The sequence below is a fragment of the Eriocheir sinensis genome, chromosome 32, assembly GCF_024679095.1.
Source record: "Eriocheir sinensis breed Jianghai 21 chromosome 32, ASM2467909v1, whole genome shotgun sequence".
NCBI lineage: Eukaryota > Metazoa > Arthropoda > Malacostraca > Decapoda > Varunidae > Eriocheir > Eriocheir sinensis.
The window spans coordinates 12,041,155-12,113,243 of NC_066540.1; the positions used below are offsets into that span (position 1 = coordinate 12,041,155).

The 72,089-nt window shown below is 42.2% G+C and overlaps 2 protein-coding genes and 1 long non-coding RNA gene across 6 annotated transcripts; 2 read left to right on the forward strand and 1 right to left on the reverse strand.

The window, feature by feature from the left end:
* The first annotated feature begins 2,162 nt into the window (after positions 1-2,162).
* On the forward strand, positions 2,163-40,308 carry LOC127006147 (angiotensin-converting enzyme-like). Its single transcript, XM_050875680.1, has 28 exons — positions 2,163-2,364; positions 11,968-12,052; positions 13,627-13,785; positions 15,138-15,234; positions 15,653-15,796; positions 17,464-17,594; positions 18,184-18,292; positions 19,844-19,941; positions 21,823-22,004; positions 22,700-22,824; positions 23,376-23,545; positions 24,057-24,262; positions 24,862-24,984; positions 26,199-26,362; positions 26,790-27,004; positions 30,933-31,094; positions 31,716-31,809; positions 34,149-34,295; positions 34,743-34,949; positions 35,498-35,595; positions 36,027-36,214; positions 36,739-36,875; positions 37,295-37,494; positions 37,712-37,815; positions 37,967-38,068; positions 38,763-38,897; positions 39,053-39,209; positions 39,518-40,308. Exons 1-28 carry the CDS (start codon positions 2,237-2,239, stop codon positions 39,773-39,775), a joined length of 4,125 nt encoding a protein of 1,374 aa, XP_050731637.1. The 5' UTR covers positions 2,163-2,236; the 3' UTR covers positions 39,776-40,308.
* On the reverse strand, positions 40,174-43,001 carry LOC127006148 (uncharacterized). Its single transcript, XR_007759101.1, has 2 exons — positions 40,598-43,001; positions 40,174-40,548 (listed from the first exon to the last, which is right to left on the reverse strand). It is a non-coding gene; the product is annotated as an uncharacterized LOC127006148 (long non-coding RNA).
* Positions 43,002-43,755: 754 nt separating this feature from the next.
* LOC127006149 (triokinase/FMN cyclase-like) lies at positions 43,756-58,834 on the forward strand. 4 transcript variants are annotated; one of them, XM_050875685.1, is made up of 13 exons: positions 43,756-43,772; positions 46,131-46,285; positions 46,893-46,995; positions 49,015-49,125; positions 49,943-50,031; positions 50,841-50,936; positions 52,689-52,895; positions 53,144-53,318; positions 53,531-53,760; positions 54,500-54,662; positions 54,914-55,161; positions 55,290-55,420; positions 58,463-58,630. In XM_050875685.1, the coding sequence occupies exons 2-13, from the start codon at positions 46,184-46,186 to the stop codon at positions 58,560-58,562; spliced, it is 1,755 nt and encodes a 584-aa protein (XP_050731642.1). In that variant the 5' UTR covers positions 43,756-43,772; positions 46,131-46,183; the 3' UTR covers positions 58,563-58,630. The 4 variants fall into 4 exon arrangements, with proteins under 4 accessions (XP_050731642.1, XP_050731640.1, XP_050731638.1 ...); XM_050875683.1 differs by having other exon boundaries at positions 43,772-43,914; XM_050875681.1 differs by lacking the exon at positions 43,756-43,772 and adding an exon at positions 43,785-43,914 and having other exon boundaries at positions 46,095-46,285.
* Positions 58,835-72,089: the final 13,255 nt, after the last annotated feature.

The following is a 72,089-nucleotide window of genomic DNA, read 5'->3' on the forward strand; positions in this document are numbered from 1 at the left end:
CTAACTTTTTAGTTTGTGGATAACCAATAAAGCTGACCCTACACGATCGATATTATTGCGCAATATTCCGTATTGTACAATATTATTGACAGTGAAGGGGCGGTATTGAAGAATGACACAATATATTGAAGACATCAAAAAGAGTTTGATATCTTATTGCACAATACGAATATATTGAGTAGTGTGAGGGTAATATTGCGCAATTCCGATTAAAGCAACATCAATGTCCGTCAGCTGTCTCTCTGAAATCCTTCACACGACTGCCGATATTGCGCAATAATATAGAGCTGTGTTGGGGGAAACAAATATTGCACAATAAAAATGAGTCAATATATTGTGCCAATAATATTGATCGTGTAGGGTCCACTTTACCGAAGCTAACTTTTCGGGTAGCGGTGCCCACCACACACATATATATATATATATATATATATATATATATATATATATATATATATATATATATATATATATATATATATATATATATATATATATATATATATATATATATATGACGCCCTGTATCTTGATGGGGGACACACGAGTCATTACTTTCAAGGCCTACGATCTTTTGTTTCCGGCGTGGCGGCGATCAGCCCACTGGATGGATGCGTGACGCTCATGATCATTTTTATCACAGTGTTGGTTCTTTTTCAAAGGTATTTTTTTTTCCATGCGTATGCTACCTTATTAGTATATTTTCTAAGGTCAAGTGATAAGTTTAGAATTGAAATTTAAAGTCAGCATATGTTTTAATCGCAAATGTTAAACATCTGTTGATACTACTAATATTTGAAATATGGCTTGATGCTGGTAATATGGGCTACCCTATCAGGTGCAAATATGGGCTACTTTACCAGGTGGTAATATGGGCTTCAGCCATCAGTAAGAAGACAAGTAACAGTGGTCGGAAGAGAGCTGGGGCGTGTCTCCTAACAGTAAAACCTGACAATAAGTCACTAAACGAATCTCTAAAGAAATCAAAGGGGAGAAACCGAAGAAGAGTTTAGATTTTTTATTCAAGAAAGAGCAGACCAAAAAAAAAGCTCCAATAAAAAATAAACAAGTTGGTAATAAAGTGTATACAGAAGATTCAGACAGTGAACCTGGTGCAGGTATTTTACAGGACGGTGACAGTGAAACAGTGAGATAGAAATTAATGTTGAGACACAAAAGCCAGGAGATGAAGATGCTGCCTGCCTTTTCTGACAGGATATTCTCTTCCCAAATGAACACCACTGATGTTTTTCACTGTGTTAATACAGTTTCTCGAAAGGATATTCTCTGATGACAGAAGAGGTGAATTGTTGGTTTACTGTATGATGTGTTCACTGTGGGCACACAATGAATGTGCAGGAGCTGAGATGGATGCATAAGTGTGTGACTATTGTAAATAATATGTTAAAAAGCTTTTTTTTTTTCTTTTCTTTTAATATTACAAAATAATACCGAAACATTTTATTACAATACTAAAAGAGGAATAAGTTTTCCTTCATCTGTGATTACTTATGGCTGTGTATGAAAAAAAAAATCAGTGAAGGGTACCTGTGGCATTCAGTTTCTTCACCCTTAACCCTTTTATATGTACCATTAAATATATCTTATATAGGCAGCCCGTATTTGCACCACCATTTAACAAACAGTGATTTTGAGTAATTGAATAAAAAAGGATTTGGACAGAAAAATATAATGATTATTAAGGACGTTGCATGCTTAGCGTATAATAAACATAACATATTTTGTAATGCAGATCATATTTTCTTTAACCGCCGTTAAAACTCAAAGATATCTGAAGAAAAAAATGGTAGCCCATATCTGCACTATTTTCTCTATATATATATATATATATATATATATATATATATATATATATATATATATATATATATATATATATATATATATATATATATATATATATATATATATATATATATATATATATATATATATATATATATATATATATATATATATATATATATATATATATATATATATATATATATATATATATATATATATATATATATATATATATATATATATATATATTCAATTATGTAAGAAGGTTTGTAAGAGCGTGTTTGTCACCGCGTAGGTGGGGGAGATTCAGTCAACATTGAGCCGTATCAGCATCAGCATTACTTGGCCGTTATCTGTGGGCTGGTTGAGCCACAGTTGACAGGAGCCAGGTTTGAGGCAGTCTGGCGGGACACATTGAACCGTCAGCATGGCGGATTACGTGTGTGGTGGACGCCTCCTGGCCCTTCTGGGGCTCGTCCTTCTTGTTTTTCCACTGGACGCCATTATTACCGATGAAGTAGAGGGAGAAGAGTTTATGAAGGAGCTGGACACCAGGTAAAGTAATAGCAGTGTTGGGAAGGTGATGCGTACCATGTACGGTGCTTGGGAACAACTGATTTCTTGCCCTCGCGGCTCTTACAGTATTGTCTTATCTGGGTGCCATGTTTTGTCTCTCTCTTTGACTTTGCTCTCGCCTTTCTCAGTATGTATCCCTCTGTTTGCCTACATGTGTCTGTCTGTGAGGCTGTCGTGTCTTCCTGTTTGTCTGACTGTATGTCCGTCGGTTTGCTTGTCCGTTTTTATGTTTGCGTCTTGCTATTTCAGCCTGTCTGTCTGTAAATCCCTTTTTTTATAGTTGTGGTTCTTAAACCCATGGTCGGCACCCAAATGAGGGTCACGAGAGTGTTTCTTAGGGTCGCTGGAGGGTCCTGAAAAAGCCATAATTATACTTTTATCATACTATAAAAGTCGATTTTTAAATCACAGTCAGGTCAAATTTATTTTTTCAGTAATGTATTTGAGTTACTTCAGTAAGACAGCATGAAGATTTTCCTAAACACTTACTACGAAAGTAGCGTTGTAATAAAGCACCCGATACACGCCGAGCAGACAGCGAGGAGGCGGAGGAGAAAATCTTAAATATCTGAAAGTATAGCATGAAAATAATTGTACATAAATGCTACATGTTCACGCGGTTAGAGTTGCCAGGCAAGGTCAAGACTGTATTTAGGGTCGCAATCAAAAAAAGTTTGAAAAGAACAGTTTTACGTATAGCAATCGAGTCAGCTCTAGGTAAAGAAAACAAAAGTAAGATACAGAAAATCCCATTATGTCACTTCTCAAAACCGAAAAGTGGAACATTCTAAGTCAAAATGCAAAACTGATTGGAGAGGTGTTTGATACCCTTTTTTTTTTTTTGAGGCGTTCAAGTCGCAGGATGAAATACAGATGGAGGAAGACTGTTCCAAAGTTTACCAGTGAAAAGGATGAATGGATAGTGGTTAACTCTTGCATAAGAGATTTGGACAGTCGAGGGGTGAGCTGGAATAGTTTATTTTTTATTTTTTTTACAGCACGGAGAGCAACTCAAGGGCAACACGAAGAAAATGTAGAAAAAAGCTCGCTAACTATTGCTCCCATATAGCGAAAAGTATAGTGTCCAAAAGAGAGGTCAATTTCGGGTGGAGAGGTGTCTTGATACACTATTCTTGAAAGCGGTCAAGTCACAGGCAGGAGGAAATACAGACGAAGGAAGGCGATTCCATAGTTTACCAGTGAAGGGAATGAAAGAATGGAGATGCTGGTTAACTCTTGCATAAAGGGTTTGGACAGTATAGGGATGAGTTTGAGTAGAAAGTCGTGTGCAGCGTGGCCCGGGTGGGGTGGGGTGGGGGGAGGCATGCACGTTTGTCCAAGAGAGCTGTATGAGTTGAGCCCCCACACACGTGAGATGCGTACTCCATACGAGGACGAGGGCGGACAAGGCCCTTATATTATATATATATATATATATATATATATATATATATATATATATATATATATATATATATATATATATATATATATATATATATATATATATATATATATATATATATATATATAATATATTATATTATATGGAAGCATCTGTGCGGGGGAGAAGAACTGGCGGAGACGATACTGAACGCCAACCTCGAGGAAGCTGATTTAGTGAGAGAGGAGATGTAAAGTTTCCAGTTGTGATTTTGAGCTAAGGATAGACCGAGGATGTTTAGTGTTGAAGAAGGTGACAGCTGAGTGTTGTCGAAGAATAAGGGATAGGTGTTGGGAAGATTGTGTCGAGTTGATAGATGGAGAAATTGGGTATTTGAGGCATTGAAGGACACAAGGTTTCTTTTATCCCAATCGGAAATGATAGCAAGGTCTGAGGTTAAGCGTTCTGCAGCCTCCAGTCTAGAGTCTTGTAATCCCTGTTGAGAGGGTCTTCTGTTGAAAGAAGTTGGATACTGCAGAGTGGAGTCGTCAGCGTATGAGTGGATAGGACAGTTTGTTATGGAAAAAAGACCATTGATGAATAACAGGAAGAGAGTGGGTGATAGGACAGAGCCCTGTGGAACACCACTGTTGATAGGTTTAGGGGAAGAACAGTGACCGCCTACCACAGCGGAGATAGAACGGCCGGAAAGGAAATTGGAGATAAAGGAACAGAGAGAAGGATAGACTCCGAAAGAGGGCAGTTTAGAAAGCAAAGAGTTGTACCAGACTCTGTCGAAGGCTTTCGATATGTCTAGCGCAACTGAGAAAGTTTCACCGAAACGGCTAAGAGAGGATGACCAAGAGTCAGTTAAAAGAGCAAGAAGATCGCCAGTAGAACGCCCCTTGCTTAACCCATACTGGCGATCAGATAGAAGATCAGAAGTGGAAAGGTGCTTTTGAATCTTCCGGTTAAGGATTGATTCAAAAGCTTTAGATAGACAGGAAAGTAAAGCTATAGGGCGGTAGTTTGAGGAATTGGAACGGTCACCCTTCTTAGGCACAGACTGTATGAAGGCATACTTCCAGCAGGAAGGAAAGGCAGATGTTGACAGGCAGAGGCGAAAGAGTTTGACCAGGCAGGGTGTCAGCACGGAAGCACAGTTTTTAAGGACAATAGGAGGCACTCCATTAGGTCCAAAAGTCTTCTGAGAGTTGAAGCCAGAGAGGGCATAGAAAACATCAGTCTTAAGAATTTTAATAACAGGGATAAAGGAATCAGAGGGGGGATGAGTAAGAGGAATATACCCAGAATCGTCCAGAGTGGAGTTTTTACAGAAAGTATGGAAGAGTTCAGCCTAAGAGATAGATGAGACGGCAGTGCTGCCGTCAGGGTTAAGGAGAGGTGGGAAAGATGAAGAAGTGAAATTGTGCAGCAAGACAACAGAAGGGATGGAGGCATGCATTTATCAAGTTCAAAACAGTTAAAATGAAAATAGCAGTAAGAAACAGAAAGCTGCAACATTGCGGCAGAATATAAGAGGTAGCAGAGTCAGTGAACGGAGGATAGCTGACGAGGCGAAACGCCTTTGTTAAAATGGGTTGTGAGTGTGGGGCTCCCCCACATATAAGATACATACTCCATGCATCCAAGCGCGGACAATGCCCTTGTATATGAATAGCATTTGGGCGGGGGAAAAAAGTGGTTGAGACGATACAGAACGCTAAACCTCGAGGAAGCTGATTTAGCAAGAGATGATACGAGGCGGTGGCTGAGTCGACAGAGTGACGGCGCCGCGTTCAGGAGGACGCAAGTTCAATCCCCGCCCGGTGCCACCAAGCTGGGATTTTTCAGCCGCCGCCGAGTGGCTTAAAACTACCCACATGCTGTCCAGAAGACCACCTATCAACCCGGACTCTAGATTCTAGGATTAAAGATGAGCTCCGGGATGGCAGCATGAGCCAATGCAAGATGGCGCCACTATAAACACTCGCCTGCGCCAGAACGGGCTGGGCCGACCATTAGGCTCCACCGGGAAGAAGCCTTGGGCCGACCATCATGCCCCACCGGGAAGAAGCCTACCGGCGCAATAGGCCATGGCGTATAAAAATAAAAAAAATTATAAAGTTTTGAGTTAGGGATAGATCAATTATGTTTGGTGTAGAGAATAAGGTGACAGCTGTGTGCTTTCAAAGAACAGGGGATAGATGTTTAGAAGATTGTGCCGAACTGTCAGGTGGAGAAATTTAGTTTTTGAGGCATTGAAGGACACTAAGTTCTTTCTCCCACATCCAAAAGTGATAGTAAGGTCAGAAGTTTAGCGTTTTATAACATCTAGTGCAGTGGTTCCCAACCTTTTTCTCAGGCGCCCCCAATCATGCACCTCTAGACATGCCCGCGACCCCACTAGTTTAGTTGTATATGTGTTATTATAATAACACCATGTTTGATATTTTGAGGTCTTGGCGACCCCAGGAAAAACGGTTGGTGATCCCAGGGTTGGGAAACGGGGATCTAGTGTTTTTTTGCGTGTAAGTCACTGGCAACGGCTAAGACATCAACCCCCCCCCCGGGCAACACAATCCCCCGACTGACACCCGGCACCCAGCGGGCGTTTACCGCGTGGATAGTCACAAGACTGCAATGAGCTTGAAAGACAAAATGAATAAATAAATAAATAAATAGATAAAGAAATAACAAAAAAAAAAAATGGATAAATAAATAAAGAAAAAATAAATAAGTAAAATGAAAAAAAAAAAAATCCTATTTACCTCTGCTACGAAAGTGTTACTAATCCAGTTCGGGAGGAAGTAATGAATGTCAGAAAAATAACAGACGGAAAACAATGAGGAGCGTGATGGTGTTGGCGCTTTTTTCTGGACATTTCCACAAAGGAGTTTTTTTTCATGACTGCCCTGACGCACTTTGTCCTGCACATTGATGGTGCAAACTTCGCGACCTTAAATGCTCGGACTGGGTTATTATGACCCGGAAAAAAAAAAAAAAATAGGTATACCGACTTCATTGTCCATGACTTCGTCTCAAACCAGCTACCGAGGGAATGTAAAAAAAATGAAAGAAAAAGAAAAAGGAAAAAAGAGCGAGCTTTCTCCACATACTATATACATTTGGGAACGGGCCGCCGCGATAACCATTGCACGTCAGAGTGAAGTGAAGTAGCTAACCCTGAAAGTCAGCACCCACTTCTTGAAAAAGTACCTTACAGTCTGTAATTTAAGGAGCGTGCTTTTACAAACCACTATTTTGACGCCACCGTTGTGTAGTGGTTAGTATGCCTTGTTACGAATCCGCGGGCCCAGGTTCGATCCCGGCCTGGGACAGTCGTCGCTCAGCTCACCCAGATCTTCGTTCTTCCTTTCGGTCTGGTCGATAAATGGATACCTGGGGGAAACGCGGGGAAGATAAACTGTGATCACCCGGACGCATATTCCCGAACCCTATTACTGTTCAGCACCGGGCGAAATCAGAACCAATCAACGCTCGCAGAGTGCGGGGGTGCTGGGCTGCTGCTCTTGGATGTGCCTCTTGGTAGGCGGAGGGTCAAGTCCGACAAGGTGGGTACAATGCCTCCTGAAACAGTAACTTCTCTCTAAGTACGGAGTCCAAAGCCAATCTGCCTCCTCTGTGCAGTACGAGGTTGACACAAACACAGGATGTTGTGAGTGCACCACAGGAGAAAATGGCTCTGTGTTAAGGCACCGAGTTGCCTGTGCTGAACTGAGCATGATACAATCCATAACACAAGAAGTTAAATAACACATAAAATATTTACAACGGTTGATGCAAGGGAACTGACAGCACCTGTTAGTAACAGAGATCATAATTGGAGTGGCCGCGTGCGCCTCATTATCCTCTTCACGTGCGAGTGGAGGCGTCGGGGCATGTACGTTAACCCGCTCGGCACCGTGTGGGGGCGTGTGGCACTTCCCAGAGATTGGCTCTCCGCATCCCTAAGAGACAACCATTAAAATATTTAGACTGCCGTAACACTCGCTTAGTTTTATGATTCTGATTAAAGCAGGATTCTCATTTATAATTGCCATGAGTTGCTGGGTGAATAAAGTGTGTCATTTTCGTCCGTGAGACGGTGAGACCTTATTTCCTTGACTGATTCCAGGGTTTGGGTTGGCTTGAGCATGAGTAATATGTAATCTATTGGGAAATTACTCATGGTTGGGTTTGCTTATATCTGAGCATGAATAAATATATAATCTACAGTGCAACCACTCATTCACGAGCGCCGCCCCCTGTCACTCCATATGGTCACTTATTTTGCATAACAATAAACAAGAATTATAAGGAGTCCGCATAAGGCCACGCATCTTACACCAAGCAGCTCCTAAGAACCAGTTTAACATTTATTTAACCTTCATTTGAAACTTTCAATCATATTCACACTAACCTTACTGCTGGTAAGTTTATTCCATCATCTATTACCCTATACAGTGTATATGGATATCTCATTATGCCTGTCCCCTTTAAAATGACTTTATCTAACTTGTACCCATTACTTCGGGCCCCAAACTCTTCATTCAGTTTAAGTACTTTATCAGTATCACTCATGATAATATCTTTACCTATATAGTTATCTCCATCAGGTCACCCCGAACTCCACGTCTTTCCAACGAATACAGTTGAAACTGTGTCTTAGTACTTAATATTCGGGCCTGACATGCCAGAAAAGATACTCTGGTGAGTGTTCCTTCTCAACACTCACCATCAAAAGCAGATAGCTCCATCAGAATAGGTAAAATAAAATAGGTAAAGTGGGGTATACGCTCTAGCTGCGCGTGGCCGCGGTGCTCATCTCTGTGGCATTGGCCCTCGAGCTTGTGGTGGGTAAGAACTCTTTACCCCGGGACACAGGGCCAGGGTGACATTCAAGTTAGCACAGTTTACCTTCCCCAGGTTTACGCAGGTACTCATTTATCAACCAGTCCGAAAAGGAGGATGAACAGGTGGGTGAGCTGCACGCCGACTGCCCGGGCCGGGATTCGTAGCTAGGCATGGTAACCACTTCACCATGGGGAAAGAAGCACATAGAACAATCTGAGAACGATAAGCTGTAAAAATAAAATACTATCCCAATCTGTTTCTAGCAAGGCTTTGCGACCCCCCAGCCACATCTTGACCCCCCAAGGCGTCGCGACTCACCGGTTGGCAACCCCTGCCACAACCTCCGCGGGGCGAGGCGGCGCCTGGTGTGTGTTGGTGACAAAGTTTGAGGACTTTACTGTGAGGGACACATACGTGGCTCCTTGAGAATTATGCTCGGAAAATTATCTTGAACAAACACATTATTCTATTAACTTCATGGCTGAAGATATTTCTATAACTGAATTCTCAAACAAAACTTTTTGTTGTTGTTGTGAATGGTAACTACTGCTTACTAATATTTTATATCATATGACGCATTTTTACGAAATCTGTCGATGCTTGTACAAACAATGCCTTCCACTGTTAAAATCTTTGCTGGAAATCAGGCAAAGAATTTATCATGCCTGAAAATATTTGTTTATAATCTAAAAAATCTAAGAAGTGAGAACTTTCTACCAGGGGCAGATCCAGGTGTCCATTATAGAGTCTCACGGAGTTAGAACGATGATAGTTATTCTTTGTATTTTGTTTATATTGTACTGAGTAACCTCGTAGTGCTTATTTGCCGGAACGTAAGGCAGCCTGGCAGATAATAAAGAAACTCAATAATCCCTATGGAAAAAAAATCCTTCACTGTGAAAGAGTGAAAAGATACTTGTCCCTCCCCCACATCTGTTGACCCTTTTTTCGGTGAGGCATTAGCTCTATGGCCCTCCCTCTCATGGATCTACCCGTGACTTTTCCATAGTTTAATCCATCTTAAGTGGGGCAACTCGTAATGTAAGCTGTCAAGAGGAATCCAATAAATCGTCATTTGGAATCCAGGGAACCTCGTACTTCAGCAGTTAAGGTTTAGCCAAGCCCTTAAGTTTACTCTTGAACTGACTAACCTTCAACCAAGATCTCTGGACAGTTGTTGTTTACGAGTATTTAGCTTTGAGTGGGTGTTTGGGGGTCAAGGTCAGTGAAATTCAGTGTAGGATAAATATCTATACTTATATGAATTGCAACCACTTCGTCTCGATGTTATCTCTTCCTTTTTTTTTTTTTTTTTTTTTTTGCTTCATACACAATCACATGATGAAATCTTAATGGTGATTTCATAATATCGAACTGAAGAAAATGAAAGGTCGATGTTGGGGGTGTGTGCTGCGACAATCTTTTACGAGCACTCGACTGGGTGATGATAAAGAGTGATTGGGTGAGTCAGCCTCGGTAAACAACCAGTCCAAGATGACTGACGGTTTACTCCTCTCGTCAACTGGTGATATCAACTACTTACTTCTATCAGACTGCATGATCATCGCTCACGCTTAATTAACAACCATAAGAAAACAATACGTGGTGATCAAAAGTTTTCCCTTCTCGTCAATATTCGATATCAACTACGTGCTTGCTTCTAGAAAACAAGTGCATGGTGGTTAACGGTTTAATCTTCTCCTCAACCCTCAATATCAACTACTTGCCTCTAAAAAAATGCATCTTCTCGGTCGTATCACTTACAGGAGGCGAACAAATAATATAGAAAACTGTTAAGTAGGCTGAGAGTCTTCCCAGAGGTGCATGTCATGTGCATTCTTATCTTGCATTTTTATTCCAAGTTATCACTCGCATGACAAATTACAGTTCAAAATTTTCAACAGTTTGCTAATTCAGGTAATTCTGCTTCACATCTATATTTTTATGAGCTTTTAAAGGACATATCCATTGGACAATATTAAATATGCATCCATTATCTGCTTAACTTTATACCTACGAAGGTCCATGTTGGACTTTGGATTTCCGCGAGTACATACCACCACCAACAGAGACTATTAAAATAGCAAGGACACATTTTCCTGGAGGTTGTCCCTGTCCGCTGACCGCTATCTCCTCCATCTAAATGTTCACTAGGTCAGTTTCAGCGTAATGGTGGCCGCATAACAACTGTCACTTAGGTTTAGGACAGACCACCTAGTTTGGCCCTTAGGGCCTGTGTGGTCTGGTTATCTATGTAATTCTATGTAATTCATGATATTTCTATTATTTTTTTCTGTGTGACGGCAGGCACGGTAAACAGTTCCAACGATTCTAGGAACTGTTGATCATGACGATGATTTATTGTTCATATTGATGACAAACTCATGGGAAAAATTTCGAATTGATTTATGTTATTAAACTTGGCTCTAGAAGAAAGTTGCACATTGTTTGTATTGCTGATCATTGTGGTATCATGTCTGTTCGCCGTGGGAAGTAGTGCTTCTATATGAGGCGACATAGTACCAGGGAGGTGGTCTTTGTTACGTATTATATTCGTTACTTATCATGTCTGTTCACGACGAAAGGTTCTAATACGGTGCACCATAGTGAGACGGCCTTTAAATTGTTCCGTCTGGGCCGGTAAAAGGTCTGGGCTGTGTAGAGCGAGGACGTCGTTTTGAATCAGTGTTTCCAGCGACCAGCTTATTAAACACTACTGTGTTACATGATTTCAAATAGGATATCAATACTACACTCATCAAAACTTCAATTATCTTCTGCCTCCAACAGTGGGACGTGTTAGCCAGTGACCCATTGCTCAGCGTCGGAGCAGACAGTGATAGGAGACTCCTGGAGGGAGCCTCACAACGAGCCCTCCCAGGATGTCGTGTGCAAAATAAATTTCGATATTCTGAAGACTTGCAAACGACGATATTAGCAGTATAAAACACTACAGCGATGGCATGTATTTATATGTGCTACAGTTATGGTATTCATTGATGCTTTAGATTTTATTAAATTATGTTAAGTGGCTATTATGAAAATTTAATGGATAGGCGTAAACTGCGTTTCTTTATCTATTTTTTTATTGCACGGGAGGGAGACCAAGAGCAACATACTGCTCCAGTACCAAAGAAAGTATACAGAAAAAAGATACTGAAAGATAAGTATTAATTTGGTTATAGCGATGTTTTGACGCTCTTCTCTTCAGAGTTTTATTTGTCGGGATTGGAAATGAAGACAGAGGAAGGCAATTCTAGACTTTACCAGTGAAAGTGAGAACAGAAAGAAGCTAAAGGTTAATTCTTGCAGTGAACGCATCTATGTCTTTGTCTCCGCAGGTACAGCCAAGAGTGCAACTTGGAGATGGTCGCTCGGTGGGACTACATCACGGACGTCACCGATCCGGACAAGGAGACGGCGGCGGTGAGTTATCATGTTTTTGATTTATCTGAGAGTTATCTTTGCCCTGGCTAAGAAGGAGAAAGAAGAGGAGGAGGAGTAACGAAAGACAGCTCTCAACTTGATACAAGTGGTTCCCACCTCACAGCTTATCGATTGTCTTTCCCTCCAGGTGTCTCAGCGATAGCGAGAGTTTTTGTCTATTTTTATCAGGCATGTTGACGTAATGTTCTCTCTCTCTCTCTCTCTCTCTCTCTCTCTCTCTCTCTCTCTCTCTCTCTCTCTCTCTCTCTCTCTCTCTCTCTCTCTCTCTCTCTCTCTCTCTCTCTCTCTCTCTCTCTCTCTCTCCATCCCTCTCCTTCCCTCCCCTCCCCTCCCCCCCTTCTAAACACCATCATAAGGGCAGGAGAGAGCCATGGATTGGTCACTATGAGCTCCACATGGATAGATTGATATATAGACATGTAGTTTATCGATTACAAAATACAACATACTATTGTCTGTTCACTTAAGTCCGACCCAAGCTGACAACATAAACCTAAGCGTGTTTGCAAGCTGAGTGCTGATTGGCTACTGCTATGGCTTCCAAGTTTTCTTTAACCTCTGTTTGTGTTTGTCTCACGCAGCACTTTCTGTTAATCTGCACTGTGCTTACGAACACGCTTAGGTTTATGTTGTCAGCTTGGGTCAGACTTAAGTGAACAGACTTTAGTTCTTTATAATCAGATTTTTTTGCTATCATAGTCCGTAAAACTCACTTATATATAAACAAATAAACAAGTAGATAAGCAAATAAGCAGAAAACAGAGAGCACACATTTCGCTAAGTTTTGTTAACTACATACTACTAATATGCCCTGCGGCTCTACAGTTACCACAACTTAAGTTTCATGGGATGCGCAAACCAGGGAGCAAGGATAAGGGGGCTCATAGTTTTCACTCGCCTGAAACGAAACCTGACTCTGTGGCAATGAGTCCGTTCACAACTTAATGTCCCTCGAGCAAGTTTGAGTCTTAAATAGCATCCATGACAGCAACAATATTAAACACACAACACCAATAGTTGAGTTGTTAAAAGCTCTGTGCCGCCAGGCTTCGCGGCGTGACAGGTGGAGGGTCGAGCCACGCTCAGTTTGGGATTTTCCCTTTGACAAGGAGTGGTTACTCTCCCCCTTGAGCAAGGGGGATGGGGTGTGTGGTGTGTGAAGGTTCCAACAGTACCTAGAGATCGACTATAATGAGCCTTGCTCTAATTGGGAGGTTATTTGCTGGCGTTGATGAGTCCAGCTCGTGATCAGGCTGTGGCGGTGAATTACACACACACACACACACACACACACACACACACACACACACACACACATACAAGCACTAAATTTCAAGTAATTGGGAAAATTGGACGAGTGAAATGGACTTTAATATCATTACTTTATCTTGTAAATGTCATTACCTTATCTTTCAAATGGTGTCTAAATAGCCCCCTTCATGACCACTTAAATTTACTTTTGACGCACATACTGATATATTTGTTCTGCCCCTGTACTGTCTCCCTTGCCGTTAGTAAAAGTCATGAAGCACAAAACAGCCTAACCCCCGCAGAACGCCGCGGCGGTGCGCTACTTGAACTTCAAGGGCGAGGCGGCCGTCAACTGCACGGAGTACGCCTACGATGGATTCACCGACGTGGAGTTGTACCGCCGCTTCAGGTTCCTCAGCAAGCAGGGCCCGGGCGCGCTGGACCAGGCGGAGTTGACGGAGGTAAGTGTATTTCCTCCTTCCTACGACTTGAACTCTTTCAGCTTGTTTTCGCCATCTTCTATGTCCCTCTAAAGTCTAAACCAATGGTTCTTAACCTGGGGGGCGTCATTCATTTCTAGAGGGGGGCGCTATCCCTAGGGAAAACTAGGTATTTCTCTAATTATATTTATTATTCTCCTAACAAGATCGTGGGCTAATATTGAGAAGTTTATGAGAAAATGCAAAAGTATTACCTTAACTTAAGTTTCCTATAGTCTGCTTAGGGCTTACCATTTTCTTTAAAATCTGTGAGGAAATTATATTCATCGATGCAAGGGGTGTGTGGAGGGAAGGATCGATTCCTAGAGGGGGCGTGGTTATAAAAGGTTAAGAATTAACCACTGCTCTAAACATAACTGTTCGTTATGGGTATATTTTTTTCTTATTGTTTTTGCCACCGGCCTGTACCCTGTACCGTAAAAGAAAAGGAGGTAAGAGCACCATGCACCTGCCCGCTGGTCTCATCTTTGGTTCATCGAGTAATTATTCTTGCATTTACAAGTAACGGAGGCAAGGAATACCTCTAGCACTTGCCTGCCCACTGGCTTATCTCTGCTCGGAAAAGTTACCACTCCTTCGTGTACATTCAACGAGGCACCTGCATGTCCTCGCCTCTGCTTTCTAAGCGTATCTTTCTGTCATGCACCGTCATGAAAAAAAAAAAAATTGCTAATAATGCTTGCTCCTTCCTGCCCGTTCTCCTTGTCAATCCTCGCCTAGTCGCCGGAAGTTCTGGTCATAGCTCTCGAGGCGCTGCACGCGAAAGCGAATTCATTGAGACTTCATGACTCCTTGGCCAATACCAAGGCTCCAGATACTTTTAAAAGGATCTGGATGAAACAGGATACTGGATGAAACAGTATAGTCTAATGTGGTTTAGTTGTCGTGCAGAACAAAGGTGGATAACATCCACAAGTCTTCCATCAAATTAACTTGACCCGTGGTGTTATGGATTCGGTCAGCACGAGTGTATGACCCTGTCGGTACCTATGATAGAGGGAAATATTTGGCTCTTCAAGTCGTTTGTGTTCACTGTCGTGCTTACTATGACTGAGACAACGACAACAAATTGTGACTTGTAGAGGCGGATTGACTTCTGAATACAACTTATTTATCAGTTCTCTTGATTCTCATTTTTGTATTTATTTTACATAAAGAAATGTTGCATATAGGCCATTAAATGTATATGTAGTGTCATAATTCTTAAAAGATCTCTTTTTTTCATCTTATTCATAATAAATGAAGATTGTTTTATATAGAACATATAATTGTGAACATATTAAAAAGGCGTCTCCTCTTTCATATTCCTGCAGTACAAAGACCTTCAGGCGAAAATGGAGACTATCTACAGCACCGCCACCGTCTGTGACTTCACCAACCCGAATAATTGTGACCTCACCCTGGAGCCCGGTAAGGCCTTGGAAACCTTTAATTAAAGCAACTCAGAGCAGACATAAGTAACGTGCTGAGGCGCCTAGAAACTTTAGGTAAAGCAACTTTGAACACACAAAAATAACACCAGTAACATCACGGCAGCGACTATAAATAAAGTCACCTGCTCCGCTAACGGGCTGGGGTCGTCCAAGATGCCCCTCAAGTGAACCTATTGGCGCTACAGGCAACACTTAAAAAAAAGATTATGGAAAGGCGCCTAGAAACCTTATGTAACGCTGCCCAAAACACATAAATTAGATGTCTAGAAACACTTTGTAACGCAGCCCAAATCAGTCTCTCTCTCTCTCTCTCTCTCTCTCTCTCTCATCAGTAACACGTGGACGACAAATGCCAGTTCTTATGCATAGCCTTCACTCCATCTCTTGCGTTCCAGACATCGAGGCCATCATGGCGTCCTCGCAGAACTGGGACGAGCTGAAGTACTACTGGGAGGAGTGGCGGGATAACACGGGCAAGCTGATGCGGGAGGACTACGTGCGCTTTGTTGAACTCTCCAACAAAGCTGCCAAGCTGGACGGTCGGTGACACCCCATCGCCTCCTTCCTTTCGTTGTTTCCTTATCGGAGCTGCCAGATCTGAACATATGCTTTCTTCACCAACTGCACTTTTCTTCACCAGTTTTTCTCTTAAGAATGTATACTTAGTAATTTTTTTTTTTTTTTTACAACAAAGAAGACAGCTCAAGGGCACAAAAAAGGAAACAATAATAAAAAAAGCCCGCTACTCGCTGCTCCTACAAAAAAGAATCAAAAGAGGTGGCCGAAAGAGAGATCAATGTTATGTATACGTACAAAAGAAAAGAAAATCTCCTAGTAGATAATAAGCAGCATCTTGTGCGTTTTCAGGCTCCTCAGGTTAGCTAGCTTTTACATGTGAATTAGCAGCGAAGTGCTTATTTTTAGGCGGTGCAAGTTGCCTTTTTTTTTTTCAAGAGGGAAGTAGGTATCAATGCACCTCTGGAACGAAATGTGACAATTCCTTGGTATCTCCTTCACTTCTCATTATACGTAGAAGCGGCACGTCTTGCCCATTTAACCCGGTAGCAGCGGGGATCATGTTTCTTAATGGTCCCTCCAATCGAGAAAAATGAGAAAAAATCACCCCTCACACAAACCATTTCATAATATGTATATCAAAGCATTTGTGATCAGATTATGTATCATCTATTTTGGGGGGTTTATATCATGGTACAAATTTGGCCCGTCGCTGCTACACGGTAAAGCCACAAATTTGGCCCGTCGCTGCTACACGGTAAAGCCACAAATTTAAGCCACAAATTTGGCCCGTCCCTGCTACACGGTAAAGCCACAAATTTGGCCCGTCCCTGCTACACGGTAAAGCCACAAATTTGGCCCGTCCCTGCTACACGGTAAAGCCACAAATTTGGCCCGTCCCTGCTACACGGTAAAGCCACAAATTTGGCCCGTCGCTGCTACACGGTAAAGCCACAAATTTGGCCCGTCGCTGCTACACGGTAAAGCCACAAATTTGGCCCGTCGCTGCTACCAGGTTAAGCATGAGGCATAAATGTACACAAAGCTTGCACTTGGAGTTCTTTGTTATCCACACATCTTTCATACTCAGGGGGGTATTCTCAGACTCCTTCGCCTCTCACATCAGCTATTTTCAAAGGCCAAAAAGGAGATCAGTCGGGTTCTCATGAGTGCTTTATTAGGTTCAAGGTACAACAGAAAGGTCAAACTACCAGAAAGGTTATAGAACTATCATTGGAAATGCCCCAAACTCCTACGAAAGCCTTGTCAAATATGTGAGGTTGGGCGCCGAAATGTTTAAGAATATGGCCACTAGACCAAATCATACTTAAAACTCTTGAAAACTACAACACCATGACAATAACATCAGAAACAACATTAGCAATAATACGAATCTCCTCTGAACCACACCATGATACTTGAACACACTGATGCGCGGGCCAGGTATACAACAGAATAATATCATATTGTTCAAATCTGGCTCGCTTGACTTCATGTTGCACTGCAGATTACGACATTTAGACCTTATACTGAAAAATTTTCTTCACTAGATATAGTTAACCATTATAGTATAAATTGAGGTCAGCAATGAACGCCTCGCTGTAAGGAGAGGGCTGACTCAACATTTAATTGTAGCCTGCGAATATATAAATGTTTAAGATATTGCATGAAATAAATTAATCCTGTGCAGGGTTTCCGGACACGGGCTACTACTGGCTCAACGGCTACACCGTGGACCAGCGAGAGGCTGATGCCTACACCGGCGGCCAGACACTTGACCAAGACCAATTCAAGGATATGCTGGACACCGTGTGGGGCCAGGTGAGACTTGGTTCTCTTATTAGTTTGTATTTCTAGGTTGAAGATTTGTGAAAGATTTGTCATTAGTTGTGTTTTTTTTCGTATCAGCTTACTGAGATCTGAATGAAGGAAGCCATATTATTTAAGAATGAACAATTAGATACAGATCGTAGTAAGGATGATATATATATATATATATATATATATATATATATATATATATATATATATATATATATATATATATATATATATATATATATATATATATATATATATATATATATATATATATATATATATATATATATATATATATATATATATATTTTTTTCCTTACTGCTGCATCTCGACTTGATTAATGTATAAGTAGTTTCTGATTATTTGGGAACATGTTTGAAAATTCATTTGTGTACTGAAATGCAACACTTAAACATTACTTTTATCTTTCTGGTAAAACAAAGATTAAGATTTTGATAGTTTTCATTAATCACCAGCGTGTGATTATAACGAGATCATTTTTTTATGTATGTACAATTGTACATGTGTAGTTACGTTTAAATTTGTACGTTCGTTGTCACTCACACAAGTATGTTATCGATGTTGCAGGTGTCTGACAGTCTCTATAAGAAGCTTCACGCCTACGTCAGGATGCGTCTGCAGGAGGTTTACCCTGGCAAGATTGATCCAACGGGACCCATTCCCTCCCACATCCTTGGTAAGGCCTCCCCTCCCCTCCATGTCTTAGGGAAAAATAGCCATGATTATTGCATCTAGTAATAAGGAATAGGAAAAAGGAATAGGAACTAGAAATAAGGAATAGTAAAGCCTCCCTTTTTACTTGTTTATTTATCTATTTATTTATTTAGTTTTAACGCGTCATATTTTCTTCGTTCCCTTTACTTACCTTGATCATAATGTTCGGCATCATAATCGTATAGGCCTGGAGGCTGCTCCACCAGGACTAATTCATCACTTCAACAGTCTGTCCTTGGGGTTAGAGCACTTGAGAATAAGGGACAACCTTTGGCGGGATCAAACGATCAACCCTTAGTGAAACAACTTAGGATAAGACCACAAGTACAGTTCTCATTGTCTCGTTACTCTTTTTGTTGTCAGACATTAGGCCAATGTGAGAAAAATCACAATATTTAAGACTTGAACCGCTCCGCAATATCCTTGTAGTATGGAATTAGTTTATTTTCCATCTTGATAAAATTGTATTCTCTTGTTTAGGATACTATTCCAGATGATTTTCCATTTGATATGGATAATTACCATTTACTTTAAGTTACATCCCATGACGATAGTTGTCTATAGTTCTGGTGAAGCGATTTAGATTGTGATACTAACATTAGTAAGGAACAAGCTGATGTTCCACTCATACCATGCCGAAAGGAAAATACTTATGATTACAAAAAGTATCAGTACAAGGATATCCGTCACTCTTCCCCTACTGACATCATGTGGTCTCGGGCTGATGATGTTAGCGCTTAACACTAGGCCTGCTTATGTTCCTATGATACTATGCCGGCCACAAACAGTTTATTTCTGCAAAAGTTAACAGTGTAGCATTTTGTGCCAATCTTCATTCATAGACAAATCAGCACTAGCTGAAAATATTAACTAACAGAAAAAACACCTTATATCACAATGACACTATGACGAGTAAAATAAATAAATAAATAGCTAAATGAATGAAAAAAATAATATAAAAATAATTAAATAATCAACTGATATATATATATATATATATATATATATATATATATATATATATATATATATATATATATATATATATATATATATATATATATATATATATAATAAAACGTATGAGTACACCATTAGTTCTCCCTGCTCAAGTAAGCAGCAAGTGTGTATAATCTGACAATGCTGTAGTTTAATTGAGTCAGTTCCAATCACGTGACTACTTGTATGAGTCTAATGATGATATGCGTTCCTCTACCCTCACAGATAATGCATAGGCGCAAAATCATGATGCACCGTTTACCAGTGAATCAGTATATGCTCCCCTTTTTACCCTAGCGAGCAGAAACAACAAGGATTACGAATACTTAATGGAGTAATATCTGCATCTAACTCTTCCCGCACAGGCAACGTGCGGACACAGAATGATCCATTTTAATGTTTAATAAAAGCCATTTTTTATTCCATTTGTATGACACCTGGAAAAAACAAGGAAACCACTCAATATTACAAAGAAACTACCGACGTAATGACATTCACTCCCCTTCTCGCACAGGCAACATGTGGGCGCAGAGCTGGACTAATATCGCGAGTTTCGTCATGCCATTCCCCGACCTGCCAGACTTTGACGTCACCGACAGCATGCAGGCGAACGTGAGTGATGCTCGTCATTGTGCTGTTTGTGTGGAATGCCTTACCACTCTGGAGGAAAATTGTGCTGGAGATTTGACAGCACATTGATAGGATATTTTGTGACAATCGCCTCCGTGGTCTAGTGGTCGGCGTGCCTGGCTTCTACTCAGCGGGCCCGGGTTCGAATCCCGGCCCGGGCAGTCGGCGTACAGCTCACCAAGCTGTTCATCCTCCCTCTCGGGTTGGTCGATAAATGGGTACCTGGGGGAACCTGGGGAAGGTAAACTGTGGTAACCCGGATGTCACACTGGCCCTGTGTCCCGGGGTAGGCTAATGGGCTCCCTCCCACCACAGGCTCAAGGGCCAATGTTGCGGAGATGAGCACCGAGGCTACGCGCTGCTACAGCGTATGCCCCCAACTTTACCTTTAATTTACCTTACCGCAATTTTTTCTTCTTCTGGCAAGTGAATCCAAACCCATTTCATTCTCGTGCTCGGTAGGTGTTATTAAATTTGAAACGGTGTTGTTTCTTGACATAAAAGGTTATACAATTTGGTTATGTAGTTATTATAGTTATATAGTTAACTGTATTTTATACGTATTTAGTTTAGCTAGTGTAAGTCTCATCAGCATCTTTTTCTGATGTGTTCTGTCAAGTGTTCGCCTGTATTGTGACAAACCATTGGTAAGATAATGGCATTGGTGGAAAATAGGACACTCAGGTAAGGTGGAAACGGAGAGGAGGGATTACATGAACAGCTAATTGCTCCTAATACTCGCGCGGAGAATAAAAGTAAAACAGAAGAAGAAAAAAAAAAGGTTTGCATGATCACATCAAATTCATCCCAAGGTTTATGAACGAGAACTCTTGTATCACTTTATCACTTCGAAGCATCACTTCCCTTAGCAGAGTCGTGGACAGCATTCCTTCTGCTGAATGTTCACCTCTCTATGTCAAATTTTCAAGACGGAAGTAAACTCATGTAACAAAACTCCAGTGTAAGGTAATACAATTTATATCACACACTATGGTCTGCCCAAGAGGAAGTGTTGAGTGATGCATTGCAGATTGTTGACAGCGTCGTGTTGTAGGGACGGATAGGCTATCACGCAAATGTTCGAGGCTCGATCCTCACCACTTGATTTATACAAATATTTATAAACCTAAGTGGAACGAGAGTAAATGCAATGTTTGTTTTTATAATCGTGGTGCACTGAATCAATTTAGGTGGGGCTTACCCCATTATCGTACGACATTGTTGGTAAATAAGAATTTTGAGCAGTCTGAATTATGTTCACACTTTGATTTTGTGCCATTATTTCTCGTTGATGAATTGCCATCGATCATAAACAACTAGGAAATGTCTACAATCGCAGAGCCATTAAATATTTTGAAGCATTCAAAAGTTTTCCCTCGTAAGTGACGTTATTAAAAAAAAGAACCTGCTTAATATACCAGCTATTCTTCATAAGGTTTGTTTTGAAAGGAAGAAATCATCGTTATTGCCCTACGTTTAGCACCTTTTAATTCAGCAATATCCTGCGCTTGGTGGGGAGATCAAAACTGTGCCCCGTGTTCTAAATGGGGTCTGACTAAATTTTTGTATAGTGGTATAGTATTACATGTTTGGTCTTGAATGGGATGTTTCATTTGAAGAAGCCCAACATTCGGTTCATCGCTGCGTTAATGAGACTGAGATAATATAAGATTCGATAGTCTTGAAGTCATAAGATGTAAGAACTGTTGGGCGAGAAGGACTATAGTGAAACCAAATTGTCGAGTCCGTTTTGGCGTTGGCTCCCGCGGGTCCATTTCTCCTCTCTGCTTTGCCACACAGTCTCAACACCTATTTTTACTCTAAGACTATAGCTGTTAACGCGGCTTGTCTATGGTCTTGCAGGGCTGGGATATCATGAGGATGTTCGAAGCGGCAGAGGACTTCTTCACGAGCGTCGGGCTGTTCCCCATGACGCAGGTGTTCTGGGACCGCAGCGTCATCAACCAGACGGCCTGGGGCAAGACCATCGTGTGCCACGCCTCCGCCGAGGACTTTTGCCTCGGGCCAGATGGTGACGACTACAGGTGTGTTGTGGTTGTTGTAATTCTTCTTCTTCTTCTTTTTCTTTTTCTTCTTTTTTTTTTCTTCTTCTTCTTTTTCTTCTTCTTCTTTTTCTTCTTCTTCTTCTTCTTCTACTTCTTTTTCTTCTTTTTCTTTTACTTCTTTCTTCTTCTTCTTTTTCGTCTTTTTCTTCCTTTTCTTATTATTGTTATTGTTACTGTTATTATCATTATTATTATTATTATTATTATTATTATTATTATTATTATTATTATTATTATTATTATTATTATCATCATCATCATCATTATTATTGCTCCTGTTGTTTGGGTCCTCCGCACACACAATCAGGACCCCCGCTATGAGGAAGGGTGTGTGTTGATAGCGGAGAGTCTTGAGATCTAATAGTTACTTTCCGTATGTTATTTGTTTTTAGTTCTGAGATGTTATTCGCTTTATTGATGAATATAATTGTTTTTCCATTTTCCCCTATTAATGTCTTCTTACTGGTTCCTTCTGCCTTTCCTTCAGTCACTCCGTCTGCACATGTTTCTATGAGTTTCATATGCCATTCACTGTATCCTTGAATATAGTTTCCCCATATTCATTATCTTTTCATCTTAGTTTTGTTATTTTTCACGCCCCCCCCCCTGACATACCTTACCCTAGCTTGTCTGCCGTTTCCCTCCTTCACCTTTGTTTCCATCTCGTTGGCCAGGATCAAGATGTGCACAGAGGTCAACATGGATGACCTGGTCACCGTGCACCACGAGATGGGTCACATTGAGTACTTCATGGCCTACAAGAACCTGCCACACGTTTTCAGGGAGTCTGCCAACCCAGGTTATTTTCTTAAACTTATTGAAAAAATCCATTACTTTATCCCATATATATATATATATATATATATATATATATATATATATATATATATATATATATATATATATATATATATATATATATATATATATATATATATATATATATATATATATATATATATATATATATATATATATATATATATATATATATATATATATATATATATATATATATATATATATATATATATATATATATATATATATATATATATGTTGTATTAAGTTTTCTATTATGTTTATTATTTGCACATTCTGTTCGCCGCTGAGGATCAGCAGCGCTTCACTGTTTGTCACTCAACGTCTTTTTCTTAGTGAATGACATTCTCGCATTTATTCAGTGTACGCCGTTGCTGCATCTTTATTTTTTAATAGTTTCCACTTTCATAACTTACATTTTTATCAATTCTCTCACGTTTCTTTTTCATGTATTGCAGATTCAACTTTTGTATTTTTTTGAGTGGATGTCACTCGTCTGTATTTGTTATTCTCTTTTCACTACTCCAGGTTTCCACGAGGCCATTGGGGACTTGATAGCCCTGTCAGTGTCAACGCCGCAGCACCTCGAGAACATCCTGGGCCTGACGCCGGGCCGCCACGCCGCCGCCAGGGATGCCAGGTACACCGAGGATGAGATGCGGGACCTCAACTTCCTCATGAGAATGGCGCTCGAAAAGGTACGTCAAGCCTCCCACCACCGCATCATATGTTCGTCATGGTTATAGGTTGATAATGAAGGATCTGTAGGCTATATATTTACTGTTAAAAAGATGTACAGGCTGTCAGAGAGAGAGAGAGAGAGAGAGAGAGAGAATTTTTTGCATCGTTGTCACTGTTACCCAGTTTTTACCTTTATGAGTTGTCGGGAATCGGAAGGCCAAGTAAACTCTAACAGCACTTTGAGTTTATTTATTCATTTATATATATTTTAGTCATCGTTGTCCTTGTCATATAAGTATTGTCTGTGATTTGTTGACGGTGTACTGAGAGCGTCTCGAGTTTAATCTGAAATCAATTGATCGTTTGTGTTCGTATATTATAGTACGGTGATATCAAGTTTTCTGGGTATAAAAAAGAAATACTGAAGAATTCGTTTCCCCACTCTGAAAAATTATGAACCATGCACATAAACATAAATCCCAGCCTGGGTCTTCATCATGGTCTGAAGCTATTCTTGAACATCCTCAGATTGCCTTCCTGCCCTTCGGTTATCTGATCGATGAGTACCGTTGGGGTGTGTTCGATGGCTCCATCCCAACCACGGAGCTCAACGCTGGCTGGTGGGACCTTCGCGAGACGCTGCAGGGCGTGTCTCCCCCGGAGGGCACTCGTGGAGAGGAGTTCTTTGACCCCGGCGCCAAGTACCACGTCCCTGCCAACGTGCCGTACATCAGGTATGACTCGCGTGTGCTTCCATCAGTCTTTATCTTTTTTTTCTCATAACTTTAATGTGAAAACCCGAAACCCGGATAAACACGCTAAAAGACATTAATCGAGCCACGGGGCATCCTTTGGCTTGACGCTAGTGTGTGCCTCCCATCTTAGGCCTAGGAGCCCAGGTGAAATCCCGGGCGGAGTGTTGGGAAAAAAAAATCTCTAGTATATTAATTTCTCATATGCCTCGAGAAGTGAAAACACTCCCCGCAACACTTAGAGTCAGACTTTGATAAGAGAATGCTGGACAGCAGTTGGAAAGTGCTCGGTCACTGAACGATGGCTGAAAATACCGACAGCGGCACCATGGAAACTAGTATATATTTTTAGGCATTTCATTACAGAGTAAATGTTACCTACTCTGTACCTAGATACTGAAAAAAATATATATTTGTAGTGTTTGGGGTAGTATTAGAGGTGAAGAGTGTTTGAAAAATATTTTGCATACTTCGCTCTTTTCTACCTTTTTTTGTTCAACATAAATTGCTCACCATCCCTGGCAGCTTCACGTTCTTCACTATTCTTTATGTGGGTGTGCTACAAGTGTATCTTCTTCCAGGTACTTTGTGAGCTTCATCGTTCAGTTCCAGTTCCATGCGAGGCTATGCGAGGCTGCAGGACACACTGGGCCACTCCACAGCTGTGACATCTACGGCAACCCTGAGGCGGGCGCCATCCTCCGGTGAGGGCTGAGAAGGGACTGTTTTGTACTGGGCAGGGAAAGTAGGCTACACTTCGCTTGTGGCGTGAACATTGGGGTTTGGGGAAGATTTCTGTGCCTTGGTATCGTAGTCCATAAAAACGGTAGGCCACAACAGCAAGTCTTCTGATGAATTGATCTGACCCTTGAGAGTATGGCTTACTCAGTAGCTACTCAGCACCAGTACATAGTGTTGTCGGTGACAGTACTTGTTTTCTTATGCTTCCTGTCTTCATGAGTGTCAGTAAATCATCAGTACTGACTCGCAGTGGTGGGCACCGCTAACCGAAAAGTTAGCTTCGCAAACTGGTAATCCACTAACTAAAAAGTTATCTTCGCTTACTCTTAGCGCTAAACTGATGAAGAAATTAGTGGGAGCTAACGCTAACCGCTAACCGCTAACTTTTATATATGGATTTTGCTTCGGTTTAATGTTTTGGCTCTAAAACCCTTAGCAACAGACCTATTATAGTGACCTGAAATTTCAGTATGTTGTAGCTTAGATATAGTTAGCTCAACAGCCCAATAGCCCAACAAGCATCAACAAGAAGAGAAGAGAAAGAAACCTCCAGTTTATCCTAAATCCGTATATTTTACCCAAGATTTCCCGCAAATTTACGCATTTTTTACTTTTTTCCATAACTGACACTTTTATTTTTATTATTTTAAGTTTATTTCTTGTCAGGTGGAAAATATCGAATTCTTGTTATTAAATCCCGAGTTCAAAGAGTTGGAAATGGAAGATGCATTACCCTAAAATCCAAAAACAAAGTTTCCCTAATAAGTGTCCAGTTACCGTATTTTAAGGCGTAATTTACCCAAAAGTGGAAGCCCTGGAATTATTGCGCCGTGTGCCTCAACTGGTGCTGTGTCTGCCCACAGCGGACAAGAGCAAACCTGTATAATTTTTTTAGTGGATTTAAGTTACCGGAGGAGGAACTACATTTAGCGGAAGCTAATTGGTACGCAAACTGTTTCCAAAGTTAGCGAAAATTCTAATCAGCTAACGAAAGTTTGCTTCGCTAATTAGCGGTTAGCGGATTAGCGGAACCGTGCCCACCACTGGACTATTGAGTTACTTGAACAACCAGTTTGACACACACACACACACACACACACTCACTCACACTCACTTCAATCCAAATTCAATAATTTTTCATAGATATTTATTAAATGTTTCCCTCTTTTATTGTAAGCACCGCACTAGAGAAAGGCTTCTCCGAGCCATGGCCGGTCGTGCTGAGGGAGTTGGGAGGGTCTGAGAACATGGATCCGCAGCCCATCATCGACTACTTCCAGCCCCTGATTGAGTTCCTGGACCAGGCCCTGCTGGACGCCGGCGAGTGCATCGGCTGGGGAGGTACGTGGACCAGGATGCGAGAGGGGAACATATTTATAATTTCATAGGTTTCATCTTCGTCTATCACATCAATTTCGATATTTTAAAAGGTCAGGCATGACCTACCCTGTGTGAACCCGTGTTGCGCGTCATGAATTAATCTATTCCTTTTTAGGTGATTCCGACTACTCCTGACAGGCAATTATGGAGTCAAACATTTTGTCTAGTTTCGATGTTAAACTAAGTGAACAATAATTCGAAGTGAAAGGCATATCCGCTTTTTTGATAGTTAGTCATATTATCTAGAGGTGGGCCTTGTGTGTAGTTAGGTTTTATTGATTCTTCTTTCTGTTTAATGTTTGTTTTCTGGATTGGATGTACACTTTAGTCTTTTCTTGGCAAAATGTGTATTTTTGGTTTTACATTTTTATTTTCTGCTCCGTTACAGAGGACTGTGTGGCGAGCCGTTCTGAGTCATCCACAGACGGCTTGGAGTCGTCTACTGACGGTGGCCTCATCACCACGATAGACCCCCTGGACGAGGAGCAGGCCCTCGAGGACATGGACCAGATGGACAGGGAGCTCACTGAGTTGGTCCAGATCTCCGTCGAGTATGACTGGGAGTACTACACCCACGTGTCCCAAGAGACTGCCAGTGACTCGGTGGGTATCTATGTGAACATGTTGGTCGTAGGTGTTGGGTTGCAAACAATCTTTTTTTCAGTATCAAACTTGAAACCCCAGACCAGTCACATATCACATATTTATTTTTTTCCCTTTAGTTGAGATCTAAATACTGAAGGATTTTTTTTTATTGTGGGATTCACCGAGTACTCCATAATTTTTTTCTTAGCATAAAAAAAAATCTTGTATATGATCTGGTGTCTACTGGCGTAAGCTTGAAACAACTTTTTTTTACGGTAAAGGAAGCAGGTTAAGGGCCAAAAAAAATATATAATGATGAGAAAGAAAGCCCGCAAGACATTGCTCCTATAAAAAGAGATTAGAAGAGTGGCCAAAAGAGAGGTCAATTTCGGGAGGAGAGTTGTCTCGATACTCTCCTTTTGAAAGAGGTCAAGTCGTGGGGAGGAGGAAATACAGACGGAGGAAGATTGTTCTAGAGTTTACCAGTGCAAGGGATGAAAGCATGAAGATGCTGGTCAACTCTTGAATAAGGGATCTGAACAGTATAGGGATGACTTTAAGTAGAAAGTCGAGTGTAGCGGGGCCGCGATTGGGGGGGCGGCATGCAGTTAGAAAGTTCAGAGGAGCAGTCAGCATGAAAGCTTCGATAGAAGATAAAAGAGAGGCATCGTGGCGGGGGAATTTAAGAGGTAAAAGACTGTTAGGAAGAGGAGGAGAGTTGATAAGACGGAGAGCCTCAGACTCTACTCTGTCCAAGAGAGCTGTGTGTGTGGAGCCCCCCCCCCACATGAGATGCATACTCCATACGAGGGTGGACGAGGCCCCTCTGTATGTGGATAGCTTCTGAGAGGGTAAAATGAACTGGCGGAGGCGATACAGAATGCCAACCTCGAGGAAACTGATTAAGTAAGAGAGGAGATATGAGGGTTTCAGTTGAGATTGTGAGTTAAGGAGAGACCGAGGATGTTTATTGCAGAAGGTGATAGCTGAGTCTTATCGAAAATTAGGGAATAGGTGTTTGGAAGATTGTGTCGATTTGACAGGTGGAGAAATTAAGTTTTTAAGGCGCTGAACCAAGCTCTTCTTGCCCCAGTCTGAAATGAGAGTAAGGTCCGAGGTTAATCGTTCTGCAGCCTCCACCCTAGAATCCTGTAATTCCTGTTGGGAGGGTCTTCAGTCAAAAGATGTTGAGCAATGCAGAGTAAAGTCATTGGCGTAAGAATGAATAGGACAGTTTGTTTTGGAAAGATCATCAGTGACCAGAAAGAGAGTGGGAGATAGGACAGAACTCTGCGGAACACCACTGCCAATAGGTTTAGGGGAAGAACAGTGACCGTCTACCACAGCAAAAATAGATTGGGCAGGAAGGAAAGTGGAGATGAAAGTACAGAGAGAGGGATAGAATTCGTAGGAGGGTACTTTGAAAGTAAAGATTTGTGCTAGACTCTGTCGAAAGCTTTTCGAGATATCTAAGGCAACAGCAAAAGTTTCACCGAAACGGCTAAGCGAGGATGGGTAGGCGGTGGCTGAGTGGTTAGCGTGCGTGCCCTGCATTCACCACGCCATTGACAACGTCGGTTCGAATCCCCACGCTACCACCTGGGATTTTTCAGTCACCGCCGATGTGCTTAAGACTACCCACATGCTGTCCAGAAGACCGTCCATCAACCCGGACTCTAGAAGAAACCGTCCAAGTGAATCAAGAATAAGTTCCGGGGGGCAGCATGAGCCAAGCATAACTGGCGCCACTATAAAAATTGCTTGCGCCATGACGGGCTGGGGCCGACCACCAGGCCCCTGAAGAAAGCCTACCGGCGGTACAGGCGTAGATGTAAAAAAAAAAAAAAGTCGGTTAGGAAGGCAAGATCATCACCAGTAAAACACCCCTTGTGGAACCCATACTGGCGATCAGAAAGAGGGTCAGAAGTGGATAGATGCTTAAATAACTCCTGTTAAGGATTGTTTCTAAAGCTTTAGAAAGACAAGAAAGTAAAGCTATAGGATGGTAGTTTGAAGGATAAGAGCGGTCACCTCTCTTAGACACAGTGTGTATGTAGGCGTACTTCCAGCAGGAAGGGAAGGTTGATGTTGACAGGCAGAGACGAAAGAGTTTGACCAGGCAGGGTGTCAGCACGGAAGCACAGTTTTTAAGGACAGTAGGAGGCACTCCATCAGGCCCATAAGCCTTCTGAAGACTGAGGCCAGAGAGGGTATAGAAAATATCATTCTTAAGAATCTAAATTAATAACAGGCATAGTGGAATCAGAGGGGGGATGACTAGGAGGAATATGACCAGAATCGTCCAGAGATGAGTTTCAGAGAATGTTTGAGCGAAGAGTTCAGCCTTAGAAATATATGTGACGGCAGTGTTGCCGTCAGGATTAAGGAGAAGTGGGAAAGGTGAAGAAGTGAAATTGTTCGAGATGTTTTTGGCAAGGTGCCAAAAGTTTCTGGAAGAATTAGAAAAAGCAAGGTGTTGACATTTGTTATTGATTACAGTGTTTTTGGTAAATCGAAGAATAGATTCGGACGATTCCGGGCAGAAATGTAAAGGTCGTGATTAGCAGGAGTGCGAAGGCTCTGGTGAGCTGTGAGCTGCCTCTCTATCTTTGATAGCACGAGAACAAGCGTGATTGAACCATGAGGAGTAGAGAAAATACATAGAATGTGTGCCTCCATTCTAGAGACAATCACCTCAGTAATGCGCTGGGCACACGCAAGGGGATTTCTCTCCTGGAAGCAGTAATCATTCCACGGGTAATCGAAAAAGTATATTCTCAGGTCGTCCCACCGGGCTGAAGCGAAATGTCAGAAGCATCGCCTCTTCGGTGAGTCCGGAGGCTGTACAGGGGCAGTAGGACAAAATACTGAAATAAGATTGTGATCGGAGGAGTCTAACGGAGCGAAAAGTTTGATAAAATAAGATTAGAGGTTAGGAAGAGGTCTAGAATATTGAGCGTATCTTCAAGGTGGTCGGGAATACGTGTAGGGTGCTGAACCAACTGCTCTACATCACTGAGGAGAGCAAAGTTGCAGGCTTGTTCACCAGGCTGGTCAGTGAAAAGGATGGAAGCCAAAGCTGGTGGTGAACATTGAAATCTCCCAAGATGAAGATCACAGCGAAGTGAAAGTGAATCAAGATGGGCTCCACTTCAAATAGTCAAATAATTTAACATAGTTGGTAGAGTTAGGTGAGAGATAAACAGCACAGACATATTTAGTAATAAAATGACAAATAAGTCTTAGCCACATGGTGGAAAATTCTGAAGAGTCAAGGTCGTGGGCACGAGAGCAAGTGATGTCGATGCGTACATAGACGCAACATTCAGCTTTGAATTGAAATTTAGGATAGAGATAGTTGGAAGGAGCAATGTAGAGATTACTGTCAGTAGCCTCTGAGACCTGTGTTTCGGTGAGAAAGAGAAGGTGAAGGTGTTCCACAGAATGGAAATTAAAACGAAGACCACGAATGTTGCAGAATATAGTAAAGAAGTCTGAGGAGCTATCAAGACACCTTTCGGATCGGAAGCCAAGAGGGAAGTCCTCTCTGGGGGCATTTGTAGTCCTTCCCAGACGGGGACTCCGAGGTAGCAGTATATGAAGCCATTTTGAATTTTGAAAAATTTTCAGGAAATGGTGTGTATGTTGCTTGTATGTAGTGTGGTGTGGAAAGTAATATAGTTTGTCTTTATAGAACATGCTGAACTACTCTCCGGTATTAACGATACAATAAGGAAACGGGAAGTGAGGAGAAGGGAAGGGTCTGCATTGTATATATTTTATTTTATTTTCCTCTTTCAGTAACAGTTAATAATACATAGAAGAAATTTGCGTATATCACATAGTACTCAATAAATAAGCCCATGGCTAAAAAATAGATACATCCTGTCACACTATTACTTTGGTGCTCACTAACATAAGAACTATTTGCTTCCTCCGTCATCAGATCGAGGCTTGGAATAACGTGAGCCACGCCTTCCGAGAATGGTACAAGAGGACCATCGCCTTCTATCAGTACGAAGAATTTGAAGATGAAGTCCTCAAACGTCGCTTCAGATTACAGAAGAACCTTGACACGGCAGCACTTCCAGACGATGACTTAGAACAGGCAAGTGTGACAAAAGAATCCTAACGGCATGATTGATTGGCAGATCCTAAGGAAGTGTGACTGATCCGGAATGAAACTGACGGACCTCAACTGTAATGAACGAATCCCTGTTGTGTGACAGATGGTTCCTAACCATGACTGGTGGGTCTAAGTGACGAAATCTAACGACACTAATTGATCCTAAGTATGTGATTAATGAGAGTGATAGTAGTGATAGTATTAATGTGATCATAATAATAAAAAAATAATAGTAATAATAATAATAACAATGACACTGAAAATCGTTATTTTTATTATTATTAATATTATTATTATTATTATTATTATTATTATTATTATTATTATTATTATTATTATTATTATTTATATTATTATTATTTATATTATTATTATTATTATTATTATTATTATTATTATTATTATTATTATTATTATTATTATTATTATTATTATTATTATTATTATTATTATTATTATTATTATTATTATTATTATTATTATTTTTATTATCATCATCATGGTTATAATGACAATAATAATGAAAGGAGAGAAAGAATAACGAAAATCAAAGAAAGCTGTTCGTCGCGTATTTTGAACCCCTCCCTTTCCGTGTGTCCGCAGCTCAACACGATCGTGAACACCATGACCACCACGTACACCGAGGCGCGGGTGACGGACATTGACAACGAGACCCTCTCCTACCCCATCGACGAGCGTGAGTACCTCGTGTGCCAATAAGGCTGCCAACAGTGCCCTTTACTGCGGTACTTGCTTGTTTTGATCTTTCTCCTAAATTACTTTATACTCATACATATTAAAGGCTACCTGTGTCTTTCTATTTTAACAGGAATGAACCTCTTTTGATAATCTTTACCAGAATTTAGGACAGCTCTTCTGACCTAGACATTTTCCACTCTGAACTCAACTGAGACTGAGGGTCGTAATATGAGACATTTCGCCGCCTAAGAACACATATTTGACAAGGCTTTCGTAGGAGTTGTGGGCCTTTCCAGGGGTACTTTTATGACCCTGGTGGTAGTCTGACCCTTCCTCTGTACCGTGAACCTAAAGAAACACTCATTAGAACCCGATTGACCCCCTCTTTGACTTGTAGAATTACTTGATATGGGAAGTGAGTGTGTCTTATAAAATACGTATTACAAGACATTTCGCCGCCTAAGAACACATATTTGACAAGGCTTTCGTAGGAGTTGTGGGCCTTTCCAGGGGTACTTTTATGACCCTGGTGGTAGTTTGACCCTTCTGTACCCTGAGCCTAAAAAAACCACTCATTAGAACCTGATTGATCCCCTCTTTGACCTTTAGAAATAGCTGATGTGAGAAGCGAAGTCTCTTGTAATACCAGCCTGAATTTCCTTACACCTTCTCTTGCTTTTCTTTCTGCTTTTCCCTAACATTATATGTGATTATTTTTTCATTATTTTACTCAGGAACAATTATATTCTTCTGGACTCTTCAACACGTTCACTGCCTACTCTTCCTTCTCATTTTTTCTGAACATTATGTATATTTTGTCATTGTTTTTTCTTTCATTATCAAAGGTTTGACATCTTGTGTAATGTAGTTTTCTTTCTTTTCTTGCCCAACAGTATTGTACATATAGTGGAGCTTTAGGTCTCCTGGGCCAAGACAAAGGTACAAGTGTTTGGAGGCTTTGCTAGATGAAACAGTACAGTCTGTTCATGCGTGTGGCGAGGACATTTAGATTTCAGAAAATTTCACAATCCTTGGTAGCGCAGTTTAGAACAGCGGTGGGTCTCGCCATGAAGTACTAAGGCAGATTGACTTGGCCCACGGTGTTATGGACTCACTCAGCACAAGTATATATGGCGTTCTCGATACCTGTGTAGAAGGACAACGGTCCGAAACTTCAATCTTTTGTGCCCCCTGTCTTGCTGTATGGTTGGGAGACATGGACACTAAATAGGGACTTGGAGAGGCAAATTGGTGCCTTTGATAATAAGTGTCTACTCAGAATCATGGGATATCGTTGTAATGTCTTTGCGTCAAACCGGCGACATCTCCGTGAGACTTACTCGATATATATTACTCACATTGTCCATCAACACCAACCTCGGCTTACGAGCAAGTGGCGCGCTACCCTGAAGCTGACCCTGCGCATCGGGTAATATATATATATATATATATATATATATATATATATATATATATATATATATATATATATATATATATATATATATATATATATATATATATATATATATATATATATATATATATATATATATATATATATATATATATATATATATATATATATATATATATATATATATATATATACACACACACACACACACACACACACACACACACACACACACACATATATATATATATATATATATATATATATATATATATATATATATATATATATATATATATAAATTTGCATATATTTATTTACTTGTCTGTTTTTCTTTATTCCTGTGAGTAATTGTTCCCAAATGATGTTGAGGATCCAATCGAGGGTCGCGAGGGTGTTTCTGAGGGTCGCTGGAGGGTCTTGAAAAAAAGCCATCATTATTTTATCATGCTATAAAGGCCGATCTTTTAAATAAGTCAGGTGAAATTTATTTTTTCAGTAATGTAGTTGAATTACTTCAGTGGGACAGCATGAAGATTCCCCTAAACACATACTACGAAAGCAGCGTTGTAATAAAGTACGGTTAAGTACCCGTACACATACAACACGGCACGCCAACGAATAGCATTCACGTATTAACTCGTCCGCCGAGCAGACAGCGAGGAGGCGGAGAATAAAATCATAAATATCTGAAAGTGTAACATGAAATAATTGTAAATAAATACTACATGTTCACGCATTTAGAGTCGCCAGGCCAGGTCACGACAATACTTATCTTAGGGTCGCAACCAGAAAAGTTTGGGAACCACTGCCTTAGAGGAACAAATTTAAATTACTGTAGCTTTTGACAACTCCTTCCTTCTCTTCTTTCTCGGTATTATTTATATATTACGTTCATACCCTTTTCCTCGCCCCAACAGTGGAGATGATAATGGCCCAGCTGGATGACGCCGAGGAGCTTGAGTACTACTGGACAGAGTGGCGCGATGTTTCCGGGAAGCTGATGAAGGAAAACTACACGGAGTATATCAGGCTGCTCAACAAGGCTGCCGTCGACCCCTACAATGGTGTGTGTGCGTGGGGGGTATGTGTGTGCGTGACTGCCTGTGTGTTAGTGTGCGTATGTTCCTATGGAGGGGTATGTGTGTGCATATGTGTTAGTGTGCGTATGTGTGTATGTATGTAGGGGATATGTGTGTGCGTATGTGTTAGTATGTGTCTGTGCGTGTGTGGGAGGGGGCTAAGTGTGTGTGTGTGTGTGTGTGTGTGTGTGTGTGTGTGTGTGTGTGTGTGTTACTTCTAAAGTCTCACGGCCATAACCTCCTTTCCTTCCTTTTTTCCAGTCATCCTTCCTTCCTCCCGTCTTCCTTTCCTTCGTTTTTCTTTTCTTTCTCTGATATTTTCAAGTTATATTTTGAGTGTGTGGGTGTGTATGTTCTAAGTTATATTATAAGCTTCGAAATTTAAGGTCATTAAAGTTAAGTGAGACTTATTTAATGTTTTGTATTTTAAAGGTTTCCCGGACGCTGGGGCCATGTGGGTTGACGCCTACACGGAGTCTACCCTGAACTACACGGCTCAGGACTTCAAGGAGGAAATTAATAGCCTATGGACACAAATTGAAGAATTTTATAAGGAGCTGCATGCCTACGTGCGCCACAAGCTGAAAAAAAAATATGGCGATGTTGTTGATTCCGAATTTATTCCAGCCCATCTTTTAGGTATGTATATATATATATATATATATATATATATATATATATATATATATATATATATATATATATATATATATATATATATATATATATATATATATATATATATATATATATATATATATATATATATATATATATATATATATAATGCACATTTTCACATGTTACGTTGAATATATTTAAAGGTTTGGTACTTCAATATTAGGCTTCTTGACTGACCCTGTACATTTGTCCTTTGTCTTCAAAGGAAATGTAGGTAATTTAGTGATATTTCACTATTTGCAGTGAGAGAGCTCTAGGTTTGATCTATTCTGTAACTGCTGTTTCTTCAATTAATGTTTTGAGAGTAGAGTAAATGATTAGTGCTGAAGGTTAGCAAGCTTTTTTCTATGTATAGTTCTTACAGTTTGAGAGCAAAATATACAGCAGGATGTAGGTAGTGTGTGGAGGAATATTTCTTTTAGGTAATAAATAAAAATCTTTTATGTTTCGGGAGTCTAATGGACGTGAAGGTGTTGAGGGTAAATTGAGGTCTCACCCTTCCACAGGAAACATGTGGGCCCAGAGCTGGGAGAACATTTACGAGCTGGTGGCCCCATACCCCGAAGTGGCCATCCCGGACATCACTCAGGCCCTGGAGGACAACGTGAGTCCCTCCTCCACACACACACACACACACACACACACACACACACACACACACACACCATAGCAGGTATTACCTCTGCCAGTTGCCCGGCATTCTGCCCAAATCTTCAATCAACCCTGACTTTGGCGACTTTGTTCAAGTGGAGCACCGGGGGGCAGCATGGGCCAAGCAGTAGTCATGTACCAAGGTAGTCACTTTAAATAAAATTCGCCTACACCATTAGCGGTGAAGAGACACCTCAAGACAGCCTGCCAGCGCTATAGGCAGCACCTAAAAAAAGTAAATAAATAAAAAAAATCCCTGCCTCCTGTCCATCTAGCAATGAGTGGGTACAGGGTGTCAGCAAGGGTTGTGTCCCGCTGTTGGAAGTTCCCAGCCACTTTAGCCTTATTCGTCCATCTCCATCTCTCACGCACTCTTCTCCGCAGATCGATGATGTGAGGGAAATGTTTTTGATCGCCGAGGAGTTCTTCACGAGCTTGGGATTGTACAAAATGACAGACGACTTCAGGACCAACACCGTGTTTGAGCAGAGCGAGGAGCAGTCCGTCATCTGCCACGCCTCGGCCTGGGACTTCTATGATGTGGTCACGGATCCTAGTGAGGGTCGATTCAGGTGGGTTTGTGGCTAAGACTGATCGTTTATTCCAGCAATTTGTTGATGTCAGTTACTTTATTTCTGTTTCTTTTGTTTTTCATTTGTCATTCTCTGCCTTTGTTGGTCTGTGTTGCCTGTTGCCTGGTCTGTGTCTGTGATGCCCTCTAGCCCCCCAAAACATCTGCCAAAACTACGGGCCTGCATATGCACATCAAGACAGTTTTGTTTTTTGAAAATATCAAGATGCTATTTCCCGTAAATTTACTCGTGGACCACCGCATGAAGGCTATTACTAATTGGCCCTATGAAAGAATAAAACAATATGCCCTCCCGTGCTTGAAAACATTGGGGGACAGTCAAGTACACGCGACCAGCTGCGTACACGGATCCGTGTTCACAGCGATCCCCCCTTTTTTTTTTGTAAACAAAGGGGGACACCGGAACGTGTAGTATGCCTCGGTTGGTATTAACCTTTGTATAACCTTCAATAATTAATACATGAATTTGCCACAAGAATGTAATGTGTGGGATTCCAACCCTAGGATAAAAATGTGCACCAACAAGACTCAGGAGGAGTTCATCGTCATCCACCATGAAATGGGCCACACCGAGTACCAGATGGCCTACAGCGTGCCCCAGGGCAAGCGTCCGTTGGTGTTCAGGGATGGTGCTAACCCCGGTGAGTTGATTCCCATCTACGTGGAATTCTCTTGGCCAGACTTCTTCAACCTTATTGTTGTCCACACATGTTTCAGATACTGAAAAAAAGTTTGCTACCCAAGATGGTGACCAATTTTTCCTTTTTAAATTTTAAACTAATAAATCTATCCTCTGGGAGGAAAAAAAGAGTATTCACTCACTTCTCTGCTACTTTATTAGTCAGTCTTAAATTTGCTGATGTTGGCCTGTGTCTCCACTTGGTCCTCATCTCCATTGGAGCATCGCAGGTTAAATCGCAGTGCCCTTAAGTAACTTGGAAACGAATAGCTAGTGTGATTCTATTTCTTTTTTGCCTTATTTTCTTCTTATTTTTTCTCTTGAACACTAAATGTTCAAGTATAAAAGGTGTTTGGTTCACTATTGATATATTTTTCTCAGGGTTCCATGAGGCGATTGGAGACACAATTGCCCTCTCAGTGAGCACCCCGAGCCACCTCAGGATGATAGAGAACTTCTTGAACAGCTCAGCAGCGGAAGACGACATACATGAAGCGACATATGAAGAGGAGTCCAAAGATGAGATGACCACCGAGCAAAAAGAAAATATTAACTTCCTCATGAAAACTGCGCTCGCTAAGGTGAGCAAGAATCCATTAAAATAAGAACCTTGAAGAAAGAAAAGCGTTAGCAAATACAACAAAGTTTCCTCCCACACTTTTGTGTTTTGCCATGCCAGAAGAAAACATAGGTATTTATCTCCTAAACCAGTCAACTTCACTATGTAGTTTTCACGAGTCTCACAGCTTTTCTTGCCTCAACTTTGGAAAATACTTATCTCGGTCTTTGCCGTTGTAGATTGCATTCCTGCCATACTCCTACATCCTCGACCGGTTGCGGTGGGATCTCTTCGAACAGAACGGCAACGATATGAACTACAACAGACAGTGGTGGAGCTTAAGGTGGGCACCAGACTATCATGCAGCACTCCACAGAGTACCCATAATGACCAGAGCGGTTGTCTTCCAAGGCAGCTTGATGTGATGCATAATGAGCATCCCTCCATTGAAAGGAAGTTTCACTTCATTTTCCGCTTTTTTTTTCTTCTTTTAGGTTAGATGTTCAAGGCATCGCTCCGCCTGTCCGCCGTTCTCCCGATGAAGACTTCGATCCAGGATGCAAATATCACGTCCCTACAAGTGTTCCTTACATCAGGTGAGAGATCTATATAGATTTACATACTTACTTGGACCACACGAACCCTAAGGTTCAGACTAGGTGGTGTGTCTTAAAAACTAAGTAAAACTACAGCAAAACTATGGCCTAAGGGTCAAAAAGAGTGTATTTCCGCCATACTGAATGTTAAGATGAAGGAAACAGCGGTCGAATTAAATGACTCATTCTTGTTACACTGATCCACTGAAGGTGATAGTTTATTCCATTCTTATGCTACAATGTTGGTGAAGAAAACTTGGTGCTGTCTGACTTAATTTGTTTACACTTCATATCAGTTTTGTGCCGTTATTTCTTGTCTAAGACGCATCATCGATCATAAACAATTTGGATTTGCCCACATTCGTAAAGCCAATTATTATTTTGAAACATTCACTCAATTTTCCTCTGAGGCGACGTTTCTCATAAGAAAAGATGTTTTGAACTAGGTAAGAGTTTTTTTTCATAAGGTTTGTTTCGCTAGGAAAAAGTCATCTTGGTCGCCTTAAGTCGTAAACCTTCCACTTTAGCAATGTCCTTCGCAAGGTGAGGATACAAGAACAGAACCGCATGCTGCAAGTTAGATGTAACTCAACTGTTATACAATGGTGTCCAGCTCATGTGAGGGAGAGCTATTGTGTTACTTGAGTGTTCCCGTCCATTAGCCGTTAAGAACCAGAGCGTCTCCTTTCCCCAGGTACTTCGTGGCTCACATACTTCAGTTCCAGTTCCACCACCGACTCTGTGCCTTGGCCTACAAAGAACAATTCGATGAGAGTCTAGTGTTTAACTGTGACATCTATAACAGCACCGACGCAGGAGACGCCTTGTGGTGAGTGTAATGCAGACTTTAGTGATATTACATGGAGTTTTCTTTCCAATAAATACAACTTCCTCATCGCCATACTGTTTTTTTATATAGTGGAGAAGGTGTTTTTCTTTAATTTTATCTGTTTTCTTACCTCTTCATGTTTTCTCCGTCTTCAGGACAATGCTTAACAAGGGAGCCTCGCAGGAATGGCACACGCAGCTGCAGGAATTTATGGGCGACGGTGAGGGTAACATGAACGCCACGGCCATTCTTCATTATTTCTCTCCCCTGCGTGAGCACTTGCAGGCATACATCGCAGAAAACGATCTCCAGGTACGTATAAAAAAAAAAAAAGCATAAAACACATCTCACTGACTTGAGGCACGGGAATAGGCAGCTGCAGGAAATTTTAAAGCTTCGTGTTAGTAGTAATTGTGTGTGTGTGTGTGTGTGTGTGTGTGTGTGTGTGTGTGTGTGTGTGTATGTGTGTGCGCTCTCTCTCTCTCTCTCTCTCTCTCTCTCTCTCTCTCTCTCTCTCTCTCTCTCTCTCTCTCTCTCTCTCTCTCTCTCTCTCTCTCTCTCTCTCTCTCTCTCTCTCTCTCTCTCTCTCTCTCTCAAAATTATCTGAATATCGTTTACAGACGGGCTGGCCGCTGGGTATGGTTGACGATTACATGACAGAGGACGAAGACTACATCCCGGCCACCGTCCCCATCATTGTGGGCTGCGTGCTGGCGGCGATGGTTCTTGTGGTGATCGTTGCCTACTTTGTGGGTCGCTCCAGGCAGAAGAAGAAGGAAAAGAAATTGACTAAAAGCAGCCCAGATGGAGGGGAAAGCATCGAAATCGGTATCCAAAACCCTGCTGCTAAATCTGGCGAAGCGTCTGACAGCGACTAACGTTAAAGGAAAACATTATAGACGTAGGGAATATAATAGGTATGTGCAATGAGGGAAGGGGTTCAGGACATGGGAAAAACTGTTTTATAAGTTAATGATAAGATCTCTGTGTATAGTTATTAATTATAATCAAAGAAAATTTCCACCTGCTCTTCTCGTCATAGCAGTTCATGTAATAAAAAGGAGACGCGGAAGATGGCATAAACCTGTCCAGTAGTATCTAGAAGCTGTGTTTTGTAGTCTGGTCTTCCGGCATGGCGTACTTATGTTCATAAAAAGAAAACATCATTGTAAACCGACGGAAACGATTTTTGTTGCTCATTTTGAATATCATATGGAAAGAGGGGCCAAGGTTAAGGTTAAGATTTCGAATGCAGACATGCCCAGGCTTCTAGATCCTCAAGTGTAATCTTTGTTGATTCTCAGACAAGGAAAATAAGTATCCGACGCAGCTTTTGCTAATGAAGTTAATCAGATATTTTCTAGTCAAAGTACTTGTGTGGAAACTCTTAGGTGAATAAAGAATACCGAGACAGTTTGTGTTCGTGCAGCATCACCAGGCAGCCTGTTGCGCCGCTCGCTTCTCTTAATGATGCCTACATTTTTTGCACGTGTATATATACTCAGTTATTATTGTAAGGGTGTGCGTTGGAATACCTCTGTGTTTAAAGTTCCGTCATCCCTTGTTACAGCCTGGGCCTAATCGTTACATTAAGTTTACACCTATTCCCCACAATTAAAGCCTGGGCCTAATCCTTACATTAAGTTTACACCTATTCCTCACAGTTAAAGCTTGGGCCTAATCCTTACATTAGTTTACACCTAATCCCCACAACTAAAGCCTGGGCCTAGTCGTTATATTAAGTTTCCAATTATTCCCCACAATTAAACTTTCACGAAGGTAAATACTTTTAAATAAACTTTGTAATGCATAATGGCAAAATAGCAACAACAACCCTATTCGTTGGTAATCACAAAGATATGAGCTCATTTAGTTAGATATTAATGGCAAAATTGACCATACGTTAGCAAGAATTTAGTTTGAGCATGCACGAAATAATGTCAAGATATGTTCTGAAGAAAGGCTCAAGCAGGACGTGTTCAGTGTCGGGAGGAAGATTTTTAGATGCAGATTTCCAGCACAACATGTCCGTCTTGTGCCGCTCCCCGCCCTGCCTCCTTCATGCGGCCTCAGTAACCCCCTGGAAGGCAGCACCCGGGGGAGGCTCCTCCTGTTCCTGCTGCTGAACTGTTGTTAATGCCGTGACTGACACGAGATGTTATGTGCTGTATCCGGCTGTTTTTTTTTTTTTTTCTGTCTGTATGTCTGTCTGTCCGTCTCTCTTTTTCCCCGTGTCCCTGCCCCCCCCCCCCCCTTCTCTCTCTCTCTCTCTCTCTCTCTCTCTCTCTCTCTCTCTCTCTCTCTCTCTCTCTCTCTCTCTCTCTCTCTCTCTCTCTCTCTCTCTCTCTCTCTCTCTCTCTCTCTCTCTCTCTCTCTCTCTCTCTCTCTCTCTCTCTCTCTCCGTTGGTGCATATCGTCATAAAGGACTGGAAGGTCAAGTGATGTACAGGTATTTTTGACACACCGATATGCCAATGAACGTTGCATAGTGTTGTTCATTATCATTATTTTATTTTATTTGTTAGTATATTATTCAAAAGTTTATGCAGAACTGTATCATACAATATATGTAAAAAGTAGATAATCTCCTTTTGGATCCCCTGCGACATGACTTTGATAATTGTATTGCTACGTCATTTTGGAATTTTCGGGTAATGTTTTGTGGTGTTAGGTGTTCAATGGAGCGTGAGTGAAGGATACCGTGTGCTGATATACCATGCAGCTCACTGTGGTCGGGCACACACACACACACACTCACACTCTCTCTCTCTCTCTCTCTCTCTCTCTCTCTCTCTCTCTCTCTCTCTCTCTCTCTCTCTCTCTCTCTCTCTCTCTCTCTCTCTCTCTCTCTCTCTCTCTCTCTCTCTCTCTCTCTCTCTCTGTCTCTCTCTCTCTCTCATACTACTGTCCATGCTGCTTGTTATTTTATCCCAGGAAAGTTTTCAAAGGGTCTTAGGGCCGTATTACTAAACATTTCGTCGTCCAAGAACACATATTTGACAAGGCTTTCATAGGAGTTTGGTACATTTCCAGGAGTAGTTTTATTGCCCTGGTGGCAGTTTGACCCTTCCTCTGTGCCGTGAACCTAAAGAAACACTCATTAGAACCCGATTGGCCCTCTCTTTGACCTTTAGAAATAGGTAATGTGAGAAGCCAAGGTGTCTTATAATATCGACCTTAGTGTCCAAAACAGACAGTCCCTACAATACACTACCGTAAATGCCGGTCTAAGAGCTAATTCCGCAGCCCAACATGGGGTCTTTGTAACAGCCCAAACCAAACTCTGCAATCCCATACAATCCATAGTGTTTAGGTTTTCCATGCAACACCACATACACAAAAAGTTTCCTGAATAGTTTCCTCAATTTCTTAAACATGAAGACGAAACACTCTACAAGGAATTTTTAAAGTCTCTGGTATTGATCTGGAAGCTTACAAACCCCCCTTCCCCCATGTCGAACTGTGAAGCTGGCCTTAAATACTACCGCAGAAATGACAGAGTAAGTGTCCGTTTAAGGGAAGGAATTGCTTCGAACCCTGAGGATGAACTGTTTTAATAATACCTAAGTTACCTTGTGTACTGTGGGCTTAAATACCTCTCTCCCTGAATTTGCAGCCTCGCGTTAATCGTATTTTCTTATATCTAATTTGCATATCAGATTTATTGTGAGGGATTAGTTGAACTTGTAGCACGAGCATTAATAATGATCATATTTTTACTTAATTTGAGTGTTATAATTGGAATACTGGCTTTAATGAGTGATTAACTGAAGGAAAAGTTAACGCTCCGTTCAAGAACAGATCCAGTCAGCCAAGAGACTAAAACATTCCACCTCAGAGCATGAAGTAATATGAAGACGGTCCAAACGGCATTCAATTACCTGCGTCTTTTTTCCCTCGTGTTCGCTCATTCTGCATTCTGTCGTTCATAATTTGGGTGATGATTTTAGTGGGCAGCAGTAACAAGGTAGTTCAGTTGAGAATGTCTAGGATGGCAGGTAAGGATCGAAAGGTTGAGGGTCCTGAAGTACTGTTCGTAGATTTTTTACGTATTCTCCGTAAAACCCTATAGCCAGTAGCATATATATATATATATATATATATATATATATATATATATATATATATATATATATATATATATATATATATATATATATATATCTATATATATATATATATATATATATATATATATATATATATATATATATATATATATATATATATATATATATATATATATATATATATATATATATATATATATATATATATATATATATATATATATATATATATATATATATATATATATATATATATATATATATATATATATATATATATATATATATATATGACATTCAGTGTGCACAATTCCTGACAGATTATGGAGTAATTAAGTCATATTAATTGACTTGAGTCACATTAAAGATCACCAGTCTTTGAAATGAAACTCATAAGCCGAGTTAAAACAAATTATGCAACACCGAAGTCGTGGAATATGCATATGTGTGTTACTTAGATGCTTCATATTTACCTACCTACAGCTGTCTTATAATTAATCTATGGACCTTGACCCTTCTGTTTTTATCTAGGGCAGGAATGGTGTACTGTAGCTTCTTGAGAATAAGAAGAAAATTTATTATTGTTTGAATTTCACACGGAATGTTTCAAAGCCATCTGTCGTCAGATTAATTTGAACACTTCTCATTTCTGGCAACCCTTGACCCCTCCCCTCTAGCCTCCTGGTGATAAGACTGCTACCCACCCCCCATCGTCCAAAGTACTCGGTTTACTCGGGTTTGAAGACTAATGAAAACCGAATTACTCGGTTTGCTGACAGTACTGGGTTCCCCCATTCACTACTAAGTAAGTCAAAGAGGGCAAGGAGGATGCACTATCATAATACACTAAACGGTAACCGAGAGGCTGGCTGCGTGTCCTTGCATCACACACTCATTCAGAGTTGACTGCTCAAGTGCTTAGTGTGGGAAGGTCCTCTGTGGTAGTGGTACGTATGTATTTTTTTCTCTCTCTCTCTGTCTCTCTGATTATTGGGATTTTGGCAAGAAGGAGGGGAATGGTTGAATGAAGACGCCCGTGGTAACCTATTCCCCGGACAAGCCCTGTGTCCCCGCTAAGGGTTATCGGGAAAGAACAACCAACTCCACAAACAAAACTCGGAAGGGTCTCAAGTTCGGCTCCTCTGGTTTGACACTTTGATTGCATGCCACTGGGCTGTCGTGACCCTTGGGTGGTTTCCTCGAGGCAGCAAAGGTATTTGATAACATTGTGCCAACTCTGAAAAGGAAAAAGAGAAAAACGTTAACATGAGAACATCAGCGTTGCTTGTTATTAGGAATGTGATCGCTCAGTAAGATGAAACAATATGAAAGGAGGTTGTACAACTGTGAAAGTTTGATACATGACAAACTATTTATAGAATATTCAAGGAACTAATTGATGTCAAGCGGGGTCAGACTTGTTATAGAACATACCATGAGGAGTCTGAAAGAGGCTGATAGGCCTATATAAGGCAGTTCCTGTAAGCTGAAAATCTCGAGCTTCGTTCCATGAGTATTTTGGCGTAAATGGTGTCGATGTTTGGTAAGGCACTGGTTATAGCTGCGTGTGGTCTCGATGTTCATCTTGGTCACATTAGCACTTGAGCCTGTGGCGGGTAAGAACCCATTACCCCGGGACTCAAGGCCAGAGTGATAACCTGATTTTTACAGTTTACATTATACTTTTTCTCGGTTTCCCCAGATAGCCCATTATCAGACATCCAGAAAGGGAGGATGGGAAGCTGGGTGGGCCACGCACCGACTGCCGAGGCCGGGACTCGAACCCAGACCCGCTTTCGTGCCGAGTCTTGTTAACTACCGCACCACCATTTTAAAGAATACGAGATTGAGCCGAATGTTGTTGTGTGAAATTGATTATCTCATGCTTCGATCCTTGTGTGTGACATAAACTGAAGGTCAATGGAACACGAAAGCTGCTATTGCAAGAGTAGTAAGGCACGCACTTCTGTGGTTACATCTGATCTGGGTTCCTGCGGTCAAGTCTATATCCACAAATTCCCATTAGGATAAAGATACACTTGACAATAGAGAGGGTTAGGCATCAATCATCTTTTTTTGCTGTTGGTTAGTTCTTCCTCTTCCTCTTCTTCCTCTTCTATTTCTTCTTCTTGTTATTCTTGTTCTTGTTCTTGTTCTTCTTGTTCTTGTTCTTGTTTTTCCTGTTCTTCTTATTCTTGTTTTTGTTCTTCTTCTTCCTCTTCTTCTTCTTCTTCTTCTTCTTCTTCTTCTTCTTCTTCTTCTTCTTCTTCTTATTATTATTATTATTATTATTATTATTAATATTATTATTATTACTATGGTGGTGCTGTTACCTGGTCCATACGTGCATAAATTGAATTGTTAGTCTTAATGGTAAATCGAAACATTGTGCTTTCTTCTCTCTCTTATCAGTGGTGGAAAAACAGTAAAATAATAATGCTGAACTTTGATATACGATTTTGTTTGAGTTTACAGTGAAAATATATAAAAACAGACATTTCTTACATTCTTTTTAAAAACACTCATTTCCTGATTGCAATAATGGTCACGGTAAATGAAAGATGATAATGACAATGAACAAGTCGATAATGATGATATAAATGATAATGGTGTTGTCAGAAGCCAGGCCGTTAACATATGACTTCGATTCTCATGGCGTGTCTTCTTATCTGTAGAGCTATTATCTCTAGAGAGGCACAGCAACGAGATTATTTTAAGATACTGAAACAACTCTGGCGGCATAATTCGCGCGCGTGCTGCTGCTCTTCTGTTTAATTCAGCTTCGTTTTAATTTTACGATTAGAGCAGCGTTGCCAAATTGTCGTACTATGAAGATTGGATTTATCATTTTTATGCTCCAAGACGGTTGTAACCACACAAACAACGATAGAGAATTAGAGTTAGCGTTAAAACTGTTATTCATTGATGTTGGTTTGTTCTTTTGCTATAGTTATCGGTCAGAGACTAAGAAAACTCAATGCGATGATTACGATAACTTGGCAACACTGGATTAAAGGGACAACAAAGTGTAAATACGTAGTACATCAGATATTGCCCACAACACACTGGTCACAAAAAGTAAAAGAAAATAAATTAGACCCCCACTGAATCTCTATATATTTTTCAGAGGCGCCTTGTTGAGTCTCGGCTGTCTTGTTCGCAGTGTTTTGGGCGTGAAGTGGCACATCGTTGCACATAGTCTTCCCTTCGTGAGCCATGAGTGAGGGCCAGCTGTACACCTCCAGCGAGACATGTGTGGACGAAGGGCTGGAGGGCGTGGTGGCCGCCAATCCAGGCTTCGTCCTTCTCCCAGAGCAGGTGGGTGTTTTGTTTTCCTCGTGGAGGTCCAAAGCGTCGGGAAGGGTTTTGAAGAGTGCTGTTGGTGGCGAATATTTTTTTTCTCATAGATAAGCGTTTGTATATTCTTTCATTTGATTTCCTTGGTGAATTGCTTATGCTTATTGTTTGTCAAAATATACAGGATAAACAATCACCCGATCACTCAATCCATACATAAATACATTCATCCATTCATCCATTCATGCTTACATACACACATACATGCTGACATACATACATATATCATACATACTTACATGGAGACATACATACATGCATACACACGTACATACATACTTATATGCATACATACATACATATTTGCTTACTTAAAAATGCGCAAAGGTTTTCTCTGGGATACAGCATCAGCTAAGTGTATTTTCCTTAGTATTTATTCGAATGCGGTGTTGTACTCCCACGTCTCTGGCGGCGTTGTGTGTGTGTGTGTGTGTGTGTGTGTGTAGAAACCGTCTCACCAGCTAATATACTAAAACCTCTCTCTCTCTCTCTCTCTCTCTCTCTCTCTCTCTCTCTCTCTCTCTCTCTCTCTCTCTCTCTCTCTCATGTATCTGTCTGTCCCTCCCAGCGTGTGGTGGTGGAGCGTGGCCGGCTGCTGGAGGGTGCTGGGAGGACGCGTGGAGTGGCCCTGGTGTCTGGCGGCGGGTCGGGGCATGAACCGTTTCCCGTTGGTGAGTATAAGCCACATATAGAACTGTGTTGGGGCTGGGGGGGTGGGGGTATAGTTTTAAGTTAATCTGTGCGGTAGTTTGCTGTGCCATCCCTCCCCCTCCTCATTATTGATTTTTATGCTGGTCTTCATTTGTCTTATTTGTTGTTTGTTTGTTTGTTTGGTTGGTTGTTAGTTGTTGTTGTTGTTGTTGTTGTTGTTGTTGTTGTTGTTGTTGTTGTTGTTGTTGTTGTTGTTGTTGTTGTTGTTCTTCTTCTTCTTCTTCTTCTTCTTCTTCTTCTTCTTCTTCTTCTTCTTCTTCTTCTTCTTCTTCTTCTTATTATTATTATTATTATTATTATTATTATTATTATTATTATTATTATTATTATTATTATTATTATTATTATTATTATTATTATTATTATTATTCTCCTTTGACTTCTTTGTCTTCTTTGTCTTATTATTATTATTATTATTATTATTATTATTATTATTATTATTATTATTATTATTATTATTATTATTAGTATTAGTAGTAGTAGTAGTAATAGTAGTAGCACTACTATTACTAGCAGTAGTGGTAGTAGTAGTAGTAGTAGTAGTAGTAGTAGTAGTAGCAGTAGTAGTAGTATTAGTAGTAGTATTAGTAGTAGCTAGTAGTAGTAATGTTTATTACATGCTAATGCCCGCAAACTTATTTTGGTCTATTTCACGTCTGACAGTTTAATGAATCTAGCAGTATTATTAAAGTTTAAATTGCCACCTCTCTTTTAATAATGAAACAAAAGTAAATACTAATACATTATATGAAGCCTATTGGCAGACATTTTCTTTCTTGTGATATTTTTACCAAAAAATCTTTCTTCCTTGGTAAGAGATACAATACCTCCAGAATAATTTGCGGCTAGCTTAAAAAAAAAGTATTTAGTGAATTAGAGTGGCACAACATAGGCCTCAAAATGGGCGGTGAGTAGTTTCAAAACCTTTGGGTGCAGGGATGACGTAGTTTTACTATATAATTCTGAGGAAAACTTTTAAAATAGGATGGAACAACAACAGAGAGACTCTGAAAGTACGTGTGAAAATGAATATGAAGAAAGCGAAGGTAATCTTTAAAATCCGTTAGCAGGACAACAAATAATGATCGGCACCGAAAACTTGAGAAAGTAAGTAAATGTAGTACCTGCCGAAGATTAATCGGTGCAAACAAAGCCCACGAAAAATAAGTCAAAGTGTAATGAGATAAAATGGAGTGCTCTTTATAAACACGGCAATAACAAGAATATCACCCTGCTCCCTCCCTCAAAAGAAAGGCACACAATCAATGAATCCTGCCGGTCCTAACATACGGTTCGGAGACTTGGCGGCCCACAAAATATCTAGAGAGAAATCTAAAAAGCGGACAAAGAGGAACGGGGGAAAATATGGAGTATTGCACTAGAAGATAGGAAGCCAGGATCATGGATTAGAGAACAGACAGAGTTTGAAGATACTTTAATGACGATTAAGAACAAGAAATGGATATAAGCAGATCGTATAATGGGTAGAAATGATAGCAGATGGACAACCGAAGTAACAGAATGATAGCCCAGAAAGTGTAGGTCAGGACAGGCATACCACCGGAAGGAAAGATGAATTTAGGATATTTGCCGTAGGATGCAGGATGGATTTCCAGGAAGGAGTTTACTGACACCTGACAAGGAGAGATGAAGGATTTTAGGAAAAGTCTTTGTCTTGTAATGGAGAAATAATGACTGACTATGATGATGATGATGATGATGATGATGACCGGTGACAATGGGTTTAAGTTACATGGTGTAGGAGGAGAACACGCTTAGCAGTCACGGAACACGATAGATGCTTTCAAGAAGAGGTTAGATAGATTTATGGATAGGGCGGATTGGGGACATTTTACAAGCGTTGCTCATGTAAACTGACTGGCCCTTTACAGACTCACATTATTTTTTTATTGTCTGGTTCAAAATAAGTTACCTCCTCTCCATCATCCCCTCACCCACTTCGATGTCTTGCTCGCCAGGGTTCGTTGGTAGCGGGATGCTGTCTGCCGCGGTGGCCGGACACGTGTTCGTTTCCCCGCCAGCAGCCAACGTGACCGCCGCCATCACCGCCGTCGGCAAGGACAACCCAGGTAACAGCACGCAGGGGGGGGGAGAAGTGCCGGAGCGTTGGAAGAGTAGAGTTGGCTTTGCTCGGAGAGATTTTGTTGAATTCTACATACCTTTCTATTGCTGTCACGTCTCTCTCTCTCTCTCTCTCTCTCTCTCTCTCTCTCTCTCTCTCTCTCTCTCTCTCTCTCTCTCTCTCTCTCTCTCTCTCTCTCTCTCTCTCTCTCTCTCTCTCTCTCTCTCACACACACACACACACACACACACGTCTGCCACTCACTCATTTGTCATGTTGATCTAGGCAGCACATTGCACCGGGTGACGTGTTGACACAAGCACTAGTGTACCTGCAGCCTATGCTTGCTGATGCGCTACGGTAGCTAACTCGGGTACAGGGACTTGTTTGCATAAATGACAATTAGCGGGATAGTGATGCTACTTTTTTACACATAGCTGAGTTATTTGTTTTTAACCCGCCTTGAATTACATGCTCTTTGCTGCGTCCGCCCCACGACACCTGAGAAGGGTTGCTCTGTGTGTCTCCATACCAACTTCCTCTTAACAAGATCAATCGACCTGACCAAAGCACAAGCTTTGTGGGTGCCCTCTTGGCTTCCATCTCTTCACTCAGAAAAAAATGCAATAAGAATCCCATTCCGTAATAATCCTTGGGCTTCAGCGACTAGGCTGTACCTTAACTCAAACATCCAGTCAGTTTCATATTTTATTGAATGGTTTGGTATTACATGCGTAACTTCCAATTTTGTGTTTTTATACGTCTGTATAGCCTCAGCTCCTTCCCCCTGTTCTGCTCCTCCCACAACGTAACCTGTTTTACACACGGGGTGCTCGTGATTGTCTTCAACTACACCGGCGACCGTATCAACTTCGGCATGGCGGTGGAGCGGTGCCGCGCCGCGGGCATGAAGGTGCGTTAGTCTTCAGCTGGAGGGCTGGTGTAGTAAAGTGTGCTTGGAGAACCGCTGATTGAAGAGAAAACAGGCAGGCAGATGGACAACCACACACACATGTAGACAGACACGGACAGACAGACAGACAGACAGTGACAGACAGACAGACAGAAAGACAGAAAGACAGACAGGCAAATAGGTAGACAGACAGACAGACAGACAAACAGGGAGGCAGGCAGACAAACGGGCAGGCAGACAGACGACACACACACACACACACACACACACACACACACACATCAAATTATTCTGTGGTCGCTATTAACCTTTGCTTGTTGAGGATTGTTACATTATTCATGATGTTCCGCCAATCTGTGAGGTTAGATTAGGTATGTGAGGATTCAATCAGTTTCACTTTTTACCCCAGAAGGATATTTTTACGTCCATTTTTGTTGCGCCTTTTTCTCAAAGAATGTGCTTATTTTTTTCAGGGAATTAATTCCAGGAAGTCTATTAGGGTTATTTTTTTTAATTTCGTAAATCTCTTCTATGATTCCCTAACGTGGTTTCACAAATGACTATTTTTTCCCACCTTTAGAATTAAAATGACCCTTGATGAAGAAGTCAAAATAAATCAGCAAAAGGGCAAACAGTACGTAGGCATTTATACCAATTGCACTTCTTAAAAAGGACCATTTAATATTGTTGACCAGGAGCGGATAAATAAAGTCTAAAAAAATAATGTCAGTTTAGTTTGCTCGCCTCTTCGAACCGTAGATTGATGTAATTGGCCTTCCCTCCCTTACACAGCCTTGACGTTCCCGCAGGTGGAGATGTATGTGTCGGGGGATGACTCTGCCCTCACCAAGCTGGAGGGCACGGCGGGGCGACGCGGCCTGTGCGGAACTCACTTCGTCTTCAAGGTACAGCCACGCATGAACTGATCAGTGCCGACAGCTCTGCCAGATACCTCGAACCTTGGACTCTGACTAATCATACTTTTTTTTTATTCTGGAAAACTTTAGCATAACAAGGGTAGGGGATATTTCTACGACTGGTTGCACGTGACTGTAAAATTATGCTCTTGATGGTGGGCTTCTGCTGAACTAATATTAATTCCTTTAATTTTTTTCTCCAGCTTAATGATTAAAGCCACACGGAAGGAAGAAAGGAGTCGCTGAAAGAAAAGTTGTTGTAGATTCATTACGTGTCTGTCAAGGCTGGATGTTAGGGCACTAGAAGATCCCAACCCTTATACCTATCAGTTAAGGGCGGATGTTAACCCGGTAGCAGCGACGGGCCAAATTTGTGGCTTTACCGTGTACTAGCGACGGGCCACATTTTTGCCATGATATAAACCCCCAAAACAGATGATGCATAAACTGATCACAAATGCGTTGATATATGTATTATGAAATGGTTTGTTTGAGTGATGATTTTTTCTCATTTTCCTCGCTTAGAGGGGCCTTTAAGAAACACGATCCCCACAGCTATCGGGTTAAGAAACTAAGAAGTCCAAAAGTAGGCAGACAAGAAGGCAAGAAGTCAAAATAAAGCAGCAAACAGGGCAAACAGTACGTAGGCATTTATACCTATTGCACTTCTTAAAAAGGACCATATAACGGGATCAATATTAAGTGGCTAAGCACCACTTCTTATTAATACAAAGAGCGCAAGCGAACCACATTTTGAGATCATTCCGGCCTACCCACGCATTGACTATTTTTTTTAAGGAATCCGTGCCTCCTACTTGCACAAAGAAAATACAAGAAAATACCTGGGAAACGAGAAAGGCTCTCCACCTCCCCTAATTTGACAGGAGCATATTCGAAAAATTCTACTGCCTGGGGATCCATGTCTCTGAAATCAATATTCTTCTGTCCGTTTCTGTCACTCTGTCTGTCTTTATCTGTCTAAATTTCAGTCACATTCTCTCTCTCTCTCTCTCTCTCTCTCTCTCTCTCTCTCTCTCTCTCTCTCTCTCTCTCTCTCTCTCTCTCTCTCTCTCTCTCTCCGTGGATCAATACTAGTTTGTGTGTTCACAGTCCCATATGCTGTGTACACCTCCGCAATATCGTTACTGGAGTCATCAGTGGAGAGGGGCGGCGGCAGGGAAGGGAGAATCTACGAGGGCGGGAAAAAGGGTTGAGTCAGGGCACACATTGGAGGAAATCAGTGTTCAGTTGAGGCTGCATTATGGTGCCTACTTTACATCGATTTACAAATTCGTTTCATAATTTTGCTCTCGTATAATTTCCATTGTTGTAGATGTTTCCACGACGGCATACATCAGTAAAGCTTTTATCAACGCAGCATGACCAGCGCAGTATTTTACGGGTTTTAATTGAACTGTTTTGTATTGAAGTGATTATATTTATACTTAAATTACGATTAAGAGTAGGGAATGGGGTTAGGCAGGTAATATCATGCACAGATGGCAACAGATTGATGACCAAATTAAATAAGTGTTGACTCGAGAATTGTGGGGGAAGTCCGGGCCAAGAGAAGTACTGGCAGATGGATAAAATCAGACTCTTTGCTGGAGGAGGATGGAGTACAATATCATCAGATAAAGGAGGAGGAAACAGTAGAGAGCGACCTTGTTTTTCATTGGTCCAATAATAACTCATGATAATGGTAATGTTCATAAATGAGTTTTGGTAACATTGTCCCAGATCGTCGGGGCGCTGGTAGAGCGAGGCTGCAGTCTGGCCGAAGCCCTGGACACCTGCAGGAAGCTGGGCGAGGCTACGGGCACCATCGGGGTGGCTGCCAGTGGCTGCACGCTGCCGGGAGCCTCGGCGCCGCTCTTCACGGTAGCGCGTGGACACCTGGAGCTGGGCCTCGGGGTGCACGGGGAGACCGGGGCCGCCACGATACCGGTGAGTAGTGCGTTGTATATAGGAGCTTAATGACGGGTGTGCCCCCTTAGTATCTTGGAATTTGTCGGGTTACTCAGGGTATTCAGATGTACGGAACTCGTCTTATATCTGCTGCAACAAGCGCCACGTGATTAGAACTAATTAGATTGAGAGAGAGAGAGAGAGAGAGAGAGAGAGAGAGAGAGAGAGAGAGAGAGAGAGAGAATTTACTCCTCCCTCCCTGACCCGCCTGGCACCTCCTCCTCCAGGCGGGGTCGCCGAGGGAGGTGGTGGCGGCGCTGCTGGACCAGCTGACTCGGCGGGACTCGGCCTCGCGCCTCGACCTGCAGGCGGGCGACGAGGTGGCCGTCATCATCAACAACCTGGGGTGCCTGACGCTGCTGGAGCTGAGCAGCGTCACCAAGGAGGTCGTCGCCCAGCTGAGTTAGCACTTCTTGTCTGGACCATTAACTTAAGCAGCAATAGAAGTAGTAGTAGTAGTAGTTGCAGTAGTAGTCATAGTAGTAGTAGTAGTAGTAGTTGTAGTAGTAGTAACAGCAGTAGTATTAGTTAAAGAAGTATAAGTAAAAACAGTAGCAATGTATGGAAAGGGTGTTGAACAGGACTGTGACTCCTTTCCCTCCGTGCACGGGCAGAGTCGCGCGGCGTGAGGCCCGTGCGGGTGTACCCAAGCCCCGTGATGACCAGCCTGGACATGCGGGGCTTCCACGTGTCGGTGCTGCGGTTGCGGGACCCCTCGTGGCTGGCCCTGCTGGACGCCCCCACCTCGGCCCCCGCCTGGCCCGCGCCTTGCCTCGCCGCCGCGCACGCCGAGGACCAAGTGAAGTTCCCGGACCTCAACCTCACCTTCAGCCACGAGAAAATTGTACGTTGGGATATCAATATTGTTACCACTACTACTACTTCTACTTCCTGCTTCCACTTCTACTTTTACTACTACTACTACTACTTCTACTACTATTAATACTACTTCTACTACTTTTTCTACTACTTCTTTTTCTGCTTCTACAGATACTTCCACTACTACCTTTATTCCTCCTCCTCCTCCTCCTCCTCCTCCTCCTCCTCCACCTCCTCCTCCTCCTCCTCCTCCTCATACTACTACTACTACTTCTACCACCACCACCACCACTACCACCACCACTACCTTCTATGGTCCAATGGAATATTTTAGTACTTTGCCTCACAGCCTTTTCAATTAAAGAAGCAAATGAAATATATTGCATTTCTCCTAAACACCGAGGGACTGGCCACAATGGTTCCACCCACCAAACTCAGCGATGAAAGTCACCCATTCGCAGTTTTAATATTTCTGTCACTTTCCCTTGAGATTACCCATTAACCTGATTTGTATGATTTGCACCTTATTATTGAATGCTTCGGAAACCTTCTCGCACCCGTGTTTTGATCTTTTACTTTTTCTGTGTGTGTGTGTGTGTGTGTGTGTGTGTGTGTGTGTGTGTGTGTGTGTGTGTGTGTGTGTGTGTGTGTGTGTGTGTAAATGCCCAATAACATTCACAACCCCCAAAAGAACTAACAGGAGATTTCAATAAATGAGACTGCGCACACTATGCCCATTGTTCCACGTGTTCCCGGTGCTACAGGAAGGCGGCTACAAACTAGAGGAGGCGGCGCACGTGCAGACCTTGCGGAGGTGTCTCGAGGCTGTGGTGAGCAGGATGCCCCAGCATGAAAAGTCTCTCAACGCCCTGGACGCTGAGTGCGGGGACGGGGACTGTGGCTCCACCTTCCTGCAGGGTGTGGCGGGTGCGTGCACATGGGGGCGTAAGACAGATAGATAGACAGATAGATAGATGGATAGATATGTAGACAGATAGATAGATATATAGATGGATAGATAGGTAGATAGGCAGACAAATAGATAGATAGGTGGATATATTGATAGGTAGATAAATATATGGATAAATAGGGATAGATAACGAGAGTGAGACATAATATAAATACTAGAATAATGCCCGTAGGATTTGGATATTGTCTAAGGCTTCCACCGCTTCCAGGCTTGTCGAAGAAGCTGCCAACCTTGAAAATGAGTCACCCAGGGCAGGTCCTCACCGTGCTGGGGGAGGTGGCGGAGACCAACATGGGCGGCTCGTCGGGGGGCATCTATTCCATCTTCTGCACCGCCGCCGCCGCCACGATGGCCGCACCGCGAGACTCCCACAGACGCACGTGGGCCGCCGCGCTCAGGGCCGGGGCGGAGGCGATCAGCAAGTACGGCGGTGCCTCGACGGGGGACAGAACCTTGGTGTGTGTGTGTGTGTGTTCTTATTTGTGTGTGCGTATTTTGTTTGTTTTTGTGTTTCGCTAGAAGAGCAGAGCAAGCACAGAGATGCTAGACAGTAGAGGCGCCTAACAATTAGTTTTCCTTGGCAGCTTGACGCTCTAGTGCCGGCGGTGGAGGCGCTAGAGGCCGCCAGTGACGGTGATGACCTCAAATCGCTGCTCAAGGCCATGGCGGCGGCGGCTGACGAGGGAGCGCGACGCACCGCCGGCATGAAGGCAAGGTAAACCTCGACTCAACCTTGCACTTTTCCTATGTTTACTTTCCATTTCTTTTCCAATTGCCTTATGAATACTAATATAACACTCCATATCCTTATATATCTTTGCTGTTTCGAATACATGACTTATGGCCTCTACTGCCTAGTGCAGTGGCTCCCAACCAGGGGTCCATGGACCCCTGGTTGGGTTATAAGATTTGTGTTGGAAGAATTTCAAGGGTCCATAGAAATTCTAATTATTTTAAAATTTATCATACTGGAATTAAAAGACGTGCGGCTTGAAATAAAATTCATACTACTGTACACAATCCTTAAAACTGAAAGTTTCAATGCTAGAATTGCTCTACATTAGCTAACGGTACCAGCGGTGTCAAACTCACGGCCCACATGACAAATTTGGACATCGGGATGGTCATGAGTTGCCCGTGAGATGACAGGAAGATTTATTGCCTCCTGTAGGGGTCCACAGGTGAAAAAGTAACTGGAAAAGGGGGAACGGGACAAAAAGGTTGGGAAACACTGGCCTAGTGCAATTAAATTAATAATAAAAACAAACTATTTTTTTTACGTGCCAGCCTATAGCGCCGGTAGGCTTTCTTGAAGGGCATGGATGGTAGTCGGCCCCAGCCCGTCATGGCGCAGGCAAGTGTTTTATAGTGGAGCCATCTTTTCTTGGCTCATGTTGCCCCCCGGAGCTCGTTCTTGATTCATTTGGACGGCTTCCTCTAGAGTCCGGGTTGATGGGTGGTCTTCAGGACAACATGTGGGTAGTCTTAAGCCACTCGGGGGTGAATGAAAAATCCCAGGTGGTACCGGTGGATTCGAACCCACGTCGTCCATCACGCGATGAATGCGGGGTCCGCACGCTAACCACTCAGCCACCGCCTACACTAATTACATTATTGCCATAATGTTTAGGAGCTATGTATCATACATAGGTTAGGCCAGGTTATGTTTATTTCATAAGCTAGGTTATGTTATGTTACTGTAACACGCCTGAAGAAGTATAACTATGAGATGATTATAAGATTTGTGCTGCTTTTCGTGACTTGCTTTGTGTGTATTTCTGCTAACGGCTCCTCCTGCTTGCATGTCCCTGACCCTCGACGTAGCTGTGCTTTGTTACACGCCATGACTAGCTATTCATTTTTCATTAAAAGTGTGTGTGTGTGTGTGTGTGTGTGTGTGTGTGTGTGTGTGTGTGTGTGTGTGTGTGTGTGTGTGTGTGTGTGTGTGTGTGTGTGTGTGTGTGTGTGTGTGTGTGTGTGTGTGTGTGTGACTGGCTCCTCTGTTTTTGAAAATATATATATATATATAGAGAGAGAGAGGCCAACTGTATGATGCCAAACTTTCATCTTTTGATTGATTTCCTTTTTCTGTTTTATTCTATTGTTTCCCTTGACTCGCCCTGTGCTGGATGCCGGCTTTTGGCTCTGTTGTCTGCTCGTATTTCCGGGGCCTTGTAGTCTGTCATGCAACCCATTTATATGTACTTTTTTATTTGACTTGTTACTTGCTCCCTTTTGATTTATTGTTTCCTGCTAATTTTCTGAAGGGGAAGGGAATAGGGGAGCTTGATCACCCTTTCCTTTGCTAGTATTTATTCCTTTGACTCTTCGTTCTCTGCTCGGCCTTAGTTCACTCCTGCATAGTTGTCTGCAGCTTGTACTGACTGCTCGCTGCTCCGCTTGTTACCCTCTGCAATTAGTGTAAAAATAATTGTTAACGCCGATCAACAGATTGTCCATCTACTTGTTGTTGTTCTCTTCAAGTTGTTTTCCTGGCTTACCCATGCATTGTAGACATGACATTGTATAGTAACATTTGTTAACCCTGATGAATCCTACAACAGGGCATTATAAACAAAGCCAACTTTTTTATTATTATTATTATTTTTTTTACGTCTTGGCCTGTGGCGCCGGTAGGCCTTCATAGTAGGGCCTGATGGTCTGCCCCAGCCCGTTGTGGCACAGGAAAGTGTTTATGGTGGCGCCATCTTTACTTTTCAGCATTTTCCATTTTAGACCCCTCGTTGCATAATATAAATTGTTGGGGGTATGTTGGAGGGTCATGCGACGCCGATCTATCATAGTTTTTGTGCTATTTAAAGCTTGTTACTGACCATTGAAAGACATGTTAAAAAAACCCCAGCCAATTTTCGAATACCGGGTATAGGTTTTCTGATTACTATTATTATTATTATTATTATTATTATTATTATTATTATTATTATTATTATTATTATTATTATTATTATTATTATTATTATTATTATTATTATTATTATTATTATTATTATTATTATTATTATTATTATTATTATTATTATTATTATTATTATTATTATTATTATTATTATTGTTGTTATTATTGTTATTATTATTATTATTATTATTATTATTATTATTATTATTATTATTATTATTATTATCATTAATGTTATTATTATTATTACTACTACTACTATTAGTGCTACTACTACTATTACTACTACAACAACTTCTACTACTACTACTACTACTACTACTACTACTACTACTACTACTACTACTTCTACTTCTAACATCCCCTTGTGGTCATTCTTATTTGGGCTGTTGTTCCTCAAGTGGTTATCATAAACGCGTCTCCTCACCTTTGCGTATAACAAGCCGGGTATGTACACAGGTTGTTTCAGTTTTACAACATCCTTTGGATAAGATGAAATAGGTTAGGTTAGGTTAGGTTAGAGAAAAATAGGATAGGTTGCGTTGGGTTAGCCTTGATTTTGTTAGTTATAATTTTGACTATGTTAAGCCTGGTTTCGTTTGGTTTGGTAATTAGCCACGAAAGTAAGGTGTCCAGCTCAGCACCATTCCTTGGAGAGGTTAGGTGAATCACATTATGTAAGTGTGAGTTACTTCAGGCGGCTCAGGCGAGGTCTGGTTTGGTCACGTATTCTTCATGGACATGGACACAGTCTGTGTGTCGATTTGCCAACATTATTCGGATAGATTAGGTTATGAAAATATCATGTTACGTATTCCACATCCCTTGTTCCACCGGCAGGGCGGGGCGGGCCACCTACGTGCGGGACGAGAAGGTTCACGGGGAGGACGCAGGGGCCCGCTGCCTGGCGTGGCTGCTGGAGGCGCTGTGCCACAACTAGCCGTGTGTGTATGTGTGTGTGTGTGTGTGTGTGTGTGTGTGTGTGTGTGTGTTTTATATATATATATATATATATATATATATATATATATATATATATATATATATATATATATATATATATATATTTATCATACGTGCATTTGCGTGGATTTACATCGTATTTTACATCGCTATTGCTTTGTCATGGGATTTAAATGGTAGATTATTGTTAATGGTTCTGTTTTACTTTGATAGTGTGGCTTTATTTTGGAAATAAACTTGTGTTGAAAGTCTAAGGTTTTCGTTTTCCTAATTTCATGTTCATTGACGGTAAAATAAAGATACGTACTCGAAAATAGATAATGAAAAGAGACCATCAGAGGCCAGGCGACCTGTTAGGGGCAGCTCTTGAGACCGATGGTTTCATCCGTATGCCCATCCTATCTAGAGAGTTATTCAACCTTTGTTTGAAAATTACAATAGTAATAGAATAGTACTAAGCAAGACTAATATATTTCATTCATCCGGTATCCTATTTGTATTGTGTAAGGTAGGCGGTGGGTGAGTGGTTAGTGTGCGGGTCCCGCAGTCGCCGCGCCATGGACAACGTCGGTTCGAATCCGCCCGCTACCACCGGGGATTTTTCAGTCACCGCCGAGTGCCTAAGACTATCCACATGCTGTCCTGAAGACCACCATTCAACCCGGACTCTAGAAGAAACCGTCCAAGTGAATCAAGAATGAGTTCCGGGGTGCAGCATGAGCCAAGCATAAATGGCGCCACTATAAAAAATTGCCTGCGCCATGACGGGCTTGGGCAAACCACCAGGCCCCTGAAGAAAGCCTACCGGCGCTACAGGCGAAGACGTAAAAAAAACCAATTTTTTACTTCTTTCAAATTTGAGTTAATGTAATTTGTGTTCTTTTTCATCTTTTAATCGATATACATACCCAGCAGTGTCATGCGGCCGCAAGGTCTCGGCTCAGGGACATGGGCGTTCCTGCCTTGCGTAAGTAGACTCACAGTATCCTCTGTGTTGAAAAAAAAAAAAAAAGAGGTTGGCGCCAGCAAAGGATGTGGCTGTACAAAAACAAGCTTCTCATACCATAATTATGTTGTCGGAGTGCCTCTATTAGGAGGACAAGGTCGGCACACGCAAACACGTATGAAGTCTTTGGAGCCTTTATTCAGTTTTAAGTTCAGCTCTAAGGGGCCTCATACACGCTCAGTTGTACTCCGCAAACTAACTTCACAAACTGGTTTGCACAAACCTAGGCCGTGGGCCACACACTACTCAGGCCACTGAGCTAATTTACTCAGTTATGTCGTGCTCTCATTGTGTCAGCACGTCTGACGTAGTCTCTGAAGAAGACCTAATGTTGATTGCATCATATTGAAATACATTGAGCTCGCAGTAAAACAGAGATGGTCAATATACATCATCAGCTGCTGCACCAGACTTGAATGAAGCAGCTACTTTTTTACATTCTTTCCTGAATGATGACCGCAGGGTGTTTATTTTCTTAACTACAGAATCTCGGTTTGTATTCTCGTCTTTTTCTTTCAGTTTATTCACAAATTTTTCGTACGCAGCATTTTTCATGGTCCTATCCGAGTACTCTTTCCCAAAATCACTTACAACAAGTCAAGTCACGCTGCCTTCAAAACTGTGACCAGAACACGCAGGGGCGGTTTGGGGTGGAGCAGCGGGATGATGTCATTTGATTCCAAATACCCGCCAGTTCACGGGTGTCTAAAGTTGCGGCCGGGTGTGCACTTTGGATGTGCATGCTCGCCTTCTTTCACCGCGCGTTCAGGCAAGCCACTGACGAAAAAAATATGCCCTGTTGAAGTGATTGATTTAAATTAGTCCCCCTTTTAACGTTTTCTCTAAATCCCAGTCTCTACATTCTCCTTAGCGTGTATGTACTACCCGCGGTAACGGCACATTAACAGGAAGGAGCGAGATGTTAAGTTCAATAACACCTTTGCATGGCTTAGATGTATACGTACAGGTCAAGTCGTTTGCTAGGCTAAAACGGGGCGAGTCTGCCCATCTTGAATCAACCTCTACTCTGGACATACTGCGTGACGTCACGGACTCACGGTGAAGAACACACAGATTCAGTCGCTCGCGTGTGTCTGTGCTGTGCTGGTCACATGATCGACTCTCTAGCTTAAGTTTACAATGTGCCCATAAATTCGCTTTTCTCGCGGCTGCTTATGTGTGTGCTGCGTCTGCGTGTGGTAGGCGAGTGGAAACAGTTGTGTGCAAGTCTCCATAGTTTTCCGAAGGGGGAAGAAGGAAGATCAGAGTGCATAAACGTTGCCAGACATCAACCCTCACACTACACACTTGAATTATGAACCGCTGAAGCTGCCGGTACCCAGGAGGCGGCGTACGTTGAAGCAAGGAGCCCTGCCAACACTACATCTTCCACCTCCCTGAAGGTAAGACCCCATGTTGTGCTGGCCAGTGCTAGAATGGATACAACAGGGAACGAAACGTTTGGTCCGGGTGTTGTAGGAATCGGCTCGCAGCTGCAAAATAGCTCCCAGAAAGAGGTACAACTTGCTTACTTTTCTGTTTCACCCACTGCTGTCGTTTACTCCGCCTGTTTCGAGTCCAATACATGGCACAAACATCAAACACTTTTAATCAAGAAATGACTTTATAATAAGCGATTTGGGCAGGTTTTAGAGACAATCGCCCCCCGTTGATGTTCACTCAGTTATTGCTTATTTGTGGTCTGTTGGTCTGGTGTGTTCTTGTGAGCAATATTAACCATTACAAAGAACACAAGTGGACAAACTAGAACAAAACCAGGTAAATCATAATGTGAAGAAATGCTTAGGGAAAAAAAAGTTCCTTAATATGGTGAACCTAACCACTGGCATCGTGTAATATTGAGGCAAACACAACATACAAATAGAGGGTTAAGATTCGTTTTAGGTCCGTGCCAGTATCTCATTACCTACCTTATGAAACATCACTGTCTCTTCATATATCGGTAAAGATTCGTATTAGGTCCGTGCCAGTATCTCATAATCTACTTTATGAAACATCACTGTCTCTTCATATATCTTTTCTACAAACCTTTAACAGTCATGGAAACGCTTTGAAAATCCAATTCAAGGACTTTTTTTTTTACTCCTGAAAATAGGGGATAATGTTTACGAAAGCGCGTCGCCTCCTCTGGTGCTGGCCGCGGCGACGCTGCAACCGCCGCAGCCGTAAAATAGCTCGCAGAGGGTTTAGGGTCGGGGAGCATATTTAAACTACTCCAACCGAACTTTCCGACCTACTAACGGGGGGGCTGCGCCCCCCTCGACCCCCCTTCTAACCAGGGGGGGCTACGCCCCCCCCTGGACCCCTCCACATGTATATGTGACTTATCTCAGCGAGGAGGTATTTCTCGCAACACCGGCTGCAGCGCCGCCGCGGCCAGCACCAAAGGAGGCGACGCGCTTTCGTAAACATTATCCCTTATTTTCAAGAGTAAAAAAAAAGTCCTTGAATTGGATTTTCAAAGCGTTTCCATGACTGTTGAAGGTTTGTAGAAAAGATATATGGGTTAAGATTCGTTTTAGGTCCGTCCCAGTATCTCATTTCCTACCTCATGAAACATCAATATCTCTTCATATATCTTTTCCACAAACCTTCAACAGTCATGGAAACGCTTTGAAAATCCAATTCAAGGACTTTTTTTTTACTCATGAAAATAAGGGATAATGTTTACGAAAGCGCGTCGCCTCCTTCGGTGCTGGCCGCGGCGGCGCTGCAGCCGGTGTTGCGAGAAATACCTTCTCGCTGAAATAAGTCGAGGGGGGCCCAGCCCCCCCGTTAGTAGGTCGTAAAGTTCGGTTGGAGTAGTTTAAATATGCTCCCCGACCCTAAACCCTCTGCGAGCTATTTTACGGCTGCGGCGGCTGCAGCGTCGCCGCGGCCAGCACCAGAGGAGGCGACGCGCTTTCGTAAACATTATCCCCTATTTTCAGGAGTAAAAAAAAAGTCCTTGAATTGGATTTTCAAAGCGTTTCCATGACTGTTGAAGGTTTGTAGAAAAGATATATGAAGAGACAGTGATGTTTCATAAAGTAGATTATGAGATACTGGCACGGACCTAATACGAATCTTTACCAAATAGAGTAACATAAGCCTATCCATCTATATTTTACATAGGTGCCATACATATACCACTCCGAACCACACGGAACACAGAGTAATAATAATAACAACAACGAATAGCATAAATCCGCATCGTTTACGTGTTTCGCATCGTTTACGGTGGCATTGTTTACGTTTTTCGCATCATTTACGGGCGCATTGTTTAATTTTTTAGCATTGTTTACGTGTTTCGCATCGTTTACGGTCGCATTGTTTACGTGTTTCGCATCGTTTACGGTCGCATTGTTTACGTTTTTCGCATCATTTACGGGCGCATTGTTTAATTTTTTAGCATTGTTTACGTGTTTCGTATCGTTTACGGTCGCATTGTTTACATGTTTCGCATCGTTTACGGTCACATTGTTTAAGTTTTTCGCATCGTTTACGGTCGCATTGTTTAAGTTTTTCGCATTGTTTATGGTCGCATTGTTTACGTGTTTCGCATCGTTTACGGTCGCATTAAGTTTTTCGCATCGTTTACGGTCGCATTGTTTAAGTTTTTCGCATCGTTTACGGTCACATTGTTTAAGTTTTTCGCATCGTTTACGGTCACATTGTTTAAGTTTTTCGCATCGTTTACGGTCACATTGTTTAAGTTTTTCGCATCGTTTACGGTCGCATTGTTTAAGTTTTTCGCATTGTTTATGGTCGCATTGTTTACGTGTTTCGCATCGTTTACGGTCGCATTGTTTAAGTTTTTCGCATTGTTTATGGTCGCATTGTTTACGTGTTTCGCATCGTTTACGGTCACATTAAGTTTTTCGCATCGTTTACGGTCGCATTGTTTAAGTTTTTCGCATTGTTTATGGTCGCATTGTTTACGTGTTTCGCATCGCTTACGTGTTTCGCATTGTTTACGTGTTTCGCATCGCTTACGTGTTTCGCATTGTTTACGTGTTTCGCATCGCTTTCGTGTTTCGCATTGTTTACGTGTTTCGCATCGCTTTCGTGTTTCGCATTGTTTACGTGTTTCGCATTGTTTACGTGTTTCGCATCGCTTACGTGTTTCGCATTGTTTACGTGTTTCGCATCGCTTTCGTGTTTCGCATTGTTTACGTGTTTCGCATCGCTTACGTGTTTCGCATTGTTTACGTGTTTCGCATCGCTTTCGTGTTTCGCATTGTTTACGTGTTTCGCATTGTTTACGTGTTTCGCATCGCTTACGTGTTTCGCATCGCTTACGTGTTTCGCATCGCTTTCGTGTTTCGCATTGTTTACGTGTTTCGCATTGTTTACGTGTTTCGCATCGCTTACGTGTTTCGCATCGCTTTCGTGTTTCGCATTGTTTACGTGTTTCGCATTGTTTACGTGTTTCGCATCGCTTACGTGTTTCGCATTGTTTACGTGTTTCGCATTGTTTACGTGTTTCGCATTGTTTACGTGTTTCGCATCGCTTACGGGCGCATTGTTTACGTGTTTCGCATTGTTTACGTGTTTCGCATTGTTTACGTGTTTCGCATCGCTTACGGGCGCATTGTTTACGTGTTTCGCATTGTTTATGTGTTTCGCATCGCTTCCGTGTTTCGCATTGTTTACGGGTTTCGCATCGCTTACGGGCGCATTGTTTACGTGTTTCGCATCGCTTACGTGTTTCGCATCGCTTACGTGTTTCGCATCGCTTACGTGTTTCGCATTGTTTACGTGTTTCGCATTGTTTACGTTTTTCGCATCGTTTACGTTTTTCGCATTGTTCACGTGTTTCGCATTGTTTACGTGTTTCGCATTGTTCACGTTTTTCGCATCGTTTACGTGTTTCGCATTGTTTACGTGTTTCGCATCGTTTACGTGTTTCGCATCGTTTACGTGTTTCGCATCGTTTACGTGTTTCGCATTGTTTACGTGTTTCGCATCGCTTACGTGTTTCGCATTGTTTACGGAATGTCTCGAGACGAGGGGGCAGTGGAGGAGGCCCCTTCCGCGAAGGTGTCGCCGGCCTGCTCCTCGACTGGGCCAGGGCCAGCAGCCTCCTCCTCTTCGAACCCCGTGCGTTTTGTGTGCCAGTCAGTGTGTTTTGAGGGACTCAGTCTTGTGTTTTTGTGTGTGCCAGTCATTGTGTTTTGAGGGACTCAGTCTTGTGTTTGTGTGTGTGCCAGTCAGTGTGTTTTTAATGGACTCAGTCTTGTGTTTGTGTGTGGCAGTCAGTGTGTTTTTAATGGACTCAGTCTTGTGTTTGTGTGTGGCAGTCAGTGTGTTTTTAATGGACTCAGTCTTGTGTTTGTGTGTGCCAGTCAGTGTGTTTTTAATGGACTCAGTCTTGTGTTTGTGTGTGGCAGTCAGTGTGTTTTTAATGGACTCAGTCTTGTGTTTGTGTGTGTGCCAGTCAGTGTGTTTTCAAGGGAGGTGTGTTGCAGGCTCGCAAGTGGGCGAGTAGGCTGGTAGATGGGCGTGGTGGGAGAGAGCCAGGGAGGTTGTTAGGCAGGCTGGTAGGTAGGGAGTTAGGTAGGTAGGACTGGAGGGAGGGAGGGAGGTGAGCGGGAGGTGAGCTATATAGACCTACCACCACTGCGAACCTCCATGCCCCTCCTCTCCTTCCCTCCTTACCTATTCCCTTCCACCCACCGATATCCCCTCCCCTTCCACACCCCCACCAACCCACTCACTCACCCACCTCGTTTGGGCTGTGTTTTTGTGTGTGCCAGTCAGTGTGTTTTGAGACTGAAGTCCTGTGTTTTGTGTGTACCAGTCAGTGTGTTTCCAAGGGAGGTGTGTTGCAGGTTCGCAAGTGGGCGGGTAGGTTGGTAGATAGACGTGGTGGGAAAGAGCCAGGTAACGAGGGAGGTTGGTAGGCAGTCTGGTAGGTAGGGAGGTAGTGAGGTGAGTGGGAAGGTAGTTATTGAAGATCTACTCCCACTGGGAACCTCCATGCCCCTCCCTCCTCCTCCCCTTCCACCAATCCTTCCACCCTCCAATCCCCCCTCCCCTCCCTCCTCTCTCTATCCACACCCGCTCACCAACCCACTCACCCACCCACCTCGTTTTGGGTTATTTGAGGTTACTGAGTCTAGTGTTTTGTGTGCTGAGTCTTGTGTTTCTTGTGCTGAGTCTTGTGTTTCTTGTGCTGAGTCTTGTGTTTCTTGTGCTGAGTCTTGTGTTTCTTGTGCTGAGTCTAGTGTTTCTTGTGCTGAGTCGCGTTTTGTTGGCTGAGTCCTCTACTTTACGAGTTTCGTCTCGTTTGCTGGCGCATTGTTCACGGGCGTCTAACGCAATGTCTCGGGACGAGGGGGCAGTGGAGGAGGCCCCTTCCGCGAAGGTGTCGCCGGCCTGCTCCTCGACTGGGCCGGGGCCAGCAGCCTCCTCCTCTTCGGACCCCGCACTAGAAACATTCCCGTCCGCCTCAAGGTTCGGGATAAGAACTTTTGGAGGCGTTGGGAACGTTTGCCGAATATAAAAATCTTTAATTACTCTGTGAAAGCCGTTGTCGCGGTTTGTGTAATAAGACTGAGATGTGAACGAAAGATGACGTGGAAAGCGGGAACTCTGCCGCCATGGGGCTCTCGTGTACCTGCTTGTCCCTGCACTGTTTCCTTGAAATGGGGGCCTTCCACGCAGCCATTTCGCCTTGCAATGCTTCTCTGTGATTGGTTTGCTTTATAAGTTCATGTATGAAATGTCCAAGTTCCTGGCAACATGGATGACGATGACGGGCTGATGAAGTACTCACGCCAGACGCGGTAAACGTTGTGGTCACCGCTTGTGTCGCAACCTTTCCCTTCCTGCAAACACGTCACCTCAAGAGTTTAGGGAAACGAACAAGAAGAAAATCACTTCATGTCGTGTGCTGCTCTTTTCACTGAAACAAGGGTGTAGTATATAGTAGTAGTAGCAGTAGTAGTAGTAGTAGTAGTAATTATTCATATTGTTGCAGTATTCTCTCCACAAGTATGAATCACTTTTCCCTACCATTCTCTCTCTCTCTCTCTCTCTCTCTCTCTCTCTCTCTCTCTCTCTCTCTCTCTCTCTCTCAGGGTGGTCACACACAACCAGTTATATGCCTGCTCGGCTTGCCTGCCTAACTATTTCGCATCACCTATGACAACAGGTGTAATGTCTGTCAAACTCAAGAAGCCTTAATTATTAGCACATGAAGTACCCATTCTGAAGTAGAAAGTACTATTATGAATTCATATAAACCATGCTAGTGAATTATAATATATAATGATTTGGGTCTGACGAAAATTCAGCATTTCCATGAAACAATAATTCAGTCCTGTTATCACTTATAATATATCCCTTCCAACGTAGCTCCTGTCGCCTACCAAGCCCACCGTCCCTTGCTCCTTCACTTCTCCCCTTCCCAACACCAACCTGCTTTTCACCCCGAGGCCCCGCTCTGCCTCCTCCTGCAGCAACATCTCATATTATTGCGTCAGTGGGAGAGTTCTGCCGTTTTCAGATTCACCGTCAGCAATTCTTTGATTATTATCATATGCAATGATAATGTTATAATGGATTTGTTATCCTGGCCGTCGGAAAATATCATATGGTTCGTGAGGGTTGTCGAGTCACGATTACGAAGCATGTGTTTCATGTGAATAAAATACGAATATATTGTGGAATATAAGTCATTTTCTTGATATAGTCACCAAACGCTTTTGGACTGTCAGGCGGGACATGGCTTACATACCACCAACGACCCTACACAGAAGCAGCAATAATAACCGCGTTCGATTCGTCCCAGCGACTGATCGAAGCAAACCTGGTGAAGCTTCATGCTCATCAGTGTTACCATGTCCAGAGAGCACCACACCTCCTCGCGGATGGCTGAGGTGTTTCTTTTTCATGTGTCCGCCACTGTACAGTCACAGTACCACATATTTTTCTTTTTATAGCGTCAGTAAGTGTGTGTGTGTGTGTGTGTGTGTGTGTGTGTGTGTGTGTGTGTGTGTGTGTTTCTAGTCTCATCTGTGTTCCGGTGTGCGTGTCTGTATTCAGAGTTATAGTGGGCTTGACATCGCAAGTGTTTGAGGCACTCGGCAGCTCTCAGTTTTCAATTATATGTCCTTGAATTATTTATGAACCAGCCTTCAGAGAGCAATTACTGGTTGATATAAAATACCATATTGTGCAGTATGTATATATTATTGCAACTAATATATTGATTAGCTCAGAGTCGCGTCCTCCTCCCGTGCTGACGAGCTGAGCGTTGCGGAGTGTCACGTCCTTGTGAGTGTATCCCTGTGCCCCCAGATGGCGTTTTACTACCTGAGTGTTATTACTGCAACTTTTACTGCTGCGATGGTGCTGCAGTAGTAATAAGCGTAGTAGTAAGTAGTAGTATAAGCCTTTTACAACACGACCCTTTCATATCAAGCAGTAATTACGGCTACAGACCTTCTCTTACCGTATCTTTACCCCCTCACATGCACTTCACACCACCCTTCCCTTTAGACACGTCCCTTCGTCGCCCTCACCCCTGCTCGCCCCTTAGCTTCGGCCACTTGGTATTCATGTCGTGTCGTTGCTGCTTCCCGGCACATGATGAGGCGCCCCCTGCAGGCATATAGATGACACGCAGACGGCGGTCCTGCAGGATTTGATAATGTGCTGCAGTGTGCTGAAATGTGAGGACGTATTGATAGACGGAGAATGTTAGGTTTGATTAGGTTAGTGTTTGGTTTTGTCAGACTGTGCCGGCGGCTTTACTGTTACTCTATGGTGTTGTTTAGGCTACGTGTTTCCACTCTAAAGGGCACTGTGTTGAAATGCCGAGAATTTGCGTACTGACAGATATACAGAATAGGTTGACCTGTTATCGTGTATTTGGTAAGGCTAATTATTGTTTACGTAATTGTAGTCTCAATGGGACGCTGGATACTGGATAAAGATATGGAAGCGTTACGATATTAAGTTAGTGAGGCCCACACATTAGACTAGGTAAAGGAAAGGTGATCAAGGTAGACTGGGCGCTCAACTTGACTCTTTAGTGTTATTTATCAGCTGCGTAGCGAGATATTATATGCTTTCAGCTTGGTGTTCAATTTTATTCTCGAAAAAACCCTAATATATTAAAATTTATGAGGGTGAATAGTTTTATGTTTGTCTGTCTGTCTGTCTGTCTGCACTAGGCGAAACAAACAATAGTGTCCCCTAAGAGTTATCAGCAGTAATTAATCTACTTCGAAAAGGACAGGAGTATGCGGGGTGGGGGGTGGGGGGGCGTGTTTGTGCTATTGAGGGAGTGTGGGGGTGGGTGGATGATATTAGGGGAGTAAGGGCGTGTAGGGTGTTAGTGTGGTAGGGAAAGGAGTTAGGGTGAGGAGTAGAGGGTGGATTGTTAGGTAGGGAGGTAGTGAAGGAGTTTGGGAATGGAGTATTTGGGTAGGTGAGGGGAGTCTGGCGGTAGAAAATGCAGGGTTGGGGGGTGAGAGTTAATGTGGTTGGGTGGAGGGGGGGGGGGTTGGGATGAGTTGGGGTGAGGAGTTAGAGGGTGTAGACTGTAGAGTAAGGGGGTAGTAGAGTGGAGGGGTTTGTGAATGGGTTAGTGGAGGAGGTGAGGGGAGTCTAGAGGTAGAAAATGTAGGGCTAAGGGGTTGAGTGTGGGGGTTAGGGTGACTTTGGAAGTGGGATAGGAAATGAGAGTTGTGTTTAGGGTGACTTTGGGGGTGACGGTTGGGACGCAGTATGAAAAGGGGGAACTTAACAATGATACGGGGTAAGTTGGGTTAGGTTACGATAGATCAGAAACCTAATTATCTTTCCTTGGTGGTTGATGACGTGGCTTGTTTGCGTTTTAGATTAGTTTTGCATATTCCTTGGAGTCCGCATATGCCTGATTACGTCTAATTTTTAACTCATAAATGTCTGTTGCTTAGTTTCTCTTCATGTTAGTCCGGGGAAAGGAAATTAATGAGCCGTGTGGTCCTTGCAATGTTACTGTACAGAGAGAGAGAGAGAGAGAGAGAGAGAGAGAGAGAGAGAGAGAGAGAGAGAGAGAGAGAGAGAGAGAGAGAGAGAGAGAGAGAGATAGAGAGAGAGAGAGAGAGAGAGAGAGAGAGAGAGAGAGAGAGAGAGAGAGAAGTACTGAACGCTAAAATGATGTCAAAATGTCAAGAAAAGGAGAGAGAGAGAGAGAGAGAGAGAGAGAGAGAGAGAGAGAGAGAGAGAGAGAGAGAGAGAGAGAGAGAGAGCGTATACGTACCTTCCTTTTCCACATTACCGAAATTTAAAAAGGCCATTAAAATGATTACTTTCATTTTGTCCCTCAGACGCCCCTTGTACTCCCTGATACTCGAAGGGGAGGTGCCGAGGGAAGGCGCCATTACGGCACATTCGAGCGCGGGCACCTCACCTTTAAATAAATGATGGAATAATTCTGCTGAATCCAATTAGTTAAGTCGATCAAGAGGTGAAACTCATTAGTCTTCTGTTTCAACTCGCCCTCTAGAGCCCCCGCGTAGCCTTGCGTTCAGGTCATAGATGCTTCAGTGATTCTCTTCCGCTTAAACGTAACTGCTTCGCCTATATTCACTCACTTCATGATGTTCGCGAGTGTACAGTGGGTAATATTTTAATGGTGTAACTTCCTCTAGTCCAGCGGTTCCCAAAATGTGGTACGCACACCTCTGTGGGTGCGTGAGATGATCACTAGGGGTGCGTAAGAAAAAAAAATAATGTAATGGCGGATTTTATGTCATTAAAATGTCAAACACATCATTAACTGCCATTGTTTTAAAAACTAACGTATGTTGTACACTTCAGCGGAGTTGTCTGTTCTTTGTTTGAAACTTATCCAGACTCTGAACACTTTCATTTCCCCCCCGCCCCTCCCACAGGTACATTTTTATTCTGTTGTGATAGCCATTGCTCAGATCCTCGTACTTTGCGAGCACAAAATTCGAAAAGAGTGGACAAAATTTCAGGAAATCGACAGGACCTTGGTACTGCTTGAATCTTATTGGGGGTGCGTGGACTCGGTCACAGCCTGGGAGGTGGTGCGTGGCCTGAAAAGTTTGGGAACCGCTGCAGTCTAGCCCCATCATCTTGATATCTACTCTTCCTTTTTTACTTCTTTTTCCCTGCAGATGCCCTGACGAATATAATTTTCTGACAACTATGTAATGCTCTCTGTCTGTCTGTCTGTATGTCTGTCTGTCTGTGTCTGTCTGTCTGTGTCTATCTGTCTGTCTCTCTCTCTCTCTCTCTCTCTCTCTCTCTCTCTCTCTCTCTCTCTCTCTCTCCTTTACCTTCATCTTTTCTTCCAACCCCACTCAGCTTCCGCCTTTTCCCTTTAAATTCTCCTTGAAACTACAACTCTTAAAGGTCCATATTCTTAAACGTATCGGGCTCCCATCACGACTATTTTCAAAGGCCACAGAGAAAAATAACCGGATTTTCATGGATGGTTTTCACGTTCACGATGTAAAAGTCGAGTAAAACTATCACTAGGATCACAAAACAGTCCATGGTAATTCCGGCAACATCCACGAACGGCTTTTCAGGCTGGCGAATTGATGTGCCGAAACGCTTGAGATTATCGGATTTTGCCTCTTCCGCTTGCCACTCGTCTCTCTTGGGGCCTCTACTTACCACTCACTCCTGTGCCGTCTATGTATTCGCAGGAGCCAGATCAGGTGCAGGTCAACTTGTCCCCGTCACCTTTTCCCTCCTAACTACTCATATATTATCTCTTCTCACCGCCATTCATCTTCCAGTAGTTTTTTTAATGGTCATTGTCGCGTAACCAATCCCATATTTACCTTCCTTGTCCTTCGTCTAACTCCCTGCTTCTCTCAGCCCTCTTCGCTCTTCGCTGAAATTCAAGAGGGTTTAGGTTTTGCCAGCTGGGAAAGGAACAATGTAGTATGTAATATTTTATAATGCTTTCATTTTATTTGGTTACCAGTCAAGTTGGTTCCTCTGAAAATTGGAGTATATTCTTTGGGACGCTCTGCAATTCCATGTGGCAGATCATGCAGCCTTCCACTCTGTTCCTGACTCACATCTAAATCTTGTGGTCGTGTTTCCTCCCCACATCCCTCTTGTTTGTTGCCTGGATGTAAACCTCGAGAAATGATTTTATTCGTTTTCACAGTTTCTGGTTAAATGCTGATATTTTTTTTGGTTTTCTTATGAACGACTTTATTATATTGGAGACAGAGGGACGTTGTTCATTACTCTTCCATCTGTTAGGGAAATTACAAGAAAGGATAAAGGATAAGAAATAAAATTGTTATGCAGTAATTGAAATCAGAGTACAATAAAATGAGTCTTTTTTTGGATATACCACAAACGATTCTTTCACAGAGAAACCGCGTGAAATTTTTATAAGGTCAAAGAGAAGTGGTTGGTCTATCTGGTATTGCTTCCTGAAAAAAAAGAAATACAAGCTCAGGCGCAGTTCCTCGCGGTCAAGGAATAAGAACACGACGCTCTGAAAGA

Excerpts from the sequence above, each read along its gene's own strand:
- LOC127006147 (XM_050875680.1), top strand. The coding sequence starts at position 2,237 with ATGGCGGATTACGTGTGTGGTGGACGCCTCCTGGCCCTTCTGGGGCTC. Across the intron at positions 12,053-13,626 it reads CGGACAAGGAGACGGCGGCG|AACGCCGCGGCGGTGCGCTA; the intron begins GTGAGTTATCAT and ends TAACCCCCGCAG. Across the intron at positions 22,005-22,699 it reads CCAGATGGTGACGACTACAG|GATCAAGATGTGCACAGAGG; the intron begins GTGTGTTGTGGT and ends CTCGTTGGCCAG.
- LOC127006149 (XM_050875685.1), top strand. The coding sequence starts at position 46,184 with ATGAGTGAGGGCCAGCTGTACACCTCCAGCGAGACATGTGTGGACGAA. Across the intron at positions 50,937-52,688 it reads GAACTCACTTCGTCTTCAAG|ATCGTCGGGGCGCTGGTAGA; the intron begins GTACAGCCACGC and ends ACATTGTCCCAG. Across the intron at positions 53,319-53,530 it reads GGAGGTCGTCGCCCAGCTGA|AGTCGCGCGGCGTGAGGCCC; the intron begins GTTAGCACTTCT and ends GTGCACGGGCAG.